Genomic DNA, 62,687 nt, shown 5'->3' on the forward strand with positions numbered 1-62,687 from the left:
CCAGAGGAGGCCACAAAAATGATGATCAGAGGGATGGAACACCTCTGCTGTGAGGACAGGCTGAGAGAGTTGGGGTTGGTCAGCCTGGAGAAGAGAAGGTTCCAGGGAGACCCTGTTGCAGCCTTCCACTACTCTAGAGGGGGCTTATAAGAAAGATGGGGACAGACTTTTTAGCAGGGCCTGTTGCGACAGGACAAGGGGTAATGGTTTTAAATTAAAAGAGGGCAGATTTAGACTAGATATAAAGAAGAAATTTTTGGCAATGAGGGTGGTGAAACCCTGGTGCAGGTTGCCCAGAGAGGTGGTAGATGCCCCATCCCTGGAAACATCCCAGGTCAGGTTGGACGGGGCTCTGAGCAACCTGGTCTAGTTGCAGATGTCCCTGCTCATTGCAGGGGGGTTGGACTAGATCACAGAATCACAGAATCACTAGGTTGGAATGGACTCAAGATCATCAAGTCCAATCATTAATCCAGTGCCACCATGTCCCCTAAACCATGTCCTGAAGCGCCACATCCACACGTTTTTTGAACACTTCCAGGGATGGTGACTCCACCACCTCCCTGGGCAGCCTGTTCCAATGCCTGACCACTCTCTCAGTGAAGAAATTTTTCCTAATATCCAATCTAAACCTCCCCTGCCGCAACTTGAGGCCATTTCCTCTTGTCCTATCACTAGTTACTTGGGAGAAGAGACCAACACCCTCGTCGCCACAACCCCCTTTCAGGTAGTTGTAGAGAGCAATAAGGTCTCCCCTCAGCCTCCTCTTCTTCAGACTAAACAGCCCCAGTTCCCTCAACTGCTCCTCATAAGACTTGTGCTCCAGACCCCTCACCAGCTTCCTTGCCCTTCTCTGGACACGCTCCAGCACCTCAGCATCCTTCTTGTAGTGAGGGGCCCAAAACTGAACACAGGATTCAAGGTGCGGCCTCACCAGTGCCGAGTACAGGAGCACAATCACTTCCCTATTCCTGCTGGCCACACTATTGCTGATACAGGCCAGGACGCTGTTGGCCTTCTTGGCCACCTGGGCACACTGCCGGCTCATATTCAGCCGGCTGTCAACCAACACCCCCAGGTCCCTTTCCGCCGGGCTGTTCTCCAGCCACTCCTCCCCAAGCCTGTAGCGTTGCATGGGGTTGTTGTGGCCAAAGTGCAGGACCCTGCACTTGGCCTTATTAAACCTCATACGGTTGGCCTCTGCCCATCGATCCAGCCTGTCCAGATCCCTCTGCAGAGCACTCCTACCCTCCAGCAGATCAACATTCCCACCCAACTTGGTGTCGTCTGCAAACTTACTGAGGGAGCACTCAATTCCCTCATCCAGATCATCTATAAAGATATTGAACAAGACCGGCCCCAGAACCGAGCCCTGAGGAACACCGCTTGTGACCGGCCACCAGCCAGATTTAACGCCGTTCACCACAGCTCGGCCATCCAGCCAGTTCCTCACTCAGCGAAGAGTAAACCTGTCTAAGCCACGAGCCGCCAGTGTCTCCAGGAGAATGCTGTGGGAGACGCTGCCAAAGGCTTTAGTAAAGTCCAGGTAGACAACGTCCACAGTCTTTCCCTCATCCACTAGGCGGGTCACCTGGTCATAGAAGGAGATCAGGTTGGTCAAGCAGGACCTGCCTTTCATGAACCCATGCTGGCTGGGCCTGATCCCTTGGTTGTCCTGCAGGTGCCCTGTGAGCACTCTCAAGACCAACCGCTCCATAATCTTCCCCGGTACAGAGGTCAGGCTGACAGGCCTGTAATTCTCAGGATCCTCCTTACGGCCTTTCTTGTAGATGGGCGTCACATTGGCAAGCCTCCAGTCTTCTGGGACCTCCCCTGTTAACCAGGACTGCTGATAAATGATGGAGAGTGGCTTGGCAAGCTCCTCCGCCAGCGCTCTCAGTACTCTCGGGTGGATCCCATCAGGCCCCATAGACTTGTGGGTGTCCAGGTGGCTTAGCATGTCCTTGACTGCTTCCTCCTGGATTATGAGGAGTACATTGTGCTCTCCATCCCCGTCTTCCAGCTCAGGGGGCTGAATACCCTGTGGATACCTGGACTGGCTATTAAAGACTGAGGCAAAGAAGGCATTAAGTACCTCAGCCTTGTCCTCGTCCTTGGAGACAATGTTCCCTGACATATCCAGTACGGGATGGAGATTCTCCTTGCCTCTCTTTTTGTGGTTAATATATTTGTAAAAACATTTTTTATTATCCTTTACGACTGTGGCCAGACTGAGCTCTAGCTGGGCTTTGGCCTTTCTAATTTTGTCCCTGCTTGACCTAATGAGATCCTTGTACTCTTCCTGAGTTGCCTGCCCCTTCTTCTAGAGATGATAAACTCTCCTCTTTTCCCTGAGTCCCAGCAAAATCTCCCTGTTCAGCCAGGCCAGTCGCCTTCCCTGCCAGCTCTTCTTACGGCACATGGGGACCGCCTGCTCCTGCGCCTTTAAGATTTCCTTCTTGAAGACTGTCCAGCCTTCCTGGACCCCTTTGTCCTTCAGGACTGTCTCCCAAGGGACTCTCTCAACCAGTGACCTCAACAGGCCAAAGTCTACCCTCCGGAAGTCCATGGTAGCACTTTTGCTGACCCCTCTCTTTACTTCGCTCACAATTGAGAATTCTATCATGTCGTGGTTGCTAAGCCCAAGACGGCCTCCGACCACCACATCTCTCACCAGTCCTTCTCTATTTGTAAACAGCAGGTCCAGCAAGGCACCTCCCCTGGTGGGCTCACTCACCAGCTGCATCAGGAAGTTATTCTCCACACACTCCAGGAACCTCCTAGACTGTTTCCTCTCTGCTGTGTTACACTTCCAGCAGATGTCCGGTAGTTTGAAGTCCCCCACAAGAACAAGGGCCAGCGAATGCGAGACCTCCGCCAGTCGCTTATAGAATGTCTCATCTGTGTTTTCATCCTGGTTGGGTGGTCTGTAACAGACTCCCAGCAGGATATCTGCCTCATTGGCCTTCCCCCTCATCCTTACCCACAAGCACTCTACTTGGTCTTCACAATCTTCGATTTCTATGCAATCAAAACACTCCCTAATATACAGAGCCACCCCACCGCCTCTCCTTCCCTGCCTATCCCTTCGGAAGAGCTTATAGCCATCCATTGCAGCACTCCAGTCATGAGAAGCATCCCACCATGTTTCTGTGATGACCTTTACAGGTCCCTTCCAACCCAAACTATTCTATGATTCTATATAACCTTTTTTCCAAGAGGACAACAGATGCCCCAGAAGAAAGCTCAGACAAACCTGCCTTCCTATTCTTAACTGCATATTGGCTCAGCCAGATAGCTGACCAGAGATCATTGCATTCAAGCATAGGATTGCGGAGTAAAGAAAATTACTACTTCTGTTCTCAAGACCTAACTCTTGTTTTAGAAAGGTGACATCATTACCAAGCACTAGTAAAGCGAAATAAGACTGAGCTGATTTCCTGTTACTTTGCATACCTCCCTTAAAGATGTATTTTACAGTCTGTGTTCACAGCCTTGCAGGAAGAGGATGCATATTTTTAGCAACATCCTTGAAGGTTTCTACCAGTGAGCAGTTTTATAAGCAAACAGTACAATTGCTAAATCTCATTGATCCGACTGTTTTTTGTTACTGAAGAACAAAGCTAAATAGACTACAGCGGTGGAATTATATAATGCAATCAAGTACAAATTTCTGAAAGAACAATATAATCATCTTGCATTCTTTTTTTACTACCATTTAAAAAAATGTAAAGAAACAAATTGAGGTCACAGCTTGGTTTTGCAAACAGAATGATTCACATCTACAGTTATGAAAACATTACAAAGTTCAGACCATGCAATCGAGTCCTGCGGTAGAGATACAGACCAGTCGCAGAAGCTTTGACTTCATAAACCTCCAGTAGCAAACCTGCCCTTTCCCTTTTCTTCCCATGCCAACAGCATCTGTTCACATTATCTGCCATAAAATTCCTTACAGGAATTCTGCAGTATTTCACCGGATTTTTCTTCACCCCAGTCAGTTCTAAAACAATGTTTCTTGAATCAAGACAAGGACAGTAGTTGCTGATCCTCAGGTTTGCTGTTTTGGCATCTCAGAGTACCAGAATGCACATCTCCATGGAAGCTTTCCTTGGATTCGGGAAACCCGAAGTATTTCATATTCTATAACTGCAGGGATTCCCTACCCTTGAGGGCACTAAGGCCATAGAAAGCCTTAAATAAAACATTATCACCCATCCTTCTGCCTCAGTCATAAAAAATTCACGTGCAGATCCTTTATGGTAAGGCAAAATGTAGAAACAGCCCTGCTGCGCTGCCTTGCTTTGATCGTGCTTGCTTGGGGCAGGAGGAAGTGCCAACACAGGCTGCACACTGGCGACACATGGTATGGTTTGAAAGCAAGTAGCTGTTGGCACCTAGGAGATGGACATCACAAAACACTTATCAGCCAGTATGGAAGAAGCCCGATTACTATCCTGCTCCCATCTTTTCTGCACTTCACACTCCACTTTCTTCCACAAGACCACTCCAAGCTCATAAGGTTGCTTCTCCTCTATCAGGACAGCCTGTCCATGGTACAGAACCCAACTGTTGACCTATTCAGGATAAGGAACATCAGCAGGTTTTCCTGCAGTGTCCACTCCAGGTATTTTGCCACAAGGAAGAGCAGCAGATCACAGTCTCAGCCCCAGATATGGCTGAGAAGCGGCACAAGTAAGAGTAACTCCCAGTAGAAGAGGATGTCTCCCTAAAGGATGATGCGGCTATTATGATTAGCGACGGAGCAAATCCTTGCAACAGGAAAGGATTTTCTGCAACAGTGCAAAGGAATCAATCCAATCCCTCCAGAGCAGGCAACAAGGAAAAAACATGTATGGACTTTTAGCATCAAGCCTTTCCCACAGCAGACCCAGACCAACACTCCCATCTCAACTGCTGTTTCCCACAGTTACAGGAAAGTTCATCCCAGGTTCTCATCTCTAGGTTACTATCAAAACAGAGAGATTGTCCACACTGGATACAGGGCGCTGCCATCCACTCCCTCTCCACGCGGAAAGACGTTTAGCAGTAAGTCACCTCGGTAAAGGCTGTTCTCCAAGAAGTCTTTTTTTGATATGATCATCAAACTGAAGATTCTTACCAAAAACGCTGGTTTTGATGTCCCAGTAAGCTACATACACATATAGGCAACAGCATGTGTCTTCAGAATAAAACAGTTCCTTGCCACAAAACCATCTGAGAACTTAGCCTCACCTGTTCCCAGGCTGGCACATACGATTCAATGTGGGTCATCCAGCAGCTGGTTGACTGTCAAATGTTGCAAACAAGAGAAGAAGGAACAACAGAAAAATGGACTGTCTCATGGGTTGCATTTGAAGGGGGGTCATGGATACCAAGAAAAGAGCAGTTCCTTGGTCATGTTTTCTAACCTGAGCCTCCAGCCCCAGAAAAGCCCACCGCAGGACATTTCTCTGGCCCCAGAGGAACAGCAGGTGTCCAGGAAGCAGGTGCCCTGGCAGAGGCCAAGTAGGTTGTCACCAAGATGGTCGGCGATCTCTTCCCAGTCTCCTCCCCACACACAGGCTGGCAGGATGCTTACTGAAATTGTAAAAATAAATCTTAAAAAAATTGTTTCAGTGTTTTATTATGAGCCTTTCCTGCTCCTAACAGCAAGCTTTTTGACAAGAAAGCAGCCCACATAGAAGGGTTGATACAGAAATCCAGGATGCTAGACAGGAGAGATATTACGGATGAACACTCCTTCTGCTTAGATAAAAGGCTGGCAGCCGTAAGGAGGAATTCCCAGAAGCCTGTAGAGGTTTGGTGGTGGTTAAAGAGCAGCCTTTCAGCACACATGCCTGAAGGCTTTCCACAAAAATTTTCCTAGCCCTGTAGAATAGGAACAACCTTTATGAGGATTAAATGATCTGAACAAAAAGCAACATACTGGTTATGCCTTGTGTTATACAAGTGTCCTTGTACGTGCCCTTGTACACCATAGGACGTTTTGTGCACATAGCATGCCTTTGCTATGGAGAAAAGATCAGTGCTTTGGGGAGGGAAGCAGAAACAATACAGATGAGTGCAACATCTAGGTGTGCTCGAAGGGAGGCAGGGAATTTGGAGAAAGGCAGCCTGGGGCAAGGCTGAGCCTGCTGACAACTCACTGGGCTACGCCACCGCTCACAGCTCTGCTCCCCGCACAGCGATTTCAAGCACTTTGCACTGCTGGCAGAAAGGCTGTCCCACAGCATCCTTCTCCTTAGTGAGATGACAGAAGACACACCGCATGTCAACACTGAGGAGTTAGGACTCTCTCAAAGCAAGTGCATGAGCCTCTTTGTTTCCTGATAGAGATGAATGGTAATGAAGAGTGTGGATTCATACTGGTACCCTAGAGGATGGGGTTTTCTTTGACAAGAAGAAATGCATCTTCAGTGGAAAACAGCTGAGGTATAAAAGTCAATTTATGATGTAAGCTGTTGCTGCAGAGACTCACAGAAACCACTGATCTTCCATCACGGTTCACAGGGCCTGTAAAATGATAGAATGATAATCATGAGTTAACACAATCATAATTGTGTTATGAAAGCTGAATACAGGGATGTGTACTCCTTTTCAGCTGGGAGATCCCTGAGAACACCACCAGTACTGATGAACCTCGGGTGCAACCGTTATGGACCAAGTTATACTGAAAGTGAAATATGGCATCACAAGCTTAGGCCACCTGGTTGTCTGTCTTTGAATTGATTCCTCACTGACCAATGCCAGTGATTTCAAGATCCAGAGGGCAATGGCAAGGCTCTCTTCCAGAGGAATGAGTTCCCAGGAGACTGTATGCCCCTTCAGCAGAAATAAGAGCACTGGGCACGGTAATTGTAGACAGGTCGCTGCCTGCTTCTATACCAGTGATACACAGTGTCTGAGCATCTGTGCATAGGCTCTACCATGGAGTGAATTGCGTAAGGTGTGTCTACATTAAATTTAGTTTTGATCAGGAATGTGCTTCCAAAGCGTATTTCCCAGTCACCTTCACTGGTTCCCACTGTGGAAAAGTCCTGCAACATCTGAAGCAGGAGTGCACCTACCACGTCCCAGCTGCTAAGGGGCTCTTGATCCAAAAGTGCAGATTACAGCTGGTTCAGAGTAAAATCCCCTGAAACATGCAGAGCTTGGGCATTGCACCCTCAGCAACAGGCACTTTACTTCAACAAATCTGCTTCTCTTGGTCTGCACCGCTCGCTAACAGGTATAGCCAGGGTGAGCACGAGACAAGTGATCCATGAGCACAGGGATTCTGGACACATTCCAGAAGCAGCAACAGTTTGTGCTGCAGTTAAACCACGGTACAGCCCCGACAAGCCAGTGTAAAGCACAGAAAGATGGAGCAGTACGGTCACAAGCCAGTCTGCAACGCCTGGGAGAAGGACTTAGATGCAGTCCATAATGTCTATCAAAGTTAGCAACCTTCCTCAGCTTCCTTCTATACTAAAGGTGTGTTTGCGGTGTTCTGTTCTTCTCTAATGGATATAAAAAGCACGTCAGGCTGGAACAGGTCTGGCAATTTCAGTTTCAGCTACAAACTGGTTTTAGTATCAGTTTTTATGAACCCTTGAAGAGAGGTCCAGTTTTACTTGAATAGGATTACTGACAGATTATATTCTAAACACTGTTAGTACATAACATTTACTATTTTGCAACTGGATTTGAGAAGGACACAAAATGTGAAGAGAAGCTATCGAATATATTTCCAAGAAGTTAATCCTACTCTGAAGTCAGCTATTCTTTACAGCAGAGAAAACATGATAAAACAGACTAATCTAAGATAAGGTTCAGGTAAACATGCTTTCTAAAAGGACATAAACATACCTTTTCCAGGAAAAAGGTTATATATCTAATTTCTGAAGTAGTGTTTTATCCTGTCTCTTTGGAAAGTTTAGACTACTTTTCTAACCTCAATACCTTTCCAGGCCATAAGGATAATTAAGTGCTAAATAAATTGTCTGTATTACATCACTGCAGCCCAGAGAACCAGATCTGAGAAATGGCTGAAGTATAACAGTGCAATTTTGGAGACATCCTGAAGAGTAAGGCTGAATATGATTATCTCATATTTACTTGTTCTGCCACAGACTTCTCCTGCAACCTAAAGCAAGAAATTTATTATAATGAATTAGGTATGCCAGGAAATGGTCTTTGAGAGATTCTACTGAAGTCAGTTTTGGCCTATGTTTTCAGTAATAGAGTAATACCCCATGTCATTTCCATTAGTGGAAAATAACTTCCAGTTTGTTCTTACAGAAAATATCTCAAACACAAGACAGCACATTACAATGTGCAAAGAGTCGGTTTAACAGGCACAAGAACCATCCTCACCTGTACTGTACATGGTATTGTTTGTATATTCATACATAATAAATAAAAAGCAATTGAATGCGCAATAAAAGTGGCATTTTAAATTATATAGTAGAACTATTTAGATTCATTAAAACATAGTATTAATACAGGAAGTCTTGCTGCTAGTTATTAAATGATGCTATTTATGACAGCATTTGGATCTAATTCCATCAGACTAAACAGAGACAATCTTAAATGCCTGCCAGATACCAAGTGTCTTGCTAAAAAGTACTGCTACTAAACCATTATGCATCAGAAAACATCCATTAAAAGTACTGCCATGTTAGGTGGTGGTTGTTCACCTGGCTTACTAGCCTGCATGGGGCTTTGTAGTCACCACAGGTAAGTCAACATTATGTTAGCTGGTCATCCTCTAACCTTAGTGGAAGCAGAATTCAGTTGACGGGAACAGACAATGTTGAACACGAAACTCCAGTCTATGTTGGCAGCAAAGCAATGAGCAGCACTGTCAGGTACATTTTACTGTTGTATTCCAGGACCAGCAACTTCTGCCAGTGTCTTGAGAGAAATTCCCTACCTCTGATGCTGTTTTTTGAGGGATGAAGTGTGATAAGTGTTCTGATGTTTGTGGGGTTTTTTTGAAAGAAGATTCATATCCCTCTCAAGACCAGACTAATCTCTCAAGCTTATTTACTGCAGTAAAATCCTATTTGACCAGTAAATCATGATGTCATCTGCACATGCTGTGGACTCCTTCGGTTCCAATCCACTTTGTGGAATGACTTATGTGCCCCGATTAACTGTGGGGAATTGAATCTTACCCATGTCTTATATCCATGAAATGCTATTCCACATAATTCACCTCAAATGATCAGCTATGAAAACATAGACAAAAGGATTTTGCATTCTTGGTGACAGCAGGCAATTTGTCTAGGAAATGAGGCAACTTCCAATTCAGGATGAGTTTGTTCACTTTAAATGGGAAAAATTTAGAAAGTCTGATTTTGGCAGTCCTCTAGATCCTCTTGTACCATCACCGCTTCATCCCTAATTCAGCATGGTTTTATACTCAGCACTCCACTGCCTTGGATCAGACTGACCAGCTGTGACTACCACCACTAAAACAGCAGCCAGTCAAGAGTTCTCTTTTCCCATCGGCTGGATAACAGTGACTGAGAACTGCACTTTTCACAGAATTACAGAATCACTAAGGTTGGAAAGGACCTTCAAGATCATCAAGTCCAACCATCAACCCAACACCACCATGTCCCCTAAACCATGTTCTGAAGTGCCACATCCACACGTTTTTTGAACACTTCCAGAGATGGTGATTCCACCACCTCCCTGGGCAGGCTGTTCCAATGCTTGACCACCCTCTCGGTGAAGAAATTTTTCCTAATATCCAATCTAAACCTCCCCTGCCGCAACTTGAGGCCATTTTCTCTTGTCCTATCGCTAGTTACTTGGGAGAAGAGACCGACACCCTCATCGCCACAACCCCCTTTCAGGTAGTTGTAGAGAGCGATAAGGTCTCCCCTCAGCCTCCTCTTCTCCAGATGAAACAACCCCAGTTCCCTCAGCCGCTCCTCATAAGACTTGTGCTCCAGACCCCTCACCAGCTTCCTTGCCCTTCTCTGGACACGCTCCAGCACCTCAATGTCCTTCTTGTAGTGAGGGACCTAAAACTGATTTAGGATTCAAGGTGTGGCCTCACCAGTGCCGAGTACAGGGGCACAATCACTGCCCTGCTCCTGCTGGCCACACTATTGCTGATACAGGCCAGGACGCTCTTGGCCTTCTTGGCCACCTGGGCACACTGCCGGCTCATGTTCAGCCGGTTGTCAACCAGCACCCCCAGGTCCCTTTCCGCCGGGCAGCTCTCCAGCCACTCCTCCCCAAGCCTGTAGCATTGCATGGGGTTGTTGTGATCCAAGTGCAGGACCCGGCACTTGGCTTTGTTAAACTTGGTACAGTTGACCTCAGCCCATCAATCCAGCCTGTCCACATCTCTTTGCAGAGCCTTCCTGCCCTCCAGCAGATCAACACTCCCACCCAACTTAGTGTCATCTGCAAACTTACTGAGGGAGCACTCGATCCCCTCATCCAGACCATCAATAAAGATATTGAACAAGACCGGACCCAGAACCGAGCCCTGGGGAACACCGCTTGTGACCAACCGCCAGCCGGATTTAACTTTTAGAAGTACCAACCCCAATAAAGCCACACTAGATATAGTCATGCACAAAGCACTTAAAAACACAACACAGCAAGTGCTCAGAAACACGTGCCAAAACCTCCTTTGATCATACATGTGGCATGGAGCTCAGGAGTTGCATGGAAGACAGCCAGAGACTGCGTGTACGTGCATATGATCGTCATATGGAGACTGTTACAGAAGAGAGATCGACCCATAAGGGTTATATATTGCTTTAAAAGAGCTTATTCTTTATCTTTCCATGTTGTGCAGATCTGACAGTCTCTTTCCATCTGCTTCCTCTCCAGAACATTAAAAATAGCATTCAGAACAGAGACGTTAAAGTCTTATTTTTCAGCTATAACAAATCCCACAGCCACTGGCATCCCCAGCTGCTTCCTCTTCCCCAAGATCCACTCACTGCCTTTCCTTTTCCTGCCACCTCCCTCTGCTAATAAAAATCCCCCTAAATCAATGCATGACTTGGCAAGTGCATTTATTGTAGCCATAGATAAATAACTAGATGGGAAACAAACTCTGTAAGTGTGTAGAAAGGTACACTGCCTCACAGCTTCATTAAACTACTCAGCTTTTACCAAAGTCTGTTTCAGAAGCTAACGGCCCAAGTTAGGCTACAGAGAGATTTCAGGCAGCCTACACCAAAAAGTAATTTGAAAAAGCACTCAAACCTTCACTGGAGTCCCAAAACAGAAAACATGCATGACATTCCTAAACTGGAGAAAACACTTAATCACTGCAGTCCACAATAATCATTGTATCACCAAGACTGTAAGAGCCTGTGGGGTTTTTTTCTCCGTATCTTTAGCACAGCTGCAGTGCTACAGAACATGGAAAAGAGAACAACAGAGAATAATAAAAAAAACACAGAAGAAAAAATCCCCAATAATAGGGCAGTGAGAATAGAGCTGTAGAAGGATGGTTATTCGAGGCATTTTCCATATATTGCATACGATCATGCCTCTGGCAGAGAGGCAGAGTTATGATGGAACACTTTGCAACAAAGACAGTATGAAATTTTTTCAAAGAATTATGAACTACCAAGGCCACAAAACTAACCACCTGCCTCTCAAGCTGAAGAGCCTCCAATGAACAGCACCCAGCTGAGATCTAAAGCAAAGATCCATTGAGCAAAACTATTGAAATACCCCACGGAATTATTGAGTTCTGCCGTTTGGCTCCTACTGCTCCATTATCTACAGCCTTTGGCATTAGAAACAAATTCATCTTTGCGACTCAGAACACATTTTGATTATGCTGTTTCATGATTCTGCAGCATGCCTGCCATGTTGTTTGACAGGAATAAAAAAATAAATCAGGTTTTAAAGATTGATAGACAGAGGGAAGTAATGGATGGTAGCTTCTCACATCATCTCTCTTTCAACGAATTCAGCGCAGTGGCAGAATGCACCACTGGGCACCTACGTAGAATACAAGTGAAGAGCTGTGCTGATACAATGGCTAACAGAGCATCTTATTTTGGAATAATGGGAAGCTATACATATCAATTTGTTGTGCTTAAAGCATAGAAGCCTGTATAGACACGTTAACTCCACTATTTTGCCTTCCAGAATACAGCTTATAATAAAAATCTGCCTTAGTAGTCCATCTTATACCTCCTGGGCCATTGCCCACCTAAGAACATAAAAGTCTCTTAAGGAATTAAGAGTTAAAGCAAACAAGAAAATTGACTTCCTAGGAATCAATTTCTGAAGCCAGTAGTCATAGCCTAATGCAGAATTCTGCTTGGCAATGAGGCAAAGAAAAGCTTTAGCAGTGGCCTTTACTCAAAATCAAATCAGGCAAGGGACAAATACCTTGCAAGGAAGCCACATGCCTTAATTCAGAAAATTAGTGTTCTGCTGCCCAGTTAAATTCCTGCAGTCCTGTTTCATGAGGGGATCGAGTGCTCCCTCAGTAAGTTTGCAGATGACACCAAGTTGGGTGGGAGTGTTGATCTGCTGGAGGGCAGGAAGGCTCTGCAAAGAGATGTGGACAGGCTGGATTGATGGGCTGAGGTCAACTGTATCAAGTTTAACAAAGCCAAGTGCCGGGTCCTGCACTTGGGTCACAACAACCCCATGCAACGCTACAGGCTTGGGGAGGAGTGGCTGGAGAGCTGCCCAGCGGAAAGGGACCTGGGGGTGCTGGTTGACAACCGGCTGAACATGAGCCGGCAGTGTGCCCAGGTGGCCAAGAAGGCCAACAGCGTCCTGGCCTGTATCAGCAAAGTGTGTCCAGCAGGAGCAGGGAAGTGATTGTGACCCTGTACTCGGCCCTGGTGAGGCCGCACCTCGAATCCTGTGTTCAGTTTTAGGTCCCTCACTACAAGAAGGACATTGAGGTGCTGGAGCGTGTCCAGAGAAAGGCAACAAAGCTGGTGAAGGATCTAGAGAACAAGCCCTGTGAGGATCTGCTGAGGGAACTGGGGTTGTTTAGTTTGGAGAAAAGGAGGCTCAGAGGAGACCTTATGGCTCTCTGTAAGATCTACCTGAAAGGATGCTGTAGCAAGGTGGGTGTCAGTCTCTTCACCCAAGTAACAAGTCATAGGACAAAAGAAAGTGGCCTCAAGTTGCACCAGGAGAGGTTCAGATTGGATATTAGGAAAAAATTCTTCACTGAAAGAGTTGTCAAGCATTGGAACAGGCTGCCCAGGGAAGTGGTTGAGTCACCAGCCCTGGAGGTATTTAAAAGACGCGTAGATGTGATGCTTAAGAACATGGTTTAGTGGTGAATGTGGCAGTGTTAGCTTAACAGTTGGACTTGATCTTAAAGGTCCTTTCCAACTTAAATGATTCTTATCTATTTGTTGATGGACTTTCTTCAATACGCTAGTGGAAGTCATTCTTTAATTATCCTAGTTTGACCAGAAACAGCATGGAGGCAGAAAGGGGGTTTGGTATTTCAGCATATGATACTGGTTTTTTTCTCCTTCAATGTGGTTTGGTTTTTTTTTAGTGTATTAAATTGTTTAGTAACCTACAAACCTCTCAAGTAATATTTAAGCTTTGGGAATGGAAAATTTTGAAGCTTGTTGAGATGATTCAAACTGATATTTTTTGTTAAAACACTCATTTCATATTCTTTCCCCATACATCCTACCAAAAAGGAAAACTAAAAAAACCCCAACTTTCCACTTTTAAACCCTTTTCAGTTATAAATAGCTTTGCAATTCAAGATACACAAGGAGAAGCGGAAACTGATGCAGGAAAGAATTGCAAGAATGAATGAAGGACTAAAAAACCATGCATTGTACAGAAGTTCTCATCAGGCTGAATCCATCCAGCTGAAGAAAGAAACAGCTAAAGGATGACTAGATCGGTCTTAAAGTGAGCTCTGTAAGTTTTTCCTATTTGCTGGTAGCTCAAAAAATAATTGATAAATTAATTTCAAATTTAATTAGACATTATAAACTATTATAAATAAGGTGGTATCTGGACAAAAGGTCTAAAAGGGTGATTTTGTTGCCATTCAAAGGTGAAGAGGAGGGACATAGATGTAGTCTCACACAACGTAATACAGCAACAGGATACAAATGAGCAACAGGCTTTGGTTCTGAGCAAAGATCTGAGTAGAGGTCTAACTCTGAGATCTTCCACTGAACTTATTTTACTTCGTACAAGACACATTTATTGCAACAGCATGAATGATTAGGATTGGTAACTGATACATACATATTCTAGTCCTTGCAGAAATGAGAGGCCAGTATTATGTAAAGTGAAATCAATTTAACAGGTAAAAAAAAACATTTCGGTGTATTTACTAGCCCATTCATCAGGGCACTTCTCTCAGATTTGAGCAGGCCAAATGTATTTAAAAAATCAGACTGCATTTGAACCTTAGTGTCCCAGTTCCCAGCTGAATAGCCTTGCAGCTGGATTACTGAAAATACTGTTAATGCCATCATCCCCTCCGTTCTGTATGCAATATGACAAGGGTAAGTGCTATCTCCAAAAACCTGGCATAGATCTACTTCATAAATTAGTTTCTGAAATGCTGACATAACGTGATCATGTGTATAAGTGTTAGTGGAAGAATGCAAGCCTTGGTTACCTAATAGGCAATTTTAATTTTGCAAATTATTTCCTCAGTGATTATATCTTACTTCTTAGATGTACAAGTTTCATTGTGTTTCAAACTGAACTACATTGCATTTGTCAAAGGCTAAGAAAACATACTCATTACCACATAACAGCTGATAGGTGATCACTTGACAAACTGTTTTAACTCACTTGAGATGCAGAACATTGAAGTGAGGCAGACTATCCCATTTCTAACAGAACCCCTCATTGCTTCCTACAGTCCTTTTGAAAGTGATGAAACCGCGAACTCCTTTCAAAGCTTTCACTAAAAGCCAGTTTATGTAAACCACTCTTCCACAGCAGTCATCACAGTTTGGCCTCAAAGGACCTTAATATTTGTGCTCTGGTAGTTTAGGGTTCTGTATCATTGATACTATTTTAATATTTCTTTCCTCTTCGTCAAGGATGTCAACTCTCAGTGGCCTAGATTAAAACACTAGAGCTATCAGGAAGCACTATCAGTTCTTTGCTGCTGTTCCACGGGAGATACAAATGCTTCATTTTGCCTCTCTTACAGCCTGTGGAAGCATTGTATTTCAGCACTGGTCTTGGGAAGGCTCACACAGAGAACTTTGAATGCTCCATTAATCTTCCTTTCACACATTTACTGGGGAAAAAAATGAAGTGAAATGAAATAGCTTGTCCCTATCCCTGCACTTTAATATTTTAAACACTATAAAACTCATTTAACAGCCTCAGGATTTATCTTCTAGATCATCTTTGTGACTCTACACCACTAAAAATTCTCGTTTTGAAGAAAAAAGTCATTCAAGACTAGCAAACTATTACTCTGCAGCTATATTAGCATCTTACTCTTTCTGGCATGGATTTTACCTACAGGAAGATAGATCTTCAAGGGATGAGAATCTGGACAGGACAAGATGTTTCAAGATTAAGTGTACAATATACCAACAACTGTCTCCTAGCAGCACCCAAACACATCATCTTGTAAAATGGTTTTAAACCCTGGGAGCATTCAAATACAAATTTATCAGACATCAGAAGAGCAACTGCCTGCCTCCCTGCCCCTCCATCTCTGTTCACCCCTCTGGGAGCGCTCTCTCCCTCCTCTCCAGCAGAACCTGGGTGCTCTTGCCTAGTTCTTCTTGCTGCGGAGCTCTTGACCCCTGGCTGCACAGCTCTGGCAGGCTGGAGAGAAACCCCCAGCAAGTATGATCACCAGCAGCAACTCGTCTCTCAGATGTAACAAGTAGCTTACAACTTTTCAGACTCAAAAATACTCTGAACATTACAGTACAGAAAAGGGCACAATCCTTTTCCTCAATGTTTTGTAAGATCAAGGCTGCCTGGGCCTTTAATACCCAGACATCAAACGGCCTCACCTGGGAAAGGGGCAAGTAGCTGAGCACCTGCACATACCTCACTATGTCCCCAAAATTAGAGCTCCAGACAACAAAAACATACAAGAACATACCAAAAAACAACTTAATGCCACATCACTCTTACAATGTTGCTTTCTTCAAATGTAAAACACAGCTGTGAAGTGCTTAAGAGAGTACTTTCTTTAAAGCGCTCCCAGAACATCGGTCTCATATGCCTGACTACAAACATCTTGAAAGTGTTTTTATTTCAGTAGGTGATACGGGTTATGATTTTCTTCCATCTCTTATATAGAGTCAGAAGGCCAAAGACTGAGAATTTTATGAGGAATTGAGTTTTAAGTAGAAAAACAAGGCAAACCAACGATATTTAAGCCAAACTAACATAAGTTGGCTATGAATCTGTAACTGTCAGAACCTATAAGCAACAACTTCAGAATCTGATTAAATGTACTCAAATCTCCATGTGCAGTATCTAACAAGTTAGCCTTTTTTTAAAATAACATTTCTAGAAGTATAAAGGATTAAAACCCTTTTTTTTTGTTGAAGATGAAAAATAGTAGAAAGATCAGCATTAGAAACTGGATGCGATGAACTATCCTTGCTGACAGCTATCTTAAGACGTAATATGCAGAACAAAATCGCATCTTGAACACACATTCAAATATGTTTGCTACAATAAAGTCACTGCGTATGATTTGGATATGCTTTTTCTGGTTGTTGGTGTTCAGTTTTCTATTCTAAATTATGCAATTGATTGCTTCTGATTTTAATTTATTGTAATAAACCCACCAATAATTCTTATCAAAGAAATATAAGCTTTGGCGACTTACACAAAGTGGAAGTTAATACTGTTTGCATTGAAAAATTATCTTTAATGACAAAGCTCTTAGTGAAAGTTAGACAAAGTATTTTAAGTTTGTGATTTATGAAATCAAAACATGAATAGCTGCATCTTTGTTTTAATCTACCAAAAAAATCCTGGCATACAGTATTAGCCTTTTTCAATCAAAAGTATGTAACATTCTCAAAATTACTTAGTTTCATAGGATTTTTAGAACAGATTTTGTGGATTTTTTTATCACATTGTAAGAGAATCACTGCATTGGAATAGAGGAAGAGTCAGACTATACCTCAGCATTATTTTTTCAGAGTAAGATGTTACGGTTCCTGAGATAAATTGCTACACCTTTGAGTTGGTGTGCAAAACTGATTAATTATTCATTTGTTTTAGGTTAGGTAACTGCTACTTTAAATTGACAAATGGCCAAACCCTTCTGGAATTATCTTGGTATCTATCTGAAATGTGTCTCCCACTCAGCCATTTGTAGTGCAGCCTCCGAGTGCATTCTGATTTTGTAGAAATGAGGGCACTTACTTGTAAGAGGTATTTGAGATGTGCCCTGTGTCATACTACGTGGACTTCTGATCAGACTGCATATGACTCTGGAACTATAAGCTACATAACTGAAAAGCTTCACCTGCTCAAGTTCCTGGTTTCCTAGACTTTCCTTCATGCTTTTCAATATAAACACATGAAGTTTTAAGTAACTTATTCTCTTATCAGATTGCATATTTTTACATAATAATACCACCTTACATTACATAAAGACATCTGTGTGTTCTATCCGCAAAACAAATTAAAGCATATTCTACAGATTCAAGGTAGCCATTCCTTAGATGTTTATACAATAGAATCATAGAACAGTTTGGGTTGGAAGGGACCTTTTGAAGTCATCTAGTCCAATACCTTGCAATGAGCAGGGACATCTTCAACTAGATCAGGTTGCTCAGAGCCCCATCCAGCCTGACCTTCAGTGTTTCCAGGGATGGGGCATCTCCCACCTCTCTGGGCAACCTGGGCCAGGGTTTCACCACCCTCATTGGCAAAAATTTTTTCCTTCCATCTAGTTTAAGTCTACCCTCTTTCAGTTTAAAACCATTACCCCTTGTCCTATCACAACAGGCCCTGCTAGAAAGTCTGTCCCCATCTTTCTTACAAGTCCCCTCTAGAGTATTGGAAGTCTGCAACTGAAATTTTAATATTCCTGTTCTTCAGAGTCCAAAACCTCTACATTTTTGAAAAAAACGCTACAGGCACTGATACAGCTAATGACTCAATTAAGTTACTTAGTAAAACATGTCCCTTAGATTTCACCAGTCTCATCTTCCTCATTCATAGCCTGCGAGTGCACTCTCATGGGCTATGAATTGTTTGAGGATGAGCTGCTTTCATCCTCTTCTTGTACCTTCTGAACTTTTTTCAAAATAAAATAGTCAAGGATTTTAAGTGTACAACCTGGCATTATGTTTTGACCCACAGGACATTAGTTATATTAAGCATAGTAACTTCAAGAGCAATCGACACAGCAGGATAGCCAGTATCTTGGTAGGGTTTCCTTCTTGCTTGATTTGGAACAGAAACATATCTTTTCATTTTTGCCAATTCTAAATGTATACTAGCCATCATGCTGTTCAGCATGCTGCAGATTAATCTCTTTTGCTCCCTAAGGTTTTATGTAGAATTTAAATCATGAAGCTGCTAATTGCATACATGGAAACAGAAACTGCAATCCAGCAAATGCTACACTGTTGCCATGCTGTGGTCCTGGATCCTGTTTTAGTTACTAAGAAGTTACTACATTTAGTATCAAACTTCCTCCAAATTCAACAGGTAGGATCATGAAGCCAAATACCAAATTTTCCAAACCACACTTCCTCAGAGTTAAGCCCCTTAAAAATAATTGCACGTTTAATGATGGCTGCATTTTACTGAAAGACTTCAACTGCAGACAATATGTTCACAAGACCATGGGGGCTGGAGAAGCCTCTATAAGGTTATCAATCCCTACATATACTAAATTTAGGATATTTAAAATAATCTGAAGGAATATCTAAGATAGTAGAGAGAGCTTCCTTGTGTAAGGCTAGAAAAAGCAGTTTGCCTGGATACTTTGCGCAAAGAAATGAAAGAAACGGAGAACTGGAAGAGAAGGGAGGCTCAGATTACCGAGGGACAAGACTGTCTTTCTCAGACAGTGGTGGACCTGCAGGATTTCTGCTGTTTTCTGCAGTGCTCTGAGAAGCAGCCTCCCAACACAACCGAGATGGAGTGGAGCCTTATTACACGGGCAGTGAAAACTAAGTGTGTGGCTCCCACTGTTGCAAGTAAATACTCTTGCTGCTTTTCCTAGAACAGTGGCCTAGGCCGACAACTTTCATCTCCGGACAAAGATTGTTCAATCAGTACAGAGCATCTATAAGGAAACATACTTGCTGTCCACTCATCAAGACAAACTCATCTGCCTGGACTAGAAAGCAAAAGTGTTTCACAATTTTGTTCTGTGTTAAGACGTAAATACTTCAGAAAACACCAGTTATGAAATTTCAAAAATTCTTAGGAACAATGGTAAAGGAAAAAATACTTCGGAATTAATCTATTATCATCAGTTTTTGCTCATTTTCTTATTTCTTGCATACAGTTTTTTAATTTACTCTTGACTTCGTATCTTCTCATTTTTACTACCTAGTTGTCTCCACAGGATGGATGCTGAAAGATTTCCATCAGCACATTTAATGAAAAATATTTCTTTCAAGCAAGGCACAAAATTTAGATTTATTTATGTAACTTGATTAATCCCAATTTTTGTTTTACATTAAGTACAAAAACCAACTTGAACGTAGGTGTAAATACAACTTCCACAAAGTAGTTCAATGAGATTTAAAGGCAGTTATGTATCCAGAACTGTAAAGCACAATTAAAAGCAGCCCAGGATATACAGATTGCTTACCATAACTGCTAAAAGAGCTCATAATGTATGAATATATTTAACAACCTCCAATAATAAGTTATCTCCTTTCTAATCTTTCATTTGAAATGCATTTAGCAATTCTGTACCTAACAAAGGAAGCATTAAAGAATGAGAAATGCAGGCACATTTTACTCAAGCTGAGGCCTAAATGAAATACATACACAATTGAAAATTAAACAACAGAACAATGACTTAAATATTTTAGTTGAACATTTCTAAGAACATAAACGCTAAGATAATACAGAAAAATAGAAACAGGTTCAAAGACTTATTTACTTCTCAAAGAACTTATGGTGTACTGTAGCTGCCTGAAATATTTGAACAATTATAGAAAACCGTGTTTCCAAGTTTGGTACATTTGTAGTTTTTAGATGACATACATTTAAGACAAGCATCCATGAACTTATTTACAAATAGAAGCTTATTCATTGTAAAACCTGTATTAAAAAAAAATCAGTTTTGGCACTACCCATAAGGCAATGGATGATAGGTACCTAAGATAGCAAATCACATCATGAAAGCATAAACCAGAAGGAAGTCATATTCTTTAACTTACTATTTAAAGACACTGTGAGACTTTAATTGTAATTAAAGAGGAAATGAAAGAATCAGCATTTGCAAGTCACTAAAACACCCTCCAAAACATTGAAGATTCTTTTTATCTGCAACAGGGAATTGCTTTGATCTGTGAAGCCACTGGTCCCATGTCTTGTGGGAGAACCTGGTATTTTTATGGTTATTAAATTACGAAGCTAGCTGTATTACCAGAAAATAGCAAAAACTTTGAGAACATTATTTTACTTCTTGAATAAACAGAAAAAATACTACTCTGAAGTCTAGCCTTTGTTAACAATCTATAAAAAAAACCCCAAAGGTAATTTTGCCATTCACTCCACTGAGTAAAGACCACAGTTTCAAATTTTTTTTATTGATATGAATAGTTTTAACAACTTCCTTTTTGCATTTCCATGAGCTTCAATAATAGCTGAACCCTAAAATTAAATTGCTCAGTGTTGCCACATTTACACTGAAAAGACTGCAAGCCCAGATTTCATAAACTGTGGATTTCATTTAAATTTAAAAAATAATCTTTGCATTTATCTTAAATTTATAAAAAGATTTTTTTCAAAACTTAAGGCAAAAAAGTTTTATTGGTTATGTTTCTTTAAATCTGTGCAGGTGTACGAGACTGTTTAAATATCAAAAAAGCTAACGCCAGATACAGTATTACCAACAAAAGTAAAGAATAAGGCAGCATGCACCCTTAAGATGAAAAGAAAATTTAATTTTACAAGATGTTTAAATAATCCAAAGGCAAAAAGTGTCTGTCTCCTCTAAGAGCATCTTCATAAAACATGGAAATTTTAGAGGACATCAAGTTACTAAAATATTCCGTTCAACATTTATACAAATACATTACTACAGTTATAAGTTTACTTACAATCAACTGACATCTCAGTGTTAACTAATTACTTAAATTTACAAGACAAACATAAATAAAGCTGTTAAAACAGGCAAGTACAGTACTGAGCTATCATTCAGCACAATGTATTTTGTATTTCTTTCACCTTGAAAAGAATCAGATTAGAATTGTGCGAAGTCATTCTCCAAACCTAGAAATAAAATAAAAGAGAATTAAGTATATCTATGCAGGTTTTACACATCACAGGCATATCCCAAATGCCTAAGTCCTGTTTTCAGGCATGTAATTTACCATTTAACAATCTTTTGTCTGTTCTCAGAAGAGGCCACAGTCTTTAAGGTTATTTTTAATAATGACATCAGTTACAGCATCGAAAACAAACTGCACATTTTTTGTGTCTGTGGCACACGTGAAGTGAGTGTAGATTTCCTTCGTGTCTTTTCTCTTGTTCAGATCTTCAAACTGACATTGAATGTAAGCAGCTGCTTCTTCGTAAGTGTTTGATCCTAGAAGAAGAAAATTGCTCAGTAATCATGTTTCAAACTGAGAAAGAACAAGATGCATACTACATTTCTGAATGAAGTGGTTCTTTGCAAACAGTTCGCCTAAACCTGAAGAGAATTAACTCCACAGCCATTGCTTTAAGACACCATAAATAAATCTTGAATGAAACCTTTTAGACACATTTTTAAGAATAAAAACTACAGACTCATTCCAATTCCAGCTGCAAGCAAAGTCTTTCCATTTACTTCAGTGGCGGAAAGAGCAAGTCACTAGTCATAGACTCATACAACAGCTTGGGTTGGAAGGGACCTGTAAAGGTCATCTAGTCCAACCCCCCTGCAGTGAGCAAGGACATCTTCAACTAGATCAAGCTGCTCAGAGCCCCATCCAACCTGACCTGGGATGTTTCCAGGGATGGGGCATCTACCACCTCCCTGGGCAACCTGTGCCAGTGTTTTACTACCCTCATTGTGAAAAATGTCTTCCTTAGGCCTAGTCTGAATCTACCCTCCTTTAGTTTAAAACCATTACCCTTTGTCCTGTTGCAACAGGCGCTGCCAGAAGGTCTGTCCCCATCTTTCTTATAAGGCCCCTTTGAGTACTGGAAGGCTGCAATAAGGTCTCCCTGGAACCTTCTCTTCTCCAGGCTAGACAACCCCAACTCTCTCAGCCTGTCCTCATAGGAGAGGTGTTCCATCCCTCTGAGCATCTTTGTGGCCTCCTCTGGACCCGCTCCAACAGATCCATGTTTGTCTTGTGCTGAAGGCTCCAGAGCTGGATGCAGGACTCCAGGTGGGATCTCATTAGAGTGGAGTAGAGGGGCAGAATCACTTCCCTTGACCTGCTGGCCACGCTGCTTTGGATGCAGCCCACGATAAGGTTGGCCTTCTGAGCTGCAAGCATCACTGCTCCCTAGATTAGGATATTTTGTTTCCTTGATTCAAGTTATTCACTTTCAATTTTTATGCTTTTAAAAGGTTTAGGTTTTTCCCAAACTCAGAGACATTTGGCATACTTATTTCTCCTAAGCTTTTTACCTCCAGTGTGCTATTTTCTGTACAATGGAATAGTTTGAAGTTACAATGAAAACGATACATAAAAAGGCTAAGACTTGTTAAATGAAACCATCTCCTTTTGCTATGTGTTTCCTGAATAAGCTACCTACTTCTAACATCTATGTACACTCCCTGTTCAAATAAACTCTCATATAACCTCAGGATTCCTGCTAGTGAAAAAAAAATTATATCTAAGTTCAAAAATACGAGGACATCAGAAAAAAGAATGGGCTAAATAAGTTAGGTTGAAAAGAGTTGAAGCAGTAACATATAAATGCTATTAGTGGACCAGTTTCATTTCACCTGTCTAAATGGATGAACCTGACTTAGCACTATTTTATTTATGATCCATAAAAACAAACGCTCATCTTAAACTTTATTTCATTTAAATATTTTAGATACCTGGAGTTATTAAACTCCTCCTGATTTGTGCATCAAAAATAAGGTAATTTAACCAAAGATTACTTGACACCTGCATGCCCCTACAATACCTGCATATTCAGGGTAGCAAATAGTGAGAGGACTTCTTTTGATTTTTTCTTCAAAAAGATCTTTCTTGTTCAAGAAGAGAATAATAGAAGTGTCTGTGAACCATTTATTGTTACAGATACTGTCAAATAATTTCATGCTTTCATGCATCCGATTCTGTAATTGGAAAAGAAAACCTCATTGTATTTTATCAGACATCAGGATACATATTTTTCATTAGTTACAATGAACCAGGTAAGTCACAAAACTAAGTTTCTAGCATACAGAATCACATTTTACCACAGGGAAATACAGAGAAGCCAAGACCACTGCAAAGAACGCTTTCACAAGTAGGGTCTAAGCAACCACTTTTTCCCCCCCCTCCCTGCTCATTTCCAGGCTTAAGCTGTTTAGTATTTTCAAAATTTTTGGTGTGTTTTGACATTTTGCAGTACAAATATTCTACAGGAGTTGCTGAGTTATCTGATTTTGTCTTATATTGATTAGATCTTCTGGAAACTGAAAATTAAATTCTGCATGTAGGTGAGATTCCAACACAAAAAAAAAAATAGTTCTAGAGAACTAGAGAATCAAGTAAGCAGGTTTTTTTCCTCTCATCCTAATTTTTAACTCTATTGAAAAATTATCCAATATGTAAGTACTTTGGCCAAGCTCCAGTCACTTAAGTAGAAAGATGCTAGCTATGACCACCTTTGACTACATTTGACTTGAAAGGTTTTTTTATTTCTCTTTCCTCCCCAAACAGTAAGTTGCAGAACATGAAGAAGAGCACAGAATTCTGTAAATGATTCACGCACAATAGTTAAGCATCACTTTAGACCACTTGGATAGTAGAAGCATGCACTCTGTGCGCAATGACATAGGAAGAGTCACACCTCGAAAGAGAAGGAGTGGAGGATATTGGAAGGGAGAAGGAAGAGAAAAATTTCTGCAACTAAGGAAAGAGATCAGAGAAAAACATTTATAAAGAAACAAAAACTGAAGACTGAGGAAGGAGATGAAAACAAAACATGTGGTAAAGTAGAAACAGGTAAGTCAAGCAATTTCTTATTTTGTACTTCTGGCATCCATAAAGAGACTAAAATACGTATTACTGACAATCTATCCTTATTAATTTATGTATCCTTTAAAACATGAAAGGGTATAGCTGCAAAGAATACTTGTCTTTCAGTATTCCTTCTGAAAACATGAGGAAACACTCTGAAACCTGAAAGCATGAATTCTATCACCATTTCTCGTGACGTTTTACACAAAACCGATACAACTTATAAAGCAGTAATATTCTAAAAAGATGTATTTATAGCTTTCCTTTCAACCTTATGTAGTTTCTATCCAACAACTATGCCTTTCTTCAATGTTAAGGTACTTGCCATTTCCTCATCTTCAGCCAAGACCAAGTCATAATCACTTAATGCCACACAAAAAATAATTGCTGTAACACCCTCAAAACAATGAATCCACTTCTTCCGCTCTGATCTTTGGCCTCCAACATCAAACATCCTGCAAAACAGAAGTGCAAAGAAAGGAATGAACTTTGGAATTTCTAGCTTTCTGAATGTTAACCAATAAAATGTGAAAGTATCAGCTGTATAAGTCTGATCACAAAACTTTAAACTTTTAACTAATGCTTTTCAACTGCCCATGTTTAAACGGGATATACTTTTAAAAGAATATTGAAAATAATTTTAGTGTCTCGTAAAAAACATAATAAGCATAATAATTTTATTATTTATGTATTTATTCTCACATTTCATGCAACAGGACAAGGGGCAATGGTTTTAAACTAAAGGAGGGTAAATTCAGATTAGATAGAAGGAAGACATTTTTCACAATGAGGGTGGTGAAACACTGTCACAGGTTGCCCAGAGAGGTGGTAGATGCCCCATCCCTGGAAGCATCCCAGGTCAGGTTGGATGGGGCTCTGAGCAACTTGATCTAGTTGAAGATGTCCCTGCTCACTGCAGAGGGGTTGGACTAGATGACCTTTACAGGTCACTTCCAACCCAAACTATTCTATGATTCTATGATGATTCTATGATTTTCCCTAATAAATGCATTTTTTAGAAATGCGGTTAAGTGGAAAAACTGAGCTATAAAGATGAGTCCTGTTTCTTTTGAATTCTTAGCTTAGCAGAAATAGAGCAGTAGGAAAAGACCACATTCCAGAACTTGACAAAAGAAGATCAGCAAATTAACTCCAAATGAATGGATTTGCTTTTGTCTGCTAAATGCTTTAAATGGCCATTTACTAAAGATTATGGGCTACAGCCACTCTGAAGGACAGAAGTTTCATTAGACGTCATTAGGAACTTCAAATGTTTTGCAAGCTAGATAAATAGCATCCTGATATAATGAACTGTGAGTCATGTGGGGGGATGGTACCCAATACCAAAAAGAAAAAAAAAAAAAGCAGTGAAACAGTGGTATCCTGAAATTAAGCGATATATACATTGTACAAAGAGAGAGCACAGAGACTTTTTCTTTTTCCTATCACAGACAAAGTCTGTTGTCTCAAATTCTTGCCATGACTTAGAGCTTCAAAACAACGCAAATATGTCACATATTACTTCCCTCACTATGTCAGTCAATATTCTATCATGCAAAAATTTAATTTTCCCTCCTACTTCAAAGCAAATGCAATTATTCCTTTTAAGAGAGGCCTGACTTTTGTCTTCAGGGATTTTCACAAGTAATTTTTAACTACATTGTCACAAAAACAGAGCTTAGAATTCAGTAGGTATAAAAATGTTCAAATGGGGGGAGGAAGAGAAGAGAAAGGACCGAGGACAGACCAGTTCCTGCATTTCCATCCTCTTTGCTGTAAGTAGCAGAATGGCCAGCTCGATCATGAAAGCCTTATTTGGGCAAAAATGTCACACAAACAGGAAGAGAAATCCAGACTAGAACAACAATTGTTAAGATGCATAGTTATAATTCTTGTACAGATATTCCAGCATGGCCTAAAAACATTCAAACATTCAGAATTATATTAGTAATAAGGCTATCACACTGAGGACTTTTGGTAGACAGGAGGGCTGAACAACAACAAATCTCATTCTCTACAGGACAGAACAGAATACAAGACAGAAAAATTAACTGAGAAACTGAAGACTGCTCTTTTTTTTTTTCTTTGCAGACACCAGCTTCCATGGAATATGAGAAATTAAATGCGTTATACTGATGACAGTACTGCAGTATCAATCTGCATGGATCTCACCTAGTTCAACAATATCTTACAGCACCGCTCAATGCAAAAATATTACTAGTAAGGTGGTAACTGAGAGGTATAAAAAAACATGGCACAACTTCACATATTAATAAAATATTGTAGTAAAAAGTATTCATTCAAAGAACTGCAAAAATATGTAAAGAAAATAGGTCTGCACAAGGGGCATTGTATCATTTTGGCTTGTTCAGACTACATTGCCACCATGTATCCTGGGAAGGGAGGGAAAATGCAGAAGACAGACAACTTCTAGAACATAAAAGAAGTGTAATGACCAGTTTGCATTCACAGATAGTGATTTCAGACAGAAGTGTTTGCTTCAATTCAGAATAGCCTCTCTGCCAGTGGTGTATTTCACCAGTGCTATTTGTCTCTTTGGGGTTGTCTTTCTAACAGCATACTTAAACTCCCAGTTCTTTATGCAAACCACCTTTTTGCAGTCATTTTTGAAACTTTTATACACTAAAATCTAGTGCTGGATGAAATTTTGGCACCACAGTTTCACATTGAACATCTCAACAGCAAGTAATAAGAACTTGATGGATTGTTTTATGTCATGAAGCTTCTTCTCCATACGATATCAGTACAGAGAAATTCAGGCATACAGGACAAAAACCTATTTGGCACACAAAATTCTTAAAAAAAGATAAGGCTGCAAATATCTTTCAGAAAAATTAGTCATTCTGAACAGAGTGGTCTTAAAGTTCATAAGCTCTCCATCTGCCCTGTCAGAAGTCATATTGAGGCCTCTTAGGTCACAGTTCCAAAGACTGAAACACCCATAGAAGCTGCTTAATCTGCAGGTAAATTTTTAAAAATTTTGAAAGAATTATTTACAGATTCCACCTTCCAATATGGGAGGGTGTGCACACATGGTTGTGTGCAAGCCCATCTTCTAAGCACTTGGCTCAGGTGCTAAAATTCATGGTACCATCCATGGTATGACTACTCATAAAAACCGTATTTTGCTTATGCAAAGTGAGTCAGAATCTACAATGAACTCAAAAGAAATACAGGCAGTGCTGAAAGAATTGAAGTTTGTAACATGTAAATCTACCCTTTTATCTAAAGAATGACGGTATTAAAGAAATGCTTTAATGACTTTCCGTTATTTAGAGAAAGCAGACTTCTCCAGTGATATTACAAGGCGATTATGCCACATCAAGGCAAGTTACTTCACTGAACTAGCAAGACACTTCTCCAGTCATCACTCTACAAAGCTATGTTACTTAACTATATTAAATGGGTAGCTTTCTGAATGGTTTGTCTGCAACTGTGCAAAGTTAAAGACTTATGCAAGGTCCTTTCGTTAGCACAGTATGTTTTTGAAAGCTAGTGTCACCAGATTTGCTATGTTCTGCATTTTTCAGACTATCTAAGCAAAGAACATTATTGCAGTACCCGTACAAAATGTGATATAGGACAAAAGGGCACCAGATATTAATTATGATTACTTTCACTTCTTTAAGGTTATAAAAGTTGTTTTAGTCCCCAGGCCTTGCAAAAGACTCTGAATTTGACAAATATTTTTTTGTGGCAGAGCATTTACAAAAATATGAAACTTATCTGGAAAGTCTCACATATTAAACACTTATTAAAACGGAATTGCATTTTTTATTATTCCCGATTCCTGTTTTCCTTGGGTTCTAAGACTGCAGGAGGGCAGGTAAATAAAAAAAACCCTGCCTATTTAATGTTAGCGTACTACATGACTAGGTAAACTGCATTTGAAGGGATTAAATTATGGCTGTCATTTTTAGAAGTCTTAAAGTGTTGTTTTTTTTTAAATAAAAATATAGCAACTCAGAACACAGTAAAAATAAGTAGAGAAGGAAACAAATTAGAAGAAAAACAAAGACCCTTGGCTTTCTGATCAAAAACTGTCAGAAACATCATAACCTCTAATGGGTTCTTCTGCTTGGGTATACTATTGTGCAAGTGACAATGCTCATTGCCCATTTAATGTTCTACAATGGAATAGTGCCATCTTAAAAACATTTTAAAGATTACTCCTTTTAGGATTTAAAAATGAAGAAAGGATTCCTTATAAGTGTTCCTTATCTTCAGAGATATCTTTGAGTGGAAGTCTGTGGATATCGCCCTATGTAAATGCAAGCCACCCACCTACTCCTACTTAGTTCTCAAATAATTAGTGATGGCTATAACCATAGGAAGATACTTCATACTAGTATATCTTATTAATTAATACCTTAAATTTTAGTCATTACTTCTGTCAATTGTAATGCCAATGTTTTATAGTTTTGTACTAAGACACAGATTTCCACAAGGAAGTTAAATTATAAGAACATTTCTACAAAATAAGGTGTTCTTTCAAGACAAAAGTAGTAATTAATCTGACTCAACTTCTGAAATAGTCTATAGGAACAGGATGAAGATGACTTGCTATTTGCATGTTAGATAAAATCAATAATCAAAGCTATGCTGAGCGCTTTATAGAGAAGGCTGAAGTGAGGCTCAACCTCAAAGAATCTAAATGTACACAGAAAAACAGGAAAGAAAAGATAATGAAAAAAATTGAAGTACACAATATTGCACAGTTAGTCATGTTTATGTACCCTCACCTTGGTATAATCAAGTCTTTTATGCCTTCACTTCATCTTAAAAGTTCTTTTCAATGTTATGTAAGTATATACTTCTTCAAGCCTTTCCAATAACTCATTAAGCTATCTCTTAAGGCACCCAAAATTTAAACACCTGCTGTACAGGTGTTTACAGCTAAATACTTCCAGAGGCCTGTCTTAAAGTTACACATTTTATAGAAGTGTAATCATGTGGTCCTTATAATAGTCTTTATAAGACTGTAATCATATGGTACTTGTAACAGTTCTAATAATCAATACAGACTGTAAGTAGCTACCTGCATACAAATTCACTGAGAGTGTAGGAGAATTTAAACACATCTACGATGGGGAACTGAACAAGAAACTTTAGCAAATGAGTGAGAAAATGGGTAACTCCTCAGAATATGGAAGACTTCTCCTGAGGCTTGGCTAAGGACTACTCTCCTTAGATTTGCAAGAGGACCATTCCCATTTACCAGCTATTATTTTATGGATGAATACGAATTTTGTATACTTAAACCCTAAAACAAGGAAACAAAAATATATTCCCGCAGTACTAATGGCCTGGAAGCATCCATATTACAGTACTTGTTATGCGTTTACATGAAAAAAATATTGTCCATGAAGATACTAAACAAATATATTGTAAAGACATGCTGACAACAATCTCTGCACAATCTAAATGCAGACACAGTGCGAGTTTTACTGAGTTTTCATCCCATTCTTCCTGATCAGTAGGAGGTAGAATATTACTACATTTATACTATCCTATGCTTTCATCATTAATATCTTTGGATATAAAATGTTCACAATATTAACATTATTTTGTAAATTCCATATCATAGGAAACATAAGTCACATTCCTTCATCACTAAATAAAGTACTGTCTTAAAGTACAAAAATTTTAATTCAGTTCTTCAGGAAAATGGATTTACTCTTTCATATAACACCAGAAAACATTTACAAGCCTCCAGCTCTCCAGCTGAATTTAAAGGGAAGAATCTGATAGAAGAACAACTATTTAACATAGTAGAATATTGAATATTTTGAGATTTAATTTCGATACAAAATATCTTTACAAAAAGCTTCCAATAAAACCAAAGCATTTGTTACTTAATATCTGCGTATTTATTCTGAGTTATTACAGGAGTTCCAATGACTCCCACTTCCCTTCAGAAAACCAACCCAAGCATGGGGAATTTTTTTTTTTTTTAAGAAAAAAAGGGGGAAGGGAAAAAAAAATCAAAGTTGTGGTTAGACAAATTTGTTAAGTTATAGCATTGAAAGTCCATCTTCTAGAACTTTATAGAAACCATAACAGACAGACAAACATGCAGCATGATTCACATACTTAAAATGAAGATCTTTGAAAGTGAAGTGAGTTTCCACTATTCCTGTCGTTTTCACTCTAGTCCTGAGAACGTCCTGTTGGGTTGGAATGTAGCTGGTTTGTGCTATCCTGTCCAAGTCATTCAAGTAACTGAAGGTAAAAATAAATACTGCTTTCAGTTATTCATAAAATAGTATCAAGATAATTACAAAGAATTACAGAAGTTCTAGGTCCATTCATTATGTCGTGCTTGACTTTCATGAAATAGCTTTCTCTGAGACAAAAAAGACACATTATTTCCCTCAATTTTCCAAGGTTATTTGAAATAAGCTTTAGAGACACAGAGCTATTTCATCCTAGAAGAAAGAAAACTTATGCAATTGACTCCATTACAAAGAGTTCTTCTTTTGAAATCCCAAATGCAAACATGGTTACACATACACCAATGTTATTTGCACTAACTAGAACATCACCTTCATCTTTGTAACCCACTGAACTACAAGATAATTTGAACTATAAACAAAACCCAAAATTACCCTAGATTTGATAATAGGTATGACAAGAACAACCCAGTGTTTTGGCCAGAATTGATGTGTTTAAGAAAATGCTTAATATGCAACAATTAGCTTTCTATTGAGAATTTCTAATTGCACACATTTTTGATAACAGTATACTTTCACTGCCAAAATTCTTGCGATGCAGACCAAGCAGTCCAGTGTTTCTAAAACCCATACAAATCTTATTGTGCTTTTCCTATAGTAAATATAGGGAAAGCATTATATTCTTCTTTCAGCCTAACCAGAAGTTAGAAATTTTAAGGATTCAAATTGCATGGCTAGAAGAACGGTTTTCTTATGAAACTGGAGGTAGAGATACCTCAACCAACAAAATAGAACAGAAGAAAGTAGTGATGCTCCAAATGAAGTGCTCCATATTGAAGAAGGTTGATAAAACTGCTATCTCTTAAGTCAAGAGATCTGTCATCATGAGCTCAGCTTGTTGCCATCTACGCTCTGTACCCTTAGAACAACTTCAGCAGACAAGTAACAATCATGCTGGAATGCTATTTAATACAATTTGATCACATTTCTATTCATTCAGCATGCCTATGATTACATTACTCCAGCTGTAGTCTTTTCACAGTTGCCTTACCTGAATGTTGTTTGTTTATTCTATACTTATTCTACACTTATTCTAAAGAAGTACCTTATTTTAAGGAAAGTGAAAGACAACTTCAAATACTACAAATTACTTCAGCCGTAATAAAATTGCCCTATAAGGCCAGTATCACTGCTATGCCATTCTTTACCATCTTACTTCTTCCTCGATGGACTCTTTTCCTTGACTGACTTACCGTTACTTGCTGCCATCACATCTGATTTCACATACCCTCGATTCCTTACTATTTTAGTTTTTTAATGAAGTACCCTAGCATAGAAGACACATCCTGGTTGTTACCTTTGCTCGACACATTTCTAAGAGACCATTAATTAACAAAGAAAATGCAGCAATGTTGAACCACAGAAGAAACTATTATGAACATGAAAGTAGTACCCTTGGTAATACAGATTCACATCACGTAATCAAGTTTCCTGCAACATGTTCAGATACTAACAGGTACATGAGAGCAGAATTCCTCAAAAGATGAGACTTCCTTTATATTCCTTTAGCTACTACTTACAAGACAGAGAGAATCTTGTCACATAGCACTTACTAGGCAGCAGAGTCATTAAGCTGGTATTCTCTAGATCTGTTGAAACAAGCTTGAACTCCACTGTCTTTCCACAGTCTCTTGATAACTCCAGCAAGCTCTGCAGTCATAAATCCTTCTTCTGCTGCCCCAGCTAGCACAAACAGTTGACGAGCATCATCCTTCAGGTTGTAAACAGAAAGTGCAGAGACAAACACTAAGAAATACAACAGCAGTATTATCACCTAAGAACTATATTCAGCAAATGAGTTACTTAACCTGATAAATGTGAATGTAACCAAACAAAAAAATGCGAAGGAAGACAATTGGTTTTAATGTTCTGCATAGGATATTAATTCCCACATTTTTCAACAACAGAAAAAGACTAATAAACCAAATTTCTCATTAGCTGATAAAGCGTCTTCTGATCTGTTTTTAGCTTGAACTACGTTTCTATAAACAGAAGTAATAACATATTTTGTACTCAAGTCTAAAGTGAACCTTATTTGCTTATCAGATACCACAAACCGAACAAAATGGTTACAATGCACATTAAATCCTTCAAAAATGCAGATGTATATTGACTGAAGAAAACACATTAATCACTTCAGCTTCAAAAAACAACTTTTTTTGAAAGTGACAAATGATCATTTCTTCCCAAATCATGCATTAGCAAATGCAAAAATACTTCTTAAAACCTTTCCAGATAGATGAGTTACAAATATCCATTACCTTAATTATTCTACAGAGACCAAATTGTCTTGGTAATGCGATATCAAGCAAACATCATGATTTTCAAGAGAGCAAATGCTGGATTTTACGACTACATATAATGACTGCTTTTGAGAGTGAGGTTAATAGAGTACAGGATGTCAATCCACCAGTCTCCTTTAACAGAATTTGACCAGTTGGCTACCTTCATCCAGTTTTCACTGAGGAAAAGAACTTAAAAATGTTAGACCTGTAAGGCATTGGAAAAAGATGATAGCACCTGGGTAGAGGAGAGAGATCTACATCAGTACTCTCCTGTGGGTAGCTGCTTGACCTTGGTTATTAGCTGTATGTGATCTAATGCCAAGGTATGTCAGCCAGAAAAATCAGCATACTTGTGGCTTGTAACTACCACCCACAGCATATACTCTTTGTCCAATAATTAAGAAAGAGAACAAATGATACTGGAAAGAAGGAAGGAGAAAAGAGCGACCTGGGCACACCAGCTGGGAACTGAAAATATTTCAAAAAAGAGGAGGGTTAAAAAAGCAAAATACAAGGTTAGTCTCACAAAACAGTAAGTGGAGATGCAAATCTGTAGAAAAATCCGGTTCTGACACCTTTGCTGTTCAAACAGTAAACTGAAAAAAACCACTTCAGATAAGCACAGAAAGTTGTGATTTTTCTAAAGATACTGTAGACTTAAATAATCAAAGATTATGACAGCTAACAGGGAAATTGTTTACATATAGATTAATACTGATATTCACAGCTTAAAAACAAAAAGCTTGCAGTTCAATCAAGGCAAACGAAGAGTTTTATACATGTCTATGTATACATATGTAGTTATACATATGAACAACAGGTATCTTACATATAGTTCAAAAAGTCTTTTGAAAGCTAGTTACAAATCTAAAAATGAACATTTGTCAAACAAATTAACAGAATACTGATTACTGTACATGCACAGGACAAATTGTGGACAACTAATAAAAATTCAATGGCTTGCACAAATAATTACATTAAAAAAACAGAGCAGTAACGATCAAAGAGTTGGACACTCAGACCACACAGACTGTAGTTTGAGCAATACACTTGCACAGAAGAAACCTGAATGACAATTCTGGTCTTGAATATTGTTTGTGGCTGCAAATGCCAAGGACCCACAACTCACAGAAGCAGCAGATCTTGAAGAAGAGACAATGTATTAAGACACATGATGGAAACAGTTTGAAAACTAACAGTCAGTTTTGTCATCAACAATTATGCTATTTTATACCTAACATGGTTTGACTTTCAAACATATAAAATTCACTCTGTTCCAAATAACTCTAATCTCTACATGCTCTAAAATGGAGGAAGGGGAAAGGGGAGGCAGAACAAGAGAATCAATTTCAAGTTTTTAAAAACCCAAACATTAAAATAAAAAGTGGTCTCTGTTACCCCCACACTCCCTTTTCTAAGGTTGACAAGAACTACAGAAACCACAAGTGAGGTAGTATGCAATCATCAAGTCCTACTTTCATTATTAAACAATGCTAGATACTTTCCTTTAATTACACTGGAATGGGACAGCTTCCTCTCTAGGTGTCACTATTTTTATACCAGATTTCATAAATGAGATAAAGAAATTAATTTAACCATCTCTCTCACTAATTACAGCAGATCTCACATTCAGAAAGTGGTCCACAGTCCTCTAAAGCACAGTCACTAAATGTGTCTCAAAACATAGTTTCTACTTTAGTACTGAAAAGTCCTTTAGGACAAAGGAAGATACACCAGTCTTGCAACTGACCATTACTGAAGCTGCTGTTGTAATCTGTGCTCCCTTGATTAATAGCTTTAAAAAAGAAAACGAATATTCAACTCACTGCTTTACCATTAGTCTTATGACAGAAATAAGAGTGTATGATTTTCCAAATAAACTTATCCCATTTAGAATAAAACTCTCAGAAATTCCCCTCAGAATTTTAAGGAAAAGAGTCTAAATGTAACAGGTTTCAACAGGGGTTACAATTTTGAGCTTTTTTTTTTTCCTGAAAAATGACAAGGTTACAATGAAATAGAATAAAATAAAAAGGTTATACTATAATAATCGAGAACTAACCATACATTTATTTTTTTAAATGAGACTGATGAATTCAGAGCTTGTGTTATACCTTTTTCCAATTTCTGACTTTACAATTGGCAAAAATCTAGTACTGATGTACCGTAACAGTATTGCTCTGAAAAAATGATTTGAACCACCAAGACCTGCCTAAGAGCAAAGGGATGGACAGCTATTTTAAGATTATCCCTGACAGACGTTTGCTTCATCATTTATATAACTCTCTGAAGTCAAGAAACTCACGTGACTTCAAACTGATATTATATATAAAATAGCCCTCAGAATCTTCTTGCTAGTCATTTTATCTGGTAACACCTGAATTTACTGCTTCTCCATTTTTGCTTACTATGTATTTAGTAACATGTGTCTACCATCTGCCCCTTTCCAACATTAACTGCCAGACTCCAGAGAGGACTCCATTGCACAAACACTGAACTAACATGTGATAAGATACTGCTGCTGCCCTGGAAAACTTTGGTCTTAAGGGAAGACAATAGCAAACATGAGAACAAATGTAGAGAGGAATAACCAATGAAAACAAACGTTTTACTAGTTAGGTTTATAACTGAAGAGGCTTCAGGTAGAATTAACATTAAGTACATAAAATAATGACTATCAAAGAGCAAAATGAAAATTAACTAATAATTCACGACTGCCAATTAGATTTAGACTTCAGATACAACTTTATGACCCACTTTACATAATTTATGAATGTTTGTCTTCCTTATGACAACCATACATAATGTATTTCACAAGGTCACTGTGAATGTATACTCTCTAATATTTATAAATTGCTTTTTAAACAATCAGTAAGATCTTGAACACAAGACTTTGTCATGAATGAAGAATGTACACACCGTTTCTTATTTTAAGACCCTCCCCTCCTCATAAACTGTAATTCAACCTTAACATGATGGAAAGAACTTAATTATGATAAAATATCCCTCCAACTACCTTACATACTTATTTCAATATGTGAACAGCAAAAAAAAAAAAAAAAACTTCCTCCATCTTTTCTGCAAGACAGGTGTAACGTGGCTAGTTCCTGCTTCAAAAACGGTACCAGTGAACATTCCAGATTCTGACATTGATTTCTATGGAAAGAAAATAAAAGTACACATCCTGAACTAAGTTTTGATGCTATTCAGACTAACAACTTTGGTGATCAATTTCAGCACTGCAGCACAGAGTGTATTCGTGTAAACAGAGGAAAGAAAAACCACATAAGCTGAGCACTGTACAGAGAGATTCAGAGCATCTAACTTCCTGACCACTTAGAAAATGGTCTCCTATTTCTTGGGAAAAATCCTTAATCCATATGGTATCATGAAAAAATGGTATACCAGCAGCAGGGCTATGCCTATGTCTCTGCTCTGAGTAAAATAAAGTCCTCCAAACTGGAAATCGGTATAAAACAGGATCAAGCTCAGAGTCTGGAAATGTTTTAGGCACCGCTGTACCTGTGACCTAACAGAGAAGTGCAGACAGTAGCTGGATGCCCACCTATTTAAGCTGTGTCTTTTAAGAAACATGAAGATGTCTAACTTAAATTACTTACAGAACATACAAGTCCATACAAATAATGAGACATGACTACATAGTTTAATGCTTTTCAAAAACTCCCCAAGACTCCGATGTTTTGTTCTCCAAATTTAGATAGAATTTGGAGAACTGTATCTAAACCAAATAGTGGTTGTGAATCAGCTCAGTGCTGATTGCTTTGTAGGTCACCTTGCCATGTAAATGCCAATGGCATTTAGTTTTCAATCAAATTTTGTATCCTACAAAGATCATTTTTGGATATCAAGAGATTTTTTCCAGGAAATAGTAATAGAATTTGAAAATGAATGGATATTTCAGCCGTGTATCTATGTCTGCACTTCAATACTCACAGCCCTGGTTGGATCACCAAAGTCTATCTTCAGTCTCCCCATTGCTCTAATGATGGCAATAATGGACTGAATGGTGTTACTGTAGACAACAGCTTTGTACTGTTTACATTCTTCTTCTGAATAACCAGCTTCATGGATAATCCTAGGGAAGGAAAAAAAATAAATTCTCTATTCAAATTAAAAAAAAAAAACAAACTCCCTATCATAGTATTTCACCATACTTACTTCATTTGTTTGACAATTGTGCTTTTCCCCGATTCACCAGCTCCTGAAAAATAAATGCATGAAAATTCATTAAAGTAGATGTTTATTAATCTCTGAAAATACATTTAGTTTCTACACTTCAAATACCTAACCAATATAAAAACGTTCAATAGTTAAAAGTACATGTTACAAATCCATTTTTAATATCAAAATCTAAGTGTCTCGAGTTGCAAGTTTCAAAATTAAGACATTTTAAGAACAAATCAATCAGCTCTAAAAAGTTTTTGCTTTTCTTTTTACAGAAGTGAGCATAATCTGCACGGCCCGCTGGTGTTTCTAATGCAAAGAGATGATCAGCTGTTCAGCTTCAAAGGGGCCTGAAGCTCAATTCTTCTAACTCTCTTTTCAGTCAACACCTAACCAAAAACGTCCTTCATACATTCTTCACATTGTATTAATGGTCTTCAGTGTTCCAGTTCTTGTAATTATCTTTTGGCCCTTGCAAGAACAAAGACAGACAGTCAGACTACTTTTTGTTGGAACAGATTGCATGAGGTTTGCCAGACGTGCCGATACCATTCTCAACACTTAACAACTTAATAACAAATGCATGCTATGTTAAAATACAGAGCTTATAAAAACAAGTAGTATGTTTGTCAGCAGACGGGGGGGGGGGGGAGGGGCAGGGCCTGAAAAAAAACAACAGTTTTTGCTGTTTTGACAACCTTAGTTTACTTTACCTCCACTTTCTTAAGTTTGCTTTTCCCTGAAAAAAATTATGGAACTCTTAAAGCTGTGATCTAACCTCTTTAGACAGCACGCTCCCAGTTTGTCTGTGACTTGTGCTGAATTCTCCCTCTTACATTTCCTCTTTCTCAATATGGATTTGCAGAAGTAAGTATAATCTTCAAACAGTCTACAAGTGTTTCTAATGCAAACAGATCACCAGTTGTCCAATTCCAATACAACCAAAGACGACTCTCTTCTTTAGAGGTCACTGTGACCATAGTAAGCCACTAATAAAGGCTATATTTATTCATCTTCAAAAAAGGGCAAGAAAGGGAACCTGAGACATGAGACAGCCTCACCTTGATCCTCAGACTAACTATACAGCCTGAAAGCCATTTCCAGGCACATGAACGAAAAGGTGACTGGGGATTGCAAGCATGGATTTACGAAGTACAAACTCTCCCTAACTCGATAATTTTTTGTGAAGAAACAGCTGGTTTTGAGGATGAAGGACACCAATGGATATCACTTACTTTGACTCTAATATAGCTTCTGATGTCACCTCCCATAGCATCCTTGTACTAAACTGGATAAATATCAACTTCAGAGTGTCTGAAAATCTGCCTAGACATCCAGACTTAAAGGCTTGTGGTGAACAGTTTAAAGTCTAACTGGAAGTCAGTTAGAAGAGGCAATCTTCAGATTATACTGGGCTAATACAGTTTAACATCTTCATCAACAACCCAAAAGCCAGGATGGAATGCACCCACATCAAGTCTGCAAGCAACATCAACCTGGGAGGCCAAGAAGTGGTCATAGTGTTGGAGAACAGAGGTGCTACTCAGAGGGTCCTCAACAAGCTAGAGAACTGAGCTGACAGGAATCTCATGACAGCGAACAGAAACAATTGTTAAGTGGCACAGAATAACCCATGCAACAATACAGACTTGGGAGTAATGGGTTAGGGAACAATCTTGTGGAAAACAACTGTGGGGATCAACAACCTGAAGAGTCAGTAGTGGGCCCTTGTGGCATTGAAGGTCAACCACATTCCAGGCTGCTGCACTGGATCTGGCTGGGATCGAGTTAACTTTCTTCACAGCAGCCCATATGGTGCCATGCTTTGGATTTGTGGCTAAACCAGCATTGATAACACACTAGTGTTTTTGCTATTGCTGAAAAGCACATGCTTTTTCTCTTTTACACCCTGTCCCCACCCCTAGCAAGTAGGCTGGGGAAGGCAAGAGGCTGAGAAAGGACAGAGACAGGACAACTGACCCAAGTTGACGAAAGAGATATTCCATACCACATGATGCCACGCTCAGCAGTAAAAGCTCAGGTAAAGGAGGAAGGGTGGACATTTGTGGTTATGGTGTTTGTCTTACCCTTTGTTTGTCACAACTTTTGGAAGGGTGATTATGGTGAAGGGTCTAGAGCACAAGGCTTGAGGAACACCTGAGGGAACTGGGGTTGTTTAGCCTGGAGAAAAGGAGTCTCAAGAGACACCTTATCACTCTCTACAACTACCTGAATAGAAGTTGTAGCGAGGTGGGTGTCAGTCTCTTCACCCAAGTAACAAGCAATAGGACAAGAGGAAGCGGCCTCACGTTGCACCAGGGGAGGTTTAAACCGGATATTAGGAAAACTTGCTTCACTGAAAGGGTTGTCAAGCATTGGAACAGGCTGTCCAGGGAAGTGGTTGAGTCATCATCCCTGGAGGTATTTAAAAAGATGTGTAGCCATGGTGCTTAGGGATGTGGTTTACTGGTGGACTTGGCAGTGTTAGGTTTATGGTTGGACTTGATGAACTTAAAGGTCTTTTCCAACCTAAAAGATTCTATGACTCTTCCCACACAAGCATTATGCATGCTGAGGCTTTGCTGTCCAGGAAGCAGCCAAACATCTGCCTCCCAATGGGAAGCAAGGAATTAATTCTTCTTTTTGCTTTGCTTGTGTGTGCAAGCTTTTGCTTTCCATATTAATATATCATTATCTTGATCCATGAATCTTCTCTCCTTCCTTCTGTTGTTTCCTCATCCTGAGAGGACAGTAAGCAAGCAGCTGCATGGGTGTTTGGGTTGACCCTGGCCAACAGCTACCACTGCTGCACCGGCAAAACTGCAGTCAATAAGTCAAAAGAAGCTGTTATTCCCCAGTAGTCAGCATGCACGATGCTGTATCCAAGTACTGCATACTGTTCCCCCCTCAGCACCCAGTAAACGAGATACTGATAAAACCAGACAAAAAACAGCAGCAGGTCACTCAGTTGATTGGGGGCTGGTGCACATGGCATACAAGGAAAAGCTATATGGAACTGGGCTTTCTAATTCCAGAAGGACTACGGGGGTGGGAGGGCGGGTGATGTGGGGTGGGATGTCAGTCTAATTGCTGTTCTCTCCATAAAGCCAAGCTGAAGGCAGAAGCAAACTTCTTGGAGGTACACAACAAAAAGATGGGAGGCAATCAAGAAGCTGCAGCATAGTTTCACAGAGATACAAGGTGTGGCAGGGAACCTATCCTCATGGAAGAGGTTAAGCACTGGAACGAAGTGCATAGAGAGGAAGTAGAAACTCAGCCTTGAAGGTCTTCAAGATTCAGCTGGACAAGGTTCTGAGCAACCTGATCTATTTGGATGTTAGTCTGGCTTTGAACCAAGGGTTTAGCTAGATGACCTCTAGAGGTTTCTTCCAACTTAAAATATTATTTGAGGTCAGCATAACAGAATATTTCTATACTTTGACTACTGTATAGTGATGCCTTTGGGATATTCCTCCTATTAAACCAAATATAACAGGCTTCATAACAGGCTCGAGCCAATTTAAAACTGCCTGACAAAAGTTGTCCCACCTCCTCCCCAGCACTGCTACTGATGTGGCTAGACTTCCCCTCCTCCAACACACAGTAGAATGCATGTTAGCACCAACAGGAGCTAGTGTGCTGCAAAATTAAGTAGCTGAGGAATAGAGTAGGCCTGTCAACGTCAATCTAAGATTGCTTAATGCCATCTTTAGCTAATGGCCAAGTAAAAGACTTATTTTTTTAATAAACCTGCAAGTTTCTTTCTAGAGCAGCAATGGTTCTTAAGACTCTGAGCTGCCATGGAAGTTCAGTATCAGTATATTAATATAAACAGAAAACAGAGACACCAACAACAGAAGTCACTCGTTATTGTGACACCTGAAGCATTTCTAAACCAAACTTACTCTGTAAATACCTAATTATGCACTTAAACACAAATGGGTGACAAAAGTTTAAAGATTAGCTTCATTAATGAAATTACTATAATTTGCTTTGGGTTAATATTTTCATTCAAACAATTTGAAGAAAGTATATACCCCTGCATTCAACATCAATTTTGGAGATATTAGGAAACATTACTACAACATTTAATTTACATGATTTTGTGAAGTGCTCTATTAAAAATTCACCACATTTGACTAACCGAGCAGGTCAGTGTCAGGGCTAGTCACAGTATCAAAATTTAATTATTTTGTAGTACGCTTTCTACTCAGTTTTTCCAGAGTAAAGTGCACCAGTTACCTAGAATTCTCATGAAAGCCTTCTCAGTAACATAACCACAAACATTCATAATATGTGTAAAAAAAAAAAGTCATTTATTACAGAGTACCTAACATCAACAGTTTGTTCCTGGAAGATGCATTCCCCTGTTTAATGGAAAATAGAAACAGTTGTGTTTGGTTTGGGTTTTTCCTTTAACTGCATGTAAAATGTCTGCAGCTTGCCTAATAATCTTTGTGAAGTATGTAAGAAAAATCACACCTGGCTCACTGTCCACACTGAAAGGAGATTCATTATTTTTGCATTCCTGAATGCAGAGCTCAGCCGGGTTTTCCAATGGATGCATTTTAAGTTTTCCTCCTTTATCTCAGTGTGAATAAGTTCACTAGAGCAAAATGAGAACTAACTCTGTTTTAGAAAGTTTTAGACAGGAGCAAACAGTATTAATGTTTCATGTGACAGCTGCATATAAAATGTCAGAGCTAGCTGTACTGCCACCACCAAACGCTACCCAAATTTAGACAGACTTGACTGTATATTCCTCAATCATCTAGTAAAGAATGCTATTTATTGTCTACTACTTCAGTGTGATACTTTATTTCAGCCTCACTACTGCAAATAATCTGAACAAACTTATTGGCTCAGGTACTATTTATGTATAACAAAGAATATTAATAAAAAGACATGACAGTTCTGCTCAGATTAGAAAAACAGCAGTGTATCAGCTCTGAATTTGAAAGAATGGTGGGCATTTTTTGTTTAATTAGTTTTAAATGGAAGTCTAAGCTAACTGTTAGGTCATCACTTTGACAAAAGAAATCTTAATAACTGATGAGTATTTTCATCTCTCTCACAAAAAAAAAAAAAAAGAGGAAAACATCCTATGAAAATCCCATTTAAGGCACAGAATTTTAAAACTTTTAATTGCATAGTTCAGTCAGAATACAGTTTCAACTAAGTCTAATGCTCTTATTACACCTGCTCGCCAGAAAGCAGTTAGATCCTTATGCTTCATTATGCAGACTGACAAAGTGTGGAAGCAAAGCACATCCAACTTAATCATCACAATTTAACACAGGAAACAGCAGAACCACGTTTTCGCCCCTAGATTCTACTACAATCTGAAGGGTCTTCCACTTCAGAGTTTAGTGATCAGGCTCTACCTTCACAGGTCAATACTGCCACAGCTAGTATTGGTGCTATCCAAAGCAGTCGCTTACCTGGATCCAGCATGACTTATGACAGCACTCAGTGAATTCATACTTAGCACATAAACCCAGGCCTCTAATCCTACTGCACCACCCATGGCACAGTTAATCTGAAGCTCAGTTAAGTAAGAGGGACTAAATTTGTATTACAATTTTGCTTTCAAAGCCAACTTTCAACTTTGGAATTAGAGAGAAAAATCAAAGCATCTTCATGTTCAAAAACCCAATCAAAAAAGCATTTAACAGATCAACCTCATGTATAGTACTCAGAAGGAACTGAGTAGGAGCTAGTAAAACTCAAACAAATTTAAGAAACAGCTAAAGCAGTATTTGATCCTCCAAGCTGCTATTTGGCCAGTTACACAAGAACTTACTAAAAAATATTAAAAATACTGTTGGACTCAATGATCTTAAGGGTCTTTTCCAACCTAAATGATTCTATGATCCTATGACTCACTACTACGAAATTGTAGCAAACATCATTTTAGACAGATTCAATATTCTTTTATTTTCCAAATGGAGCAGGTCTGTGTTTAAAAAGAACTAAGTATTTTATAATTTGATAAAAAATAACAGGTCAGCAAAAATGTTACTTTAAACTGCTCATAGTGTTGCATGATTTATTATCCCACACACTGCCTACATAGCAAGCATTCCAGAACTACAAATTTCTGGAACAAATGTTTTATGCACCAAAGCACATAAACTACTGTTTGTAAGTGCTGAGATCTTAATAATAACATTTCTAACTTGTGAAGCGTTTGCTAATTGCTTACTGAAAAAACTGATCAAATACCAAAATAAAAAGCAATGCAAACTTCAAGTTCACAGTATCCCTCTTTGGAGGAAACCAACTGTAGAGTACAACAATTCCTAAAAGCACAAATATAATCCTCACAACACTAACACAGAAAAAATTGTAGACTAAATTTTTTTTGGGGAAAAAAAAAAGATTATGAGGAGAATTAGATAAAAACTAAAGAGTAGCATGGGGCTGACTTTGAACCACCAACTAAGCTGGACAAAGGAACAGAACCCACAAACAAGTAGAATAGTCTTATATATTGCCAGAAGAGAGGTCAAGTATGGACAAGAGTAATTAAAACTTGCAATGGATGCTTGTCAGCTTTTCAGACTGTAAAACGGGAGACTTGCACCAGATTAACTTAAACATAGAGACACGTGGCATTTAAAATAAAACACATTGACTCAAATTGTTGGATTCACCTGAAGTCCTCTCCCCCCAGTTCTCCTACCCAGTCTTCTGACAGATGTTAGTATTTCACAGTAGAAGGCACAAGATGAATGGTGCCTGTTCCTCAGCTGCCACCGGCCACAGCACAAGTTAAATGCCCAGTGATTTCTACTCCTTCTGCTACAGGTCCAGTAACTTCTTACAAAAGCACATGGCAAGCAGATAGCTTGGAAGTATAATCTCTTATCACCTCATGACACATTGTCAGATATGAGACTTAAATTAGAATTCAAGCTGCTAAACATTGTTACTATATTCAAAATACATCAGTGCTAGCACAAGAAACCCACAGGGGAAACTTCCATAAGACAGGCTGACCACTAGATGAAACATCCTCCAACACCAGCACTCACACCACTCTTTCTCCCAGCAAAATTTGTTTTGTCTTGTGTCCCCACTCCCCCTTTTTGAAGCCACCCAGCAATTACGCTTCTTACCTACCAACATCTTGTATTCTAATTCTGGGGCAGCTGCTGCCACTGACAGAGTTTATGTTTCTTTTCCCCTTCCCAACTGTTTTCATACAGTTAACCAAAGGTTGGCAGTACTCATGACTTATAAAGTGGCATTAGTCTTAGAAATTCCATAGCTACTGGAATTTGAATGTGCCAGGAAATGTTGAACGAGTTAAGAGAGAAGCTGTGTGAATAATATCTGAAAGAAAGTATTTCAGTAACTTAGCCATGTAGTAATATCAAGTGTGAACCCCAGGTTATATCACTGGTTGAAACCACAGGAGTGACAAATTCTAAAATTATGACACTGACTCATATAAAAGATCTGAGATAATTCTCAAGGTTTCAGCAGCTGCATGTTGGCTTAGTTCTACAGAAGAAGTACCATTTAAACCTATAAGCCACTGTCACTTTTGTAAATTCCCTAACAAATCAAGAATTAAATTACAGCTATTTCTTTCCTAGGTCTTCAGTATTGCTCTTCGTAGATGTTTGAAATCAATAGCACATAACAAAATAGTCAATACGTTATCTAAAACATATCATTTAAGAACCATTAATATAAAACTTTACCTCAAGAAGCAATCATACATTAACTCACATTAGGACCCTGTGTGTTTATTCAGGTCTAGACCTCCAAAAAACTGCTTTAAGTTTCTTAGATACTTAGGCTATTACTATAGTAAAGACACAATCAAGTGATAAAGACTGTATTAATTAGTTTAGTATTGAAAAAACAAATAAAAAATATGGGTCTGTATTCAGTATAACCTCTGAAACTCAACGAATTCTAAAAAATAAAGTTTATGGTGAAACAAGCAGAGCACACACTCCATTTTGCAAACCTTAAGGTAACTTTTATTCACATTTATCTTTAGAAGCATGAATTGAGTTTCCAGCTATTTCAAATTTTCTATTAGTGCTTGATTTCTTTTTATGACAAAGGTTTTTTTAAATTTTCTTTTTGCTTAGAATTTGATGCATGCAGTAAGCAGACACCTTAGTAAAAATTTTTTGTTATATGCAATTTTAGGTACAACACGCTCGAAATGCATGCAGCTTTTGAAAACAAATTATATCTAGGCTCTTCAAAACTGTTCTTCTATTTATATTCCTCAACTATTTCAAATTACTGGCTGCACAGCTACTGCTATATAGTAGGAACCCTTTTATTATTATGTGCATCACTTATACCATAACCATATTGCGGACTCATTGTCTCACTATGAAGGAGAGCATCAGTACAATTCCAAGTGTCATGTTTCAGAAACTCTGTGAAACATTGAAAAGGAAATATGGTACCTTGGAACTGAATCTACTTTGAGAAGATGTATCTGTTGAGAACATACAAGAGATCTCTTACAAAACAGTATCATTGCCTTACAGAGGGGCAGTGCCATTGTACTTTAAAATCTGAAGCATTTTCTTCATTGAAGATACAGGCATAGCTTGCTTTGTGCGAGGTGCCAAACCCAGCAGGACCGTGGCAAGTTGAGACTCAAAGGTTTGGAAATAAACCTCTTATGCCAGAAATTAAATAAGGGAATGGATGCATATTTAGAAATGAAAATAAGTATAGTAATCATGCTTGCTGCCTGACAACTATATGCCACACCACCAGCGGCTAAAACATTTGTGGCTCCAGGTTTATCTAAGATACCAAGCTGCTGTCAGCATTGACAAGATTATCAGTTGACTACTTAAATGTATCAAAGGCCAGCCTCCCCACTACTATCCTCTAATAAAAGATTTGGGAATCTCCTCAAAATTCAAAATCCAGAAACTTCTTAGCATTTCTAGTGGAACTTCACAAATAGCAAATAACTGATCTTCTGTTCAAAATTAAAATAAGATTAAGATTTGTTACTTAAAAAAAATTAAAGTGAAGATAACATTTCTTCCATACATAGTAGTATGCTCAGAAACAATCACTACATAATTCAAAATCATGGTATGAAAGAACATGATTAAAGGCCTTCTAGAACATGAGTTTGGGTGGATATTGTATGACCACACTACCTGAGAGAAATGCCAAGTGCTCCAACAGAAAAAAACACACCCCTTGCTCTTACAGTGCTCACCAAGACAGTTACTCTCAATTTCTGCCAACACAGTACAGCATGCCTCATCCAGCCCTCCAAACAAATAACTAATAAGCCTCCAGAAATCCAGAGTGCCCTGACATTTTTCTTGACAGTGTGGTTGGCCTTCATGGCCTTTTACCATTCACTAAGCTATAAACATGGTGTGCAAAGATAGTACGTTCAGTGACTGAGGTACCAGAGAGAATTTCTACTACAAAGCAGACTATCATTAATTACAACCAAAGATACTTTACAAAAAATTCCCCACTGCAACAGAGGCATACTTTATGCAGGTTATTCTGGTGGAGAGGTACAACAAAAGAACTTGGAATTTACAGCGTATTTTCATCTCTGACTCCACTTGCAATTCAGAACAACTACTGTTCTATTATCTACAATCGTGGCAGATTTGACAGTTCCTGCTACCTCGCATTACTATGTAACTGTAAAAAGAGTTGGGAAAAAAAAAAATCAGAAATGCATACACTTTGCTTTCTATCAATCAACACAGGAGAAACATGTCATGTAAATCTTAACTGGTTTTACTCAAAGCTCTACCTGTCACGCAACACTAAGGCATTATTTGCAAATGAGATAGATGGGTACTATCAAAGTTTACACCAGGGCAAATGCAGTTATACTAAAAGTTAACTCATAATTGTAAAAGTAGTGCAATAAACTTTAGTCCACATAAATTCTCAGTCTTTATCCATGCCTAACTTAACAGTGTTTTTCACCTTGTAGCTCGAGGACTAAGATCCACAAAAATAAGGAGAATAAGCATATTAATAGTCGACCTAAATTCACTACAAAAAAGTCTCCACCTCCACCAAAAAATTGTAAGGACTTACAAAGTGACACAGATTGAAATGTTAAATGAAAAGATATAGATATCCAGACTGATCTTTTTCAAAAGCAAACATTTTCAGAACTCGTATTTGCATTTGAACCAGGAAAGAAAATACTCAATCATATTCTTGTTACATGAACATGCATTTTCCACAAAAAGCTACCTACAAGCAAAATATTATTTGTGGTTAATAGTACTAAAACAAAAATCTGGCTGCTTTGTTGTTGTTCAAACAGACTCTGTATTTAACCGGCCTCAAATTAAACTGAGAAAGCTTTGAAGTATATAAGAAATTTCAACCCATTCAAACAGTCAGTTCCACCCAACAAGTGCAGAAGCAAGAAATTAGATAGATACCTACGTAAATAGCATCTTGTTAGGCCTCAAACAAGTATGTTGTCAAAGCCTGATCTAATATAAACCCAAAAGGTCCTATGTTCCAGAACAGCAGACAGGAACTAAACGACAGCCTTTGCTAGCAAACACTGAGGCACTAAAGCATATTAGAAGGAATCCTTGTCAATGTCTTTAAGAGCTTTAGAAAGCACATAATGGTTTTGCTAAGAGTTTACTGGATTTATTAAGGATCAGTAACCGAATCTGCATACAGCTGAGAAATCCACTTCCAAAATGCTTCAAGAAGTATTTAACAGATCAAGAATACAGACAACACTTAAATGAGACTTAGCAGCTTATTTTCCATCCACCCTTGTACAGTACTACGTCACTGATAGATTCTGAAATCAATGAGCATTCAAAATAACATTTAATTAAATAAAATCTATAAATGCTCAAGACAATTGTCTTGTTTACTCACAATTTTGTTATTGCAAAACATTTATGTCCAGTCATAGCAAGTTCAAAATTGCATTCCAATACTACATTCACACCATAATCTATTTATAATATTATTACAACTTTACTGATTTAACTGGAGACTAATGTCTCCATTCTCCTCCCTCCTGTTTGGACACTGAGCTAGCAATTATGCTTCTTGTCCACAGCCATCCTGCATTCTTCACAAAGTGCCAGGTATAAGAGGACTCTTCCAGTCAAGCCTACGACCTTCAAGCTAGAATACCATAAAGCAACGTATGTCTGAGACTCCTTGGACTTGATCAGAAAATGGAGGTTGGAGTTTTTCACTTCAAGTGCCCCAACAACATACTCCTTGAGAAAGATTGGCACTATCTTCTATTGCAGCTATGAGGTTTTAAAATAAGTGAGTTTTGAATCGAGTTTAACATGTCTACCCACTGGACCTCGCAGGTGAACACAATTTCATATTATTCCTAATCTGATTCTACAGTAAACTGCAACAAAGAAATATAGAAATTGAAAGAAACATATCCTGCACCCATTTTCCCCGCTACTATGCATTTTCAGTGCTCCCTTTGCATAAGGCATAGGTATCTGCTCCTCATCATGCTTTTATTCAGGTCCTCACCAGACCATTATGAAATACCCGTTAAATTGACCACTCTAGCAGCAAACTAAGTCCAAACAGGACAGTCAATTTGGCTATTAAACCAGCACAAAACTGAAATAAGCATTTAAAAGTGCCAGGGAGAGGGCAAAACCATTCAGCCAGATGCTGCAAGAGCGCTCTCCTTTTTAGCAACACAGAGCTGCTAGAATGGCTCAACTGCTTATTAGACAACATGCACTGCTTATTTCCAGCATTCTGATACGGACTTAGAAAGTAGGCAAGAACTTCTTGAGTTTTACTGGAAACTATTAAAAAAAAACCCCAGAGATTCAGAATGTCCTTATGATCGTAATGGGTAACAACTCGTTATGAGCCAAACAACTACAACAGCTTCATCTATGTAAAAAAACAATGTATAGTTGTATGCAAGAAATTATTTGATGAACTTCATAAAGGGAAGATGGAATACAGGTAGCCATTTGATTTGAACAGTATTCTAATTTCAAGAAACAGATCATATTACATTCTAGAGATATTAAGAACTATAAACCTGTCTCACAGATTCAACAGGGATTTTTATTATAGTACATTGATTTCTTCTTTAAAAACAATCTGTTTAGAGCAATGATTATAAAAACTTCCTGTCCATTCTAGGTTGCCTAGAAACTGTTATATTTCACTAAAGATTTAATCAGGTACCTTTGCTAAATATATTACGCATTTAAATTGCAATACTACATTTCTAAAAAGCATATATGTGAAAAAATGGGGTACAGTTTATTTCATAAACAGAAGCACTGCATATTTGAATGGTTGATTCCTCTAAATAAGTAGCTTTATGAAAAGTATTTTCTAATTTCAGTATCAATTTATATAGCTACATATAATATTGCAGTTTACATGCATCTCTAAATATAAATACATAGCGGCCATATAAACATACAGATATATGTCAACACTGCTGATTGATTTATTAAGTTGATACCTAAACATACAAGCAACTGTGTAATTCAGAGCTTCAATGACCCTTCAGTTACCAAAGCCAGGAAAGGAAAGCAATTTATTTGCCTACCATAAGTTTAACAACAAATCTCTTATTTAAATAATTGATTCTTAAATGCTCTATGACAATTATTCCCACCAGTTGAGATCCTGAAAGAACAATATAAAGAGAAATTTTAAAACAACTACACAGAAATATGGTTTTCAAGGAAAAAGCTTGCCATCAATTAAACCAAAATGAAACGGGAAGTTAAAATTTGACCTCAACAGAGAACATACTTTCAAATCAAGGAATAATGCATATGGGTATCTGTGACACTAGGTGATATTCAGGCCATTTTGCTGGGATAGCATAAACAGATACATGATACTTCACCTCCTGCTACATATTGAAACTATTGCTAATTCCAGAGATTTTGAAGCTGGCTCCACAGCTTTGCAAATTCCAAGGGCAAAGCCATGATGATAAGAAACATCTTCCAAATCCCCAACTCTAACACTTCTTACAGCTACACTGTGGAAGGGTTATGAGCAGTCACAAACATGGATAATTAGTCTATGACATCATATCATTCCTTCATCTCCCACCCTGATTCTCATTATGAAATCTTATTTGGTCTTGTCTGCTCCTACTCAACAGACAAGGAGAAAAAAAAAAAATTCTTAGCATTGAGAAGAGATGAGTTCAAATCTTTTATTGCAAAAGCACATATTCCTAGTACACAAAAATGTCTCAGCAAGAAGTTTTTGTCTTAATCATCTAATAAATTTCAGTATCTTAATTATACTTCTGCTCAAAAATGTGACTAAGTTGAGCCACTTCAAAAACTCTGCATTCTTCTGAAGAGCGCACTCAAAACTTCTTGCTCTCCCAAGTTCAAAGTTCTGATTTTTCCAATTGCTCTCTCTATACCTGACCAACTTAAATACTTTTTGGATACAGAATCTCTCAGGTGAAGCCAACCACGTTCCATTCACAGAATAACAAAACAGTAATTTACACAAAGCCTGAGGTAACAGTAGAACACTGAACAAGAACAGCTGACCTCAGTAAAACTCGACAAAGCCTAAGACTCAACCTCAGAATAGCAAGTTTTCATCAATACGGGTTCTCCTATACACATCTTGGGCAGGAAAAAAAAAAAAAAAAAGCTAGTTATCAAGTCAGTTCAGATCTTTACTTCAGCGTTTCCATGGCAGAAAAACTTCACACTTAACAGAAAACCTTAAGTATCTCTATTCTAGTTCCAGTTTTTTACCTTGACATTTACCAGTTAGCATATTACAGGAAACGCTGTGGACATCCATCAAGCTGAGCAGCAAAACTGACTTCAGAATTTCATGCCCTCTGAAGCCAGATTCATGGCTGGGTTTCAAAATACTAGGCAGACGTTTGGATGTGCCACCTACTGAACTCTTCCTCCTCAGAGGACCAAAACAACCAACAGGTAAAATGTGGCAGCAAAAGAACAACCCAATTTGGCAATATGATTAGATAAATCAGCACAGCCTAACTCTTTATAGCACAAAGCCCGAGTTCAAGTCAAGCCAACACAACTATGCAAGGAGCTATACTGTAAACTTTAGTTCTGAAGTGAGTTTAAAATAACCTCACAAAAGCAGGTTAGCTTAAATACAGAATCATTTCAGTAATATAATTTATAGGACTGAAGTAAACTGTCATATCAGCACAATGATGATACAATAAACTGTGCTGCCAGAAAAAGTACGAAGAAGCTAATTAAGTCAGTGTACTTCAGAACTTTTGTGTAGTCTTGAGGCACCACTGATGCTGGGAGTGAACAGCTTACCAAAAAGTACCTTTCCAGAGCTTTTTTGGTCTCTAATTCAGCAGGGGGAAAAAAAAAAAACAGCATTACATTGTTTTTAAAAGATAGCTTGAAGGAACACCATTTTTTAAGCTTAAAATATATTCTAACTCTTCAATAGAAAAGCAAAAGCCTTAATGCCTGATGCAAAAGAGAAGTTAAAATTAATTTTTATATACCCATAACTACACTTTTTAATCAAGAGACAAAAAAGCAAAGTCACCATTACTGGTATCATGACATAGCACAAAACAAACAGTTTCTCTTTAGCCCTTTCTAAAACAACAGGTACTGAATAATTTTTTTTCCTAAGAATGTTAAATAATTTAAAACATGACACCATAATAAATGGTGATTTCATAAAGAAACTTCCAAAATGAAGATTTAGAAGAATAATGCAACTGATGACCTGAAAACACTAAAGATAATTTGTATTGCAGTGAATAAGTCTACACACACATTAAAGACCAATTACTACACCAACATTCAAATAGAAAGAGACAAACATAAGAGAACCCAAACTGCAATTATACAAACACAACCATAACTGAACAGCTGTGCTTTCTGTACATCCATGAGCCTCCTTTCACAAAAGCAAGCGGGAGTATTACACTGTGGGAATCTAGTAATTTTGACTTTGAAATTATTGTTACATTTAGTACAAAGGCTTGAGAATTTCACTGACTTAACAACAAAGTCAGATATAAGAGTCCATGTAAATAACATCCTGACTGCCAGAGTCCAACTGTACCATATTAAAATGCAAGAGAGCTCCTAGTTCAGAACTCCTGCTAAATCTAAACAGACAGACAGAAAGTTGGGGGGACAAGTGAAAAAAGGACTTTAGTCCAGTGTGCAATCTGATCTGGAGGAAGGTAGGTATCACCAAGGACTGTGAGGATCATGCTGTTGAAAAGATGGGTATGCAGTGGGAGTCAGTTGACTGAGCAGACAGAAAGATGCAGGTCTGTAACAAAAGAAAAGCAGCCAGAAAAAGATGCCTGAGATGTGAAGATTTAGAAGAACAACTGAATAGAACTGTTCTAGTTACTGCCTGAAGGAACAAGAAGAACTGCAATGAAAAAGATTAAGAGCAGTACTGCGTCTTAAGTTAAAAAACAGGTATCTAAGAACGCAATATGCCAATGTTCCAGTATGAATCACAAGGATCTATTCAGGAATGGAAAAGTGGCTCAGTTGGTCATGAGTATAAAGGCATCCATTGAACTTAAATCTACAAACATGATTATCAGAAAGAAGACAGATAATTACAGTTGTCAAATATATGATCTGTGACCTCATGGATCCCAGGATCCACTCCTCAAGAATGTTTAAGACATATCTATTACCTTTTTCATTCAAGATACTAAGAACCTGAACAGTGGATTTGCTATATTAGGTGAAGAATGTGGTAATCCACAAGACAAAGCATTAATCCTATAAACTCATGCTGCCAGTTTGAATGTATTCATAAAACCTGATGAGTTAACCTTATACCAGAGGGCCTTCTACTAAATGAGTTACTGCCTGTTCTCCTGCAGTTGGCATAAATTCAGTCTTATGTGCTTTAGCTAATTCAACAGAAATGTACTTGCAAATCCACACCTGATCTGGATCACATGTATACTAATGCAGCACACAGATCTGCCACACAGAACCACCATTTCCCAACATGAGTAGAATTACATTCATTCTGCAAGCATCACTGGAATTTTTATTTGTTGAACACTAGAAGTTAAGATGAGCAAGCATGGAAGAGAAAAACAATCTTGGTCTACCGCTTTCTCTACTTGGAAGCCAGCTGAAATGCACACTGCTTTTCAAAAATCTCACTCACCCTAAGTATATGAGCTTATCTATAAGAAACAACAACAAAAAATACAATAAAACAACATATTCCCTCAAACAATTAGGAAATGGAAGTCTAGGAACTGTCAACACAAACACTGAAGTCCTTTTTCATGTTAAATTTTTAGTGTTGGACAATATACTTTAAGTGCAGTCTAGTATTTCTTTGTCACACATTCATTTAAAATTACTTTAAATGAAAGAAGCTCATTCATTTAATGATTTTAAAAACAAAATCACCAAATTCCATGTACAAGCAAGCATTTTCCATTTGGTTTATTAACTATATGCTCAAATTCAGCTTACTTCTAATAATGGGCATGGCGCTCAGAAATTTTCCAGAAAAGGTTCTCCTGCTATTAGGATAATACATTGAAGTGCATAGAATTACAAGGTTAAAATATTGTTATACATGGATAATGTTCCAAACGCAGCATTTTTATTCCAAATGACCTGCAGTCAAATTTGTACAAAACGATGCACTAATTTACAGATATGGCGAAAGAAATTTGATAATCCAGGCCAAAAGTATTTGGCACAGCTTAAATATTTCTGCTTCTTCCTAGAGACAGGACAACAAAATAGAAATCTAACATGGTTCAGTGGTATTGTTCACCAAGTCATGGTTTAGGTACAGCAGTGTCACATCTATCTCTTAGAAAGTATATAATGGAAAAAATTAAATTTAAAGGCTAGAAATAGACTGATTTTATAAACATATCTTCCCTCAATGGTGTATTCTAGCTCAAGCTTCAGTAGGGTTCTCTAATCACCACACAAAAATACAGTTTTTATAGATCCTGGAATAAATCTCTCTTATTGGGTCAACAGGTATACAGCTACATGCTCTTTTTCTACATAAGCAAGGTATTTTTTGATGCCTCTCACACACTGTATTTTCCTGGCAGCAGACCACAATTTGTACTACTTCTTTTATTTCAGTATCTTTTTAACAGAACAAGCCCATAAATAGATGTAGGAGTACAACCAAGTAGATGAAAAACTATGACATATGGGCTGAACAAGCAACTGCGAAAGTGAGCAGTGAGAAGAAAGTGACTCTAGTGGAAGAGTGGAAGCAACTTTAAATAGTTTTGCCATCAGATAAAGCATTCACATAACATTTAAGACATCTGACACAGTTGCAAGGAAAAGTAACAGAAAAACCTCCATTCCAAGACCTGTGAAATACACAAATGCATCCATGGGTGTATATACAAAACCTCATTCTGAGTTCAGTAAACATTTAGGTAATTTTTGTTTCAGAAATGATTCAAACACAGATCCTAAAAGAAGTTAGCCTGCTAGTGTTCACACCTCTTTTTAACAGGGGAGGGGGAAATATTAAACCAACTGAGCTCCTGCTCAGAACACTATGAGAAAAGACATGTATTTGAGCGTTTATTCTATATCCTAAGATTTCATGAGATTCCAGCTGAAAAACATACTTTCCTCACATTCTTTTCTGTATTAGAAACACAAAATCTATAAAATTTGAAAATAAATGCTCATAGCATAGGACTTTATACATAACAGTATTGAACAACAGAAAATAATGACAAAACTCCTTCTCAAGTTTAAAGTATCTTTCTATAGATGTGGACTTTATCTGTACCCACAGAATATGATGAAAGATATAAAGACGGCTACCAAACTACATGTACTGAAAGTTCCATACAGAACAGCAAAATACTGAAAAATCATTTCAAATGCCTTGCCAGGAGACATATAAAGCATTACTTCACCTCCTTCGAAAAAGATGGTAACATCTGCAGTATCGCTATTGATCACATCTGTATAGGATAATGTATGTGACAACCTCAACCTGGAACAATCTGAGGATTTCAAAAGTATACAGGGATAGGCACAGTGCCGACCAAAACCCTAACATTTTCTGGAAAACAAAGAGAAAAGCTCTAGTTGTTTCTCTCACAAGCAAAATTTTAAACTTAAAAAAAAAAAATGTTAAGACTTTTTTTTTCTCCCATACTAGGTTTGTTTCATCTCTTCATCTACACATGAAAGTGCTTCCGTTTCCTGTACCTTTCTGGAGCTGTTTTAGCATTTAGCAACAGAAAGAAAGTATTTAGGTAGTCTACTACAACGTTTGTGAATAGAGCACTGCAGATGAGCAATCTAGCAAAATCAATGTTGAAGGGAGTGAGAAATTGGTCAGTCATTTAAAAGTTTGCCTGGAACTGTAGCTCTGGGAGAGGAAGGGGAGCATGAGGAAAGCTGCAACTCAACAGCTTTTTAACTCTGGATTAGAAGGATCCGGACTGGTTTAGCTATAGGGCATATACTGCAAACATCTCTACAACATTAATACAATGCAAATCTTGCAGCAGTCAGCTGTCTGCAAGTTGTACAGTGGTTTTAGTCCTGCACAAAGGTATTTCCAATTAAAACCCTCACTTCGTTTTTCCTTCTAATTTTTAAAAAAAAATCTTATTTTACGTATCTTTACACACAAGCATATCACTTAAAACATACAAAAAAGCTAGCTTCAAGTACTTGTGAGCAAAACTCAAGAACACATGATAGCCTATTACGTGAGTCACTATGTTACACATTTAGAACCTCCATCAAGGTTGTACTTCCCGTTGCACGATTTCAGCAACATAAGCAACTTCCACAAAAATATAACAGTGCAGAAGGTTATCAGCGCTTTGCCTTGTGATCCTTTGATGCTTTCTGCGCTTTATTCTTACAGCAACAGTTTAGGAGATGTTCGGGTCTACAAGAAACATTAAGAGCAAACATCCTCCAACCTAAAATTTCCTTCTTCTGAGCAGAGGTTCACAGAATCCACGTCAAAAGATGTTATCCCCTTCATATGGGAGTTCGGGCCCGCTCTAAAGAAAGGCCCCGGGACAAACCACGTCTCCCCGGAACAGCCCTGCCTCTAACTCCGACAGACGCCGAGGCGCCCACCTGCCTGAAGAGGCTGCTGTGCTTCCCCTTACCCCGAAAACGTTCGCGGGGCCACGAGCACACAGCCCAACCCGGCAGAGTGGCGCTCCCCCCGCCCCGTTACCCGGGGAGGGCACCCCTCGCCCCCCAAGCCCGGGAAGCGGTGCCCTCTCCTCAGCCCTCCTCCGTCAGCCGCCGGCGGGCTCGGCGGGCGCCTGCCCCGCCCGCGCCTGCCCCGCGGCCCTTACCTCGGGCTAGGAGGCGAGGGAGCAGCTTACCGCAGGTGGGCCCCTACCTCACGGGAGCCCTTACCTAAAAGGAGCAGCTTGACCTCCCTGGCCGCCTTCTCGCCATCCTCCCGCAGGTTCCTGTCGATCATCTTGCTCCTCTCCACCGCCGCCTTGTCCTCGGCGCTCAGCGTGCAGCCCATTTTGGGAAGGGGGCTGTTTTACTTCGCCGGGAGAAGGGAAGCAAGGGAGCGGCGCGGTTCCGCGCCCGGGGCCGCCGGGGAGGCGCTGAGGAGGGAGGGGGAGTGAGTGCCGCCCCGCTCTCTTTCTCCTTCCCCCCCGCTTCACCTGAATCGCAAAGGCGGCGTAGGCACCACACGCCGAGTTTACCTCACACGCAAGCAAGCGGAGAGGAAGAAACCGGGCCGGGGGAGGCTTGCCTGAAGCCGTCCCCGGGGAAGGCAAGGGCTGCTAGCGGAGGCCACGCACCAGGGGCCGCCGCCGGCCGAGAGGCTGCTGCTCCCGCGGCACCGCCCCCACCCCTCCGGAGGCGCTCGGCCGCGCGCACCGCCCACTCGGCGGCGCGGGAGGGGGGAGGAGAGCAGGGGGGCGAGCGCGTGCACGGCGGGAAGGGTGGGGCGACTGCGCGTGCGCACGGCATCAGCGAGCCGTTTTGGGGGCGGCGGGCGGCTGGAAGCGCGACGGCACCGAGACGTGAACGAGGTTAAAAACGGGCGCGCGAGGAGGAGGAAGGCAGCTTCCGTTGCCTCGTGCTGCGTCTGTATGACGCCATAGTGCGCGGGCGCGAGCCGCAGACATCTGCCGGTGGCGCGGGGGAAACCGTTGTGGGTTCGAATTTAAACGGTTCTGTGCGGGCGGTTCCACTCCTCGGTGGGGCGGGGGAGCGCCGGGCAGGGCTGTACCAACGCCCGCAGGGGCGGTGCCAGAGGCTGAGGTCGCCCCCCGCATGGCGAGGGAGCCCGCTCGCATCAGTCATGGCCCCGCTGGCGAGCCGCCTCGGTTGACCGTTGACGCCGACGTCCCCGCCTGGCTCGTGTTCCCTTCCCGCCGCTTCACTGCCGAGATCCGCCTAACGGCCTCGGGGTCGCCGGCGCTGGGTGCTTGTGGGCTGCGGGGCATCGTCCCCTCAGGAGGGGGAGGCTTGGGGGCCGGGGGCAGCAGCGGGGCTTTCTGCCCTCATGAGACTCGCCAGTCAGCAGCGCTTTTTGCCCCAGGAAGAGGAAGCCAAACGAAACGACCCTACCCCCTGGCTCAAAACTACTCGGTCAGCTTTCCTGCGTGCGCCCGGTGTGCTTGCTAAGAGCTCAGGTGTGGGGCTGCAGATCCATGTCCTGTTGATGGGTTGTTTTGTTGCTTGCTTGTTCTTTAATACAAAAACTGTAAGAGAACTATATGCAGTCTCTCTGACTCTTTTTTTCCACCGTGCATGTGTTTGAGCTGCTTGGATTGCAAAAGAAAGATCCTATTACCTTATAATAGGATCACAGAAGAAATCGGCTTGGAAGGGACCTCAGGAGATCACCGTCAGGTCCAACGTCCTGCTCCAAGCAGTCCGCTGAGCTTCTGTGTGACTTCGTCACATCCACCAGTCCACCCCCAGGCTGGAGCACAGTCAGTTTGAAACAAAGTAGATTTCACTGAGTATCTTAGACAAAATAGCCTGCACATGAGAGAATCTCAGGAAATGTTTCAGTCAAAATATCTCATAAGACAGAGGAGTCTACAAGGCACACCTGTTAAATTAAGGTTCATCTTCCTCCGTGGGTCTTTAGGATTTTTTGGTTCTATAGGATCTCAAGAATTTCTGCTCCTAGAATGAGTGTGAAAAGCGCCATTTTACAGCACAGAAGGCGTTTTAGCACTAGAGTACAAAGACTTTGTCAGATTCAGCTATTACTGTACTTGGTAAATTAAAAGCTTTTTCCTGTAATACTTAATCTTCATGGAAGAGTGTATCAAATGTTCAATTTTTATTGCATGCGTTGGATTTTCTTCTTTACAGGGGTCTTTGAATGTTGACGCTGAATAAACCGTAAGTAATGATGTAAAATGAAGTCGATAAAGCTCAATTAAACTGTGACTTAAATAATTTTAACTTTTTCTGGTTACCCACTCAACCCTAGCAGAGTATGGTATAAAATCCTTTCTTAGAGGAACCCTGAACGACATTAACCCTGAAGACTTCTTCATGAAGACCTCTGAGATGTTTTATTTGGCCATCTTCATTGTGCTACCGCTATGGAGAATGGCTGGGCAGCTGAGAGGTGTGACTTGCTCCTCTGCCACCAGCCATTTGCCCTCCTGAGTGGTTCATGGACTCAGTCCATTTTGTGTTCTCTTGTGCAGACTTCCACACTGGTACCATGGTGTAAGAGTTTTTACAAAACAGTTCAGCTCACATACAGGAACCTAGTCTTGTTTTAGGGTTCCTTGGCGTCTCCTGTGACAAAGTGGCAGAGGTAGTGATGTAGATTGCTGCGCAGGAAAGAATGGAGTGAAAGGAGAGGAAAGTTAATAAGCTTAGGGATAGTTTTCTGGTTTGGAAATAAAGGATAAAGAATAATTTCTGAGATAAACAACACGTGGTTTGGATATTGGCAAGTGAAAGTGCAGATTAAGGGATAAGAAAGTCGTAAGCAGAGATTATGGTAGATGGTATGTGATAATGAGAGCAGTACATGTTGTAAGAATGGAGGTACAAGTAGGACACTGCAACCTTGCATGGATTTTTTTTCATTTAATCATGTGCCTAGCACACGTATTTTTATACTTTCGACTAACAGTGTCTGCTACAGTTCTGTCTCTGCCCTTCTTCCCCTTTTAACACCGTCGCTACGCCCATAGGTATAAAGGGTGAAATAGGCCCGAGTTCCTTTTATCACCCTGTAGCAAGAAAACAGACCTGTATGCTATCTGCTTTCTTACACATTTAGCTAGTCTTAAATACAAGCAGATTTAATTCTCTTTTTAGTCGATTTATCTTAAAACACTTTATGTCATAATTAGGGACTTTTCTACTACCTTTTTCCTATTATGATCCTGTGGATAAGGTGTACCTTTTTGTACATGGACAACATTACCAAAACCAGGGCTACTCCTCAAGATCTGCTTGCATATGGTCTCTCTGATACGTATGTGACTCGTGTTGAAATTTGCAGGCAATTTCTATTGATCTTTAATTTTACAGCAGCAGAAGAAATACTCCTTACAGGTTACATATGATTCACCGATATTGTTTCCTTATGCGGTCTCCTTTGAAATAACAAAAGAATCTTTTCAGCTGTGTTCACCAAAGTCAGTTGTTTAGTTGTACTTACAGAATAAGGTCCCTGGTAATAAAGTACTATATTCTAGAGCTACTTTGCATCAGTAGAAGTTCTCAGGATCATGGAATGCATACTCTTTTTACAGTGCTCGAGAAGATTGAAGAATGATTGTGCTAACTATTGTGGCCAAGAAACTCCCAATTTTCAGAACAAAGTTTGTCAGCGCAGTGCTTTACAACAAAGAGTGTCTGACATGATGTTAAGTTGAAGAGCAGTGGAGGCCTGCATCTACATCAGGAGCTAGTATACATCTGTACATGGTGGCAGAGGTCCACTTCTGGTGTCTTAAAGTATTTTTGTGTAATCTAAAATATTCTAATGTGTAATAAAAGAAACTATAGTTAAATATAGCCTGTATTTAGGCAGGACATTATCAGTTTTATTCTAAAATGTCCAGAATGTGTTTGCTCCAAGACATTGATCAGAGTTGCTTCACAGCAATATAGTTACATGAGATAGTTTGTTTCATCCCTATGGTTAGAATTATACAGCTTTTCACTTCATCTGATGAGTTGGGAGAGTGCTCGGAAGCTCTGTGTGTGTGTGTTCTGCGGCCTTGTTCCTGAGAGAGGATTATTTCAAGAGACTTTATTGTTTTGATTGCTTTAACCATAAATAGCTGTTGTTTGGTACGACCTCCTTTCGAGTCCCCATCACCTGATCTTGGGCTCATTTTTCTGTAAGATTATCTTTCGCTGTTACTGCATGGGATTAATAGACTGATTTTTTTTTTTTGTTTGGTATGGAATATACAGTGTTTTGTGGGGATAGTGATCAGTCTTCAGCCTTCTATTTTGCTGTTTTTCAGATTTTCACTTAAATCATCTCATTCAGCCATCTTATTTGCTCTCATCTTTAACCAGACACAGTACGCAAAATCATATATGAGAAATTGAACACAATTGTCATGAAAGAAATAGAGGAAAGTGGGCAATAATTTGAATCTCTGTCTTTAGAAAAGTGAATAAACCAAGGTACTTCAGTCACAACAACCCCGTGCAACGCTACAGGCTTGAGGAGGAGTGGCTGGAGAGCTGCCCGGCAGAAAGGACCTGGGGGTGCTGGTTGACAGCCGGCTGAACATGAGCCAGCAGTGTGCCCAGGTGGCCAAGAAGGCCAACAGCATCCTGGCCAGCAGGAGTAGGGAAGTGATCGTGCCCCTGTACTCGGCACTGGTGAGGCTGCCCCTTGAATCCTGTGTTCAATTTTGGGCCCCTCACTACAAGAAGGACATTGAGGTGCTGGAGCGTGTCCAGAGAAGGGCAAGGAAGCTGGTGAGGGGTCTGGTGCACAAGTCTTATGAGGAGTGGCTGAGGGAACTGGGGTTGTTTCATCTGGAGAAGAGGAGGCTGAGGCGAGACCTTATCGCTCTCTACAACTACCTGAAAGGGCGTTGTGGTGAGGTGGTGTCATGGTTTAGCCCCAGCCGGCAACTAAGCACCACGCAGCCGCTCGCTCACTCCCCCTCCCACAGTAGGGTGGGGGAGAGAATTAGGAACAAAACCTCGTGGGTTGAGATAAACACGGTTTAATAGGACAGAAAGAAAGAAGGGAACAATAATGATAATACCAACAAAGGAATGTATAAGAACAAGTGAGGCCCAGTACAGCAATTGCTCACCACCCCGTGATCGACAGCCCGTCCCCGAGCAGTGATTCCTGCCCCCCAGCTAACTCCAGTTTATGTACTGGGTATGACGTCGTATGGTAGGGAATATCTCTTTGGCCAGCCTGGGTCAGCTGTCCCGGCTGTGTCCCCCCTCCAGCTCCCCGTGCATCCCCAGCCTCCTTGCTGGCAGCCCAGCACGAGAAGCTGGACTGTCCTTGACTGCTTAGCAACAACCCAAAACATCAGCACCTTATCAACATTTCCTCATCCCAAATCCAAAACACAGTCTCACACTAGTTTCTGTGAAGAAAACCAGCTCTATCCTGGCTGAAACCAGGACAGCTGGGTGTTCGTCTCTTCCCCTATGTAACTAGCGATAGGATGAGAGGAAACGGCTTCAAGTTGCGCCAGGGGAGGTTTAGATTGGATATTAGGAAAAATGTCTTCACTGAGAGAGTGGTCAGGCATTGGAACAGGCTGCCCAGGGAGGTGGTGGAGTCACCATCACTGGAAGTGTTCAAAATACGTGTGGATGTGGCACTTCAGGACATGGTTTAGAGAGCATGGTGGTGTTGGGTTGATGGTTGGACTTAATGATCTTAAAGGTCTTTTCCAACCTTAATGATTCTGTGATTCTGTGAAGGTAAAATACTTTCTGAATAAAGCGTATAGCTGTATGCGTAATTATAAATCCATGTCTAAACTAAAATATAATTTTATCTAATTTATTTTTTTTGTTCTAAGAAAACAAAATGTTCTCAAGATTCAGTGCAAGGTATCTTCTTCCATACAACTGCCTTACTTTTAAAGTGTGTATTTTGCAGTTCTGCCTTTAGCCAGCTTCTTGACTTCTTTACAGTTCTGGTAACCTGCATTTTTTTCCAGATTAACTAGGGGCCTCGCGTGTGATGCTGTAGTCCCATGCGGCACCATATCTAAATCATTACCAACAGTAAGAAGCTTTATTACACTATTTGAAATTTAAACAGATAAACAAACGGTAAAAGAGAGATCAAAGGTAGTTAGCAAATACAAATCCACTATATGAATTAAACATCAGATGCTCTTCTGCCCCATTTCTGAGTCTTCTGGCAAAATACCTGCAGTCTACCTTCAAGGATCTCTAGATTACACTGTATGCACACACAAAGCTGATTCTCCTCTCACGTTAGTGTGATTAATTAATAGATCGTGGATACTTTAGATGTCAATTAGCTATGAATATGTCCCTGTTCAGCAATGTCACTAATAACAGGGCAGACTTCAGATGTCATGTGCAACACTTCTGTGAAGGGCCTTTCTGACTAAGAAAATTTGTATGTTTATTTCCAAATGAAATTTTTCTTGGAACCACAACACATGTTCATTTTTAAAATTTCCTGAC

At 39.6% G+C, this 62,687-nt stretch overlaps 1 protein-coding gene across 1 annotated transcript; it reads right to left on the minus strand.

The window, feature by feature from the left end:
* Positions 1-21,524: 21,524 nt before the first annotated feature.
* Positions 21,525-56,550, minus strand: GNAI1 (G protein subunit alpha i1; the record flags this gene model as incomplete). Its single annotated transcript, XM_082010842.1, has 8 exons — positions 21,525-21,715; positions 23,260-23,413; positions 24,628-24,757; positions 30,417-30,545; positions 32,110-32,267; positions 36,796-36,937; positions 37,021-37,063; positions 56,433-56,550. 8 exons carry the CDS (start codon positions 56,548-56,550, stop codon positions 21,525-21,527), a joined length of 1,065 nt encoding a protein of 354 aa, XP_081866968.1.
* Positions 56,551-62,687: the final 6,137 nt, after the last annotated feature.

Source organism: Phaethon aethereus (genome assembly GCF_964289735.1).
Source record: "Phaethon aethereus genome assembly, chromosome: 1".
In the NCBI taxonomy this organism is placed as follows: Eukaryota; Metazoa; Chordata; class Aves; order Phaethontiformes; family Phaethontidae; genus Phaethon; species Phaethon aethereus.